The sequence below is a fragment of the Primulina eburnea genome, chromosome 10 (genome assembly GCF_022965805.1).
Source record: "Primulina eburnea isolate SZY01 chromosome 10, ASM2296580v1, whole genome shotgun sequence".
Taxonomy (NCBI): domain Eukaryota; kingdom Viridiplantae; phylum Streptophyta; class Magnoliopsida; order Lamiales; family Gesneriaceae; genus Primulina; species Primulina eburnea.
Genome location: NC_133110.1, coordinates 28073668 through 28145756, shown reverse-complemented (window position 1 = coordinate 28145756; position 72089 = coordinate 28073668). Strand labels below are relative to the sequence as shown.

The window sequence follows — 72089 nt, the reverse complement described above, 5'->3', positions numbered from 1 at the left end:
TTGTGGAAGGTAAGCCAAAAGTGTCCCGAAGAGTGTTGTGTGTTTCGACGTTCCTCCAGTGACACAGGTTGGGAGATTTAGCATAACGTTTTACTCAGACCTCCAAATGATCTGAAATTTTGAGGGAGTCAAGTAAGACATAGATCTACAACTTTGTAGTTTACCATTTTTTCTAATGCGGACGGGAAGAGGCGTTTCTGAGGCGATCATTGAAGAAGCTGTGCGCAGAGTACGCGGTGGCAGGACCGATGCAGGAGCGCACCCGCGGTCCTTAACGGAGCGCACCCGCGGTCTTAGTGGTCCAGGAAATGTTGGTTTGGTCGAAGGCATGGCGCACCCGCGGTCCTTGGAGTGCCGCACCCGCGGTCTTGCTTTTTGGAGGTATGGTCGAGATTTAAAGTAACTTTTTGGATGATTTGACTTCATTTCTCTTCTTCTTTCCCCTTCAATCTCGTTTTTCTCTCTAAGGAGCAAGGGTTTTCTTCCATTTCATCCATTTCCTACCTTTGATTCTTGGATCTAGTTCGATTTTCGACTTGAGATCGAGGTTCTCCGTGGTATAAGGAAGCTAAGGTAAGCTTTTGGTGCGATTCTTTTAAGGTTTTGGGTAAGAGTTGACTTGGGTTGTTGTTCTTGTTGGATTTATGGATTAATTAGCTTGTAATCTTGGATATTGAGTTGATGTTGGTGTTATTTATGGATTATTGTTGTAGGTGGTGAACCAAGAGCTAAGTTTGAGGTGTTCTATTGGGTTGTAAGTGGAATTTCATCCTTTGTGCTCACATGATGTTATATGTATTGTGTTTCAAAGGTTTTAATGTGTTATTCCCTTCATTTGATTCATGTTTATGTATTGATTTCATTGATATGTATATTGGAGGCATTTTATGTCTCATTATTGTTCAAAGGGAATAAAAGAGAAAAGAAAGAGTTTCAAAGTGATTGTTAAAGCCAAGAGAGAGTTTAAATGTTTCTATTGGATTGATAAATACATAGCCAGAGAATTGCATGCAATTAGTTGATCAACGACGATAGGCTTATATCCCTCAGAGTTATCGGTTTATATCGATTTGGGATATGAGCACCCCAGAGCAGAGTTACTATTGATATCAATCCAACCAGAGTAAAGAGAAATACCATCGTATTGCTATCTATTGCTATGTTATTGCTACAGTTATTGCTACAGTATTCATGTTTCAGAGTTGATGGTATTTATGATTTCAAAGTCATGTTTTACAGAGTATACTATGTATCATTGTTATGTAAGAGTTCCACTTGCTGAGATTTATTCTCATTTCAGTTATTTCATGTGATGCATATCAGAGTGGTGGCCCGGGACGTTGACTGTGGACTGGGGGTCATATGCATACACCGTTGGAAGGAAGATTTTGGCATGATTATAGGAATGATGTTTTGTATTTTGTTATGTCATTCAAATGATCATGTATGGTTATTTTGTAAAGATGTTTAAAGAATCGTATTTTGAAACTCCTTCCATATTTTTAAAGAAAAAAAAAATTTATTTCCGCTGCGTATTTTTATTGTTACGGGTCAAGGTGTCACATTTAGTGGTATCAGAGCGGTGTTCTTCGGACCAATGCATATGACTTCGTCTACTTTCAACTGTCCGGGTATGTTTTCTTTGCATCTATCCATTGTTATCTATTGATATGTTTTTTGTGAGCACATTGTAAAGTAGAGGATGCCACCTAAGAGGAAAGCAGTAGAGGTATGATCGCCAGTGCAGGTACTTCGCTGGTCCTTCCTTTTAGTTCTTGTCTTGAGGCTGAGAGATTGCTGTGTAGAGGTTGTGATGGGTTTTTGGCTTCTATTGTTGATGTGGATAGTATGGTTAAGTTGAATATTGATGATATTGATGTGGTGAGAGAGTTTGTTGATGTGTTTGAGAATGATGTGCCGGGTTTGCCTCCGGACAGAGATGGGGAGTTTGTGATTGCTTTGATGGTTCCGAGGACCATTGCTCGTTTATCAGCGTTGGTTATTAGGGCTACATTGACGGACAGGATCCGTAGAGAGCAGACTGACGAGGTTCAGTTGTTAGAGATGAGAACTAGAGTAGAGGAGAGAGGTACCTTAGAGTTTAGAGTGTATGGTGATGGTTTGGTGACTTTCAGAGGTCGTATTTGTGTTCCTGTGTCGATCGTGATTGGTCGTGACCCTAGATTTACTTCAGAGTTTGCTTAGAGCTATGGGTTCGCGGTTAGCATTTAGTACAGCTTATCACCCTCAGAGTGACGGTCCGTCAGAGTATTGAGGAACAAAGAGATCGGCATTGTTAAAGTCCTTTGGAGGAATCATTTGATAGAAGAGGCTACGTGGGAACCAGAGGTTGAGATGAGAGAGAGGTATCCTGAGTTGTTCGTGTAGTGACGTCAATTTCACGGACGAAATTCCTCTAAGGAGGGGAGATTGTAATAGCCGAGCCCGGTGTACGGTATGGTTTAGGATTTTGTATGATTATTGGCTATTTGGGTAAGTTTAAGTATAGTTTGGATGTTAAGAGTTTCGAGTTATGATTTATAGTATGGTTGGTTATAGATGATGTGCAGTGTTATTGTAGCGGCGTTACGATTAAATTCATGATAAATGGTATATTGATCCAAATGAGGTGAGGCCAATTGGAGTGGTTAGATAAGACATAAGGCTATAACTTTCTTATTTTGAGTTTTGTTCAAATCATTGTGGAAGGTAAGCCAAAAGTGTCCCGAAGAGTGTTGTGTGTTTCGACGTTCCTCCAGTGACACAGGTTGGGAGATTTAGCATAACGTTTTACTCAGACCTCCAAATGATCTGAAATTTTGAGGGAGTCAAGATAAGACATAGATCTACAACTTTGTAGTTTACCATTTTTTCTAATTCGGACGGGAAGAGGCGTTTCTGAGGCGATCATTGAAGAAGCTGTGCGCAGAGTACGCGGTGGCAGGACCGATACAGGAGCGCACCCGCGGTCCTTAACGGAGCGCACCCGCGGTCTTAGTGGTCCAGGAAATGTTGGTTTGGTCGAAGGCATGGCGCACCCGCGGTCCTTGGAGTGCCGCACCCGCGGTCTTGCTTTTTGGAGGTATGGTCGAGATTTAAAGTAACTTTTTGGATGATTTGACTTCATTTCTCTTCTTTTTTCCCCTTCAATCTCGTTTTTCTCTCCAAGGAGCAAGGGTTTTCTTCCATTTCATCCATTTCCTACCTTTGATTCTTGGATCTAGTTCGATTTTCGACTTGAGATCGAGGTTCTCCATGGTATAAGGAAGCTAAGGTAAGCTTTTGGTGCGATTCTTTTAAGGTTTTGGGTAAGAGTTGACTTGGGTTGTTGTTCTTGTTGGATTTATGGATTAATTAGCTTGTAATCTTGGATATTGAGTTGATGTTGGTGTTATTTATGGATTATTGTTGTAGGTGGTGAACCAAGAGCTAAGTTTGAGGTGTTCTATTGGGTTGTAAGTGGAATTTCATCCTTTGTGCTCACATGATGTTATATGTATTGTGTTTCAAAGGTTTTAATGTGTTATTCCCTTCATTTGATTCATGTTTATGTATTGATTTCATTGATATGTATATTGGAGGCATTTTATGTCTCATTATTGTTCAAAGGGAATAAAAGAGAAAAGAAAGAGTTTCAAAGTGATTGTTAAAGCCAAGAGAGAGTTTAAATGTTTCTATTGGATTGATAAATACATAGCCAGAGAATTGCATGCAATTAGTTGATCAACGACGATAGGCTTATATCCCTCAGAGTTATCGGTTTATATCGATTTGGGATATGAGCACCCCAGAGCAGAGTTACTATTGATATCAATCCAACCAGAGTAAAGAGAAATACCATCGTATTGCTATCTATTGCTATGTTATTGCTACAGTTATTGCTACAGTATTCATGTTTCAGAGTTGATGGTATTTATGATTTCAAAGTCATGTTTTACAGAGTATACTATGTATCATTGTTATGTAAGAGTTCCACTTGCTGAGAGTTATTCTCATTTCAGTTATTTCATGTGATGCAGATCAGAGTGGTGGCCCGGGACGTTGACTGTGGACTGGGGGTCATATGCATACAGCGTTGGAAGGAAGATTTTGGCATGATCATAGGAATGATGTTTTGTATTTTGTTATGTCATTCAAATGATCATGTATGGTTATTTTGTAAAGATGTTTAAAGAATCGTATTTTGAAACTCCTTCCATATTTTTAAAGAAAAAAAAATTTATTCCGCTGCGTATTTTTATTGTTACGGGTCAGGGTGTCACAGCTGAATAGAGTGAAAGTGAAGAATAAGTATCGATTACCTCAAGTTAGGGATTTGTTTGATCAACTGCAAGGAGCTTAGACATTTTCAGAGATAAATCTTCGGTCGGGATATCACCAGCTGCGTGTAAAGAAGGCAAATATACATAGGAAGGCTTTCAGAACGCGCTATGGCCATTATGATTTTTTGGTGATGCCTTTTTGACTGACTAATGCCCCAACGATCTTCATGGATCTCAAGGTGTATTTCATCTGTACCTCGATCAGTTTATTATTGTCTTCATCGATGATATTTTGATCTACTCCAAGAGCCTAGAGGAGCATGATCAACACTTGAATACGATCTTGCAAGTATTACGAGATCAAAAATTATATGTAAAGTTCAGCAAGTGCAAGTTTTCGCTAGTTGCATTCTTTGGCCTCATCATTTTGAGTGATGGAATTGAATGCGGCTCATCTAAGGTCGAAACAGTTAAAGAGTGGTTAGTGCCTAAAATTGTAACAAAAATCCACAGCTTCTTGGGTTTAGCTGGCTACTATCGCAACTTCATCAAGGATTTTTTGTCAACTGCAGTACCCTTGACATCTTGACGAAGAAGAATGCGAAATTTGTATGGGGACCGAAGTGTCAAACAGTTTTGATCAGTTGAAGCAAGCACTCACTACCACGCTAGTTCTATCTATGCCGATAGAACAAGGGGAATATGTGTTATATACATATTCTTCTAAGCTAGGATTGGGTGCAGTTCTCATGCAACATGATCGAGTCATAGCGTATGCATCTAGACAATTGAAATTCCACGAGAAACATTATCTGCCGCATGACCTTGAACTTGCAGCAGTCGTATTCGCGCTTAAAATTTGGAGACACTATCTATATATAAAGAAATGCAAGATCTTTACGGATCACAAAAGTCTAAAATATTTCTTCACCTAAAAAGAGCTGAACATGAGACTAATAAGATGGCTAGATCTTGTAAAAGACTACGACTGTGACATTAGCTATCATCCCGGTAAAATAATATAGTTGCCGACCCTTTGAGCAAAAAATGGACAGTCTTGGCAATTATTAGTGCAGAAACCTCTACAAATGTAAATTCAAATGTCTGATCTTGAAATTTATGCTAGGGGAAAGACCCCTAATCTCGTTATTTTAATAGTACAACCTACTCTGCGAGATAGAATTCGAGCCGGACAGTCTAACAATGAACAACTACAGAAATGGAGACAGCGAGATGAATCAAAAGGCATAATGTTATATTTAGTCGACGATGGCATTGTCAAGTATCGAGGGCGACTATGGGTTTCTAGTTGAGATTCACTTGGAGTCGATATTATGATAGAAGCCCACAGTATCCCTTATTCTATACACCCCGGAAGTACAAAAATGCACAAGGACTTGCAGCTCTTATATTTGTGGCCGGGTATGAAATGAGATACCATGAACCACGTATCTGAATGTTGACGTGTCCACAAGTGAAGGCAGAGCATCAAAGACTAGCAGGAATGTTCCGACCACTTCTCATTCCCGAGTGGAAGTGGGAGAACATTACTATGGACTTCGTGGTAGGTTTGCCAAATACAGTGAAAGGATTCAACGTCATTTGGATAATAGTGGACCGTCTTACTAAGTTAGCACATTACCTACCAGTAAAGACGAATCTTTCCATGACGCAGTACACAGAGCTGTATATTCGAGAGATAATCAGACTGCATGGAATTCCAGTTTCTATAGTGACGGACAAAGACCTATGATTCACTTCATCATTCTGGAAGAATTTGCATGCAGCCTTGGGAACCGATCTATTATTCAGAACCACATTTCATCCTTAGACAGACGGTCGGCCTGAGAGATTCATACAGATTTTAGAGGATCTACTCCGAGCATGTGATTGATTTCCAAGGGAGTTGAACCTAAGTTACCTCTAGTGCAGTTCGCTTAAAACAATATTTATCAGTCATCCATAGGGATGGCTCCATACGAGACACTCTACGGAAGGAAGTGTAGATCGTCCATCCATTGGGACAAAGTAGGAAAAAGAGCTACAATGGACCTGATTTTTAAAATGCGGAACATAGTGAAATAAAACGTATATACATCTCAGTATAAAAGTACAAGTCCTGTACCACATACATTTATTCAACTAAGGTTTAACAACTAATCTCAAGTGTCCAAACCCTATCTCTAATCCAAGTCCGAAGCCTCCACTCTAATCACGATCTCTCCTCATCTCCTGGACCCTGAACCTGTCCCACATGTTGTCATGCACACATACAAACACGACAATAGCCGGATAATTCCGGTGAGAATATAATCCCAGTATAAATCAACGAAACATGCAATGATATGATAAACATAAAAGCATGGATAGATAACAACAATATATATCAAAAGCTGAAATATAATCAATATCAAACTGTCGACAATGCTCGTGACTCCACGACTCAGACTAGACTCATTCCTAGTCTAGGGATCCCGGTTTTCAGATGTGGGTATTCCTATATCGACCAACAGTAATAGAAAAGATTCCAGTTCTATCCACGTCGATATAACCAAACATCCAGTGTCCTGACCTAACCGTCATGGACTGTGGCCCTATCGCCAATATCCTATCTTGTGACATCGTGCAATGTGCCCGTGGCGATCCCGCCACTATCAGGCACATCTGTCCCAAGATTCCTATACTATCTTGTGACATCGTGCAATGTGCCCGTGGCGATCCCACCACTATCAGGCACTTCTGTCACAAGATTACTCGTCTAATACCTGCTATCTATAATTCAAGAGAACAAGTACATCAATCAAATCAATTCAAATATCAATGCAATAAAGTAAAGTATGTGATTTAGGGAAACTCGAGTCTAAACCGACTCAAGTCGATCTCCCAACACCACATTGACTTATTCCTTTCATTTATAGTCTCGGTCTGAAGCAATATCAATTCTGAACTCAAGACTTTCTCTGTAAATCTGAAACGACATATCGAGAATCATAATATCAATATTCCATTCTCAATTCAACACTGAATCTGATTAGTCTGGATTTAATTCAAAACCACGGCATAATGGCACAATCTCAGTATCCCCGTCAATACCATATCAACAGACATCAATTACAAATCATAACTCATATCCGATACAATCTATAATTCAGTCACAATTCAAATCTGTCCGGTATAAATCAATATACCCTGAAAATTCATAACAATTCCATAATCGATCTGTTTCCTAATCTGACTTGGATTCTACGACGTCTAATATATCAAGAACATCATATATGAATCATACTCAATTATGACAATAGCATAATTTCAAAACTTATCAAAACGTAGCAAAACTTACGTCTAGTTGTAGTCTACGTCGATAAGAACACAGTATCGAAGTCAGATTAAAAATCTAACTGTTGGATTTCTCACTAGATCAATTTAAATCCACGAAGTACAAGCTTTTCCTCTGGAACCTTTCTCGGTTGATTTGCTTCACTAATGGAGGAAACATGTTATTTAACATATATATATTACATGCATGGAATCACACGTGCCATCCTCCAAAATTTTGTCAAAATACCTCTCGCGCATATGCGCGTACTATCTACGCGCATATGCGCGAGACCTACTGTCTCAGCGCTTAGCATCACGATGACTCGCGCATATGCGCGCCCTTCTCCGCGCATATGCGCGAGGTTCTCTGGACTTTCCTCGCATGGGCTCGCGCATATGCGCGCACACCCCCCACGCATATGCGCGAGGTCTTCTGCCTGATTGGCGCATGTACAGGAATCCGGTCGCGCATGTGCGCCTATGTTACTGCCCTCGCACACCCTTTTCACATGTAATCTTATTTCGTGATAGTTCAGCTCACCGCAGATATAGTCGCCAAGGTCAGAGACAGGATGAAGACCACCCAGAGTCGACAGAAAAGCTATGAGGATAAAAGAAGACGAGATCTCGAGTTTCAGTCGGTGACCACGTATTTATAAAATAGCACCTATAAAGGTGTTATGAGATATGAAAGAAAGGCACTCAGTCCAAGATTCATCGAACCATTCGAGATACTCGATAGAGTGGGAGCATTAGCATATCGAGTGGCGTTGCCTCCTAATCTCGCAGGAATTCACAATTTCTTCCAAGTATCGATGCTCCGCAAGTACATGTCAATGGAATGTTATAACCCACTTCAGTTGGACTTGAACAATGTCAAACAAAAACTCTTAGTTTTTCTTTTCACTTATCAGTTGTTGACTAAATAGCTCAAATAAATAGCTTTAATGCTACGAATAAATGAATGAAGTGTGAGCTAGAATTTGCTATTTACAAACTGAATGCAAATTGAAATAAAATCGCAACTGATTGATTGTTCTCATTGTTATTGTTGTTCGCAATAGTTATCCCCTTTCTCAACTGAACTCATCAGCTATATATAGTCTTCGATTCCAACGGTCACATTGAATGCATTAATTAATAATATTCGTTGAGTCGTCTTTTAGTCAATGTAGACAACCTTTTTTCTAAAAGAGGTACGATGTATCAGACTGTTATGATTGATCTGTTCTGCTTTGGTACAGACTATCAATTAGTCTGCTGAGATTCAAATTTCAACTGATGATGTGACTAACTAATCAGGAGTCAAACTGTTCGACTGGTCAGTTCAGTTGTCTATATCGGTTATAACTGATGTCCTTTGAGCTTTAACACTTCAGTGTAGTTTTTAGTTGTGCTATACCAATTCTGAAAATAACACGTTTAGATCTTCAGATCTGGTATCGCTCAGTTTTTCAATCTTCGACTCATCAGTTTGAGACTTAATTAATGTAACGTCCAAAAATAACCCACGTAAACCACATGCATTCAAATTATTTAAATTGCTTAATTGCTTTATTTAATTGATTTTAAATTCTTAAATGATGCATATTATATGATTGAAGGTTTAATTGCAAGATTTCATGAAAAATAAAAATTTTATCCGGATATTCGATAATAGGTTGGGAAAAGGAAATTGGGGACGACCAAGATGAAAATTTTTTGATAAATGTTTTTAAGGCTCGATATTCTCAATGAACTGCAATATCTTGTGTTCTAAGAATGTAAACACCGATGAATTAAATTGAGTTTGGTTTTAAACCAAGCGGAAAATACCCGAAGTAATTCCTCGTTAAGAAAGCTGGTCAGTTTAAAGCTTTTAGCTTGTGTAAACTTAATAAATGTACTGAAGAGGATCAGTTCAAGCTTGTATCAGTTCAGTTATTATGAGAACTGAATTGATATAAGCTGAACTGATCAAATCAGATTTAAAGCAACAGTTAAACAGTTAGGAACACAAGATATGTTTATGGATGTTCGGAGACTTCAACTGCTCCTACGTCACCCATTTTACCACCTTGGATAGGTTCCACTAGAAGACCTATGTTTATGCAACACCTTTTACAAACCCCTTCATCTTAAGGCTTACGCTACTGCCTAACTGAAGTCCTGGCCTAGACTGAAGGCAACACCTTCCAGCCAACACTTGTTTAACGTCTATGTGTTAAAAACTACATATACATGTTTAATGTCTTTGTGCAAGACTCACTCAACTGATATTTGAAGTTCAACACTCTTTATATATGTGAGTGATTGTGTGTGCGTGTGTGAGAACTAATCTATGAATACAACACGAAGGTGTTCTCACACATTGAGAGAATTGTGCTTCTAATATAAGCTGATAACACGTTGAAGCATTCCCCCAAATCTGGGCTGGTTGCTTCTTCTAAGCTGATATGCATTATCCATGCACTCAGTTATATATATATATATATATATATATATATATATATATATATATATATATATATATATATATATATATATATATATATAAATATATATATAGGGGCTATGTATCTGTACATCAAGACTCATCAAATATGTCGTTTCAATTTTAATATGTTCCTCGAAATTTGTTTCTTGTCCTTTCTGACAGACAATCTGGAACGTCTCAACTTTAAGCTTTGCTACAACTTTCATTATTGTCCTTTGATTGGAAAATTTATTTTGTACCCTTGTGCAAAGCTGGATTTCACTTAGATAAGCTTCTCTTTTTCTGCAAATTGATCGGCTCCTAACAGATGCTCTGAACTAGTCAGCTGAACTGGTCTTGAGCTGGTCTGGTTAAATAAGTAGTATTGGAATTAGAATTTCAGAGTTTGACAAAGTAAGCGATTGAAGATTGTAGAAACCGATCGGTTCAACTGAACTTATTCAAACTGAAATTGCCCGAACTGATAATTAATGCACTAAATAATCAAAGGCAATCGAACTGATCGAAGCTAACTGAATCTATATAGTTAAATGAACTGTCAGTTCAGACTGATCAGTTATACAGGCAGCTCAACTGATCGGGTATATAGTTAACTAATAATCAGTTTGACAGATCACCAGTTAAGAACGTAGCCAACAACCAACAAATTGTACAAAAGCAGACTGTAACTTGTAGTGGGAGCGCCGCATATCAGAATTTCTATAGTGCACTATTGTCAGAAGAATATTGACACGTTCAGAAAGAACAAATTAATGAATATAATTCATTTAAATGCATTCAATGTTAGGAAGCAAATCCTATAAATAGTAGTGGAGTTCTGCTGAGAAAAAAACTTTTGCAAAATTATTCTGAGTGAATTTTGAATTCAAGCTTACAAGTTCAATCTCGATATTCATACAGTAGAACTCACAATTAACAGAAGTATTCATAGCTTTCGGACTATCATCTGAGCAAAAGCACTACCACATTACATTTTCGTATTTGATCTCTTAAGATCATTTAAGCTAAGATAAGAAAATCAGTTGTATATGTTGGAAACTTAATTCCGGTGCTTTGACAAAAGACTTACCAACTGAACTAAGCAACTGAACTGATCATCAACTGAACACGTCATCTGCTGAACTCAGTTAACTGATCGATACAACTGAAGCTCATTCTCGTCAACTGATTTCTTACCGGCTGATCTCTCAGCAATACACGTCATCAGTTGAAAGCGACAACAGACAAAATAGTACATAGACCTGCAACTAGTAGTGGAACGCCGCATTGCAGAATGAACAGTGTACGACTGTCAGAATATATCGACGTGGCAATCAACGGTTAGAATATTCAAACATTCTTTAATGTTATCGTTAAGAGGAGAGCCTATAAATAGTCGAAGGCAGCAACTGAAGAATAACCCGACTTTCAGTTATATCATTCTAATTGATGTTACGCTGCAAAAATATTTGCCTGCATTCAGAAATCAAAGCTCACACTTATCAGTCATATCAGTAGTATTCCAGACTACATTCTCGAGCTTATATAGCACTTTGTAATCTTTGATAGATTTTCTAAGTTGTGCTAAGATCAGTTACGATCTATAAAAGTGTTGTATACTAAGATTTTCAGTTTTGGCAAAGTGATAAGTCCAAACTGAAGTGGGTCAGTACAGTGTCGTGTATTTGATCAAAGTCTTTTAGTGGATATCCTATCTTCGTGATAGAAGGGGTGACGTAGGAGTTATTCAAGTCTCCGAACATCCAGAAACATATTGTGTCATTACTTCAGTTTTCATTTTCAGTTAGATACTCTATCTTTCAGTCAGTTTATTTTCCGCAACTGTTTTATTCAGTTTAACTGATTGTTATTGACCGACGGGATATCTAGTTTCAGTTTGTAACAAAACTGAACTCATATTGTCGAAGAATATTTAAATTCGAGCAGTGTTTATTCAACCCCCCCTTCTAAACACTCTTTATTCCATTAACCGATCCTTTCAAGTGGTATCAGAGCAAGTTATATCCTATCAGAGATTATCTACACTCATATTGTTCACTATGTCTTCATTCAACAAGATTCCTATGTTCTCAAGAGAAGACTTTGACGATTGGAAGATCATGATGCAGGCTCACCTAGCTGCACAAGATGATGATATGTGGTACGTTATAACTGACGGACCCATGAAGATTTTGAAAAGCAATACAGCTGTTGCCATTACTAATGGGGCACCTCATCGTATAGAAAAGCCCAAATATGAGTGGACTACTGAGGACAAGAGGAAAGCAAATCTAGACAATGTAGCAAAGGACATATTGTATAAAACACTGGACAAAGTAACGTTCAGTAAAATCAAGATGTGCAAGACAGCCAAAGAGATTTGGGAGAAGTTAATTCAGCTTTGCGAAGGGAATGAACAAACCAAAGAAAACAAACTTTATGTTGCTGTTCAAAAGTTTGACAATATCAAAATGAAAGTTGGTGAAACGATGCATGATTATGATGAAAGAACCAGCTGCATCATCAATGAACTAAATGCACTTGGAAAAATGTACTCAAACAAAGAAGTTGCATTGAAGATAATCAGAGGTCTTCCCAAGGAGTGGGACGTGAAGACCATGGCAATGAGGGAATCCAAGGATCTGAATAAAGTTGAGCTTCATGATCTATTTGCTGATTTGAAAGCATACGAGTTTGAATTACAAACTCGAGAAGGAGAACCATCTACTCCAGCAGCTACTACTGCCTTAACTGCTGTAAGAACCAACTGGTTCAGTTGAGAAAGCTGCTGATCAACTAAGCAATGATGCCATGTCATTGTTCATTAAGAAATTTGGAAGATTCATGAGGAAGAATCAAGAGAATTTTCAGAAGCACTATCAAAGAAACAACTCCAAAGAAGAGTCAAATGCATGTTAAAACTGTGGCAAATCAGGTCATTATATTGCTGACTGTCCCAAACCTAAGAAGGACAGTCAAGTTTCAACTGAAAGAAAGAAGAAAGTGTATGAGCACAAGAGGAGATCTAAGGACGACAAGAAGCCTTACAGAAAGAAACATGAAGTACTCCTAGCTGAAGATAGCAAAGCCAAATGGGCAGACACTGACAGCGAGGAATCAGAACCAGAAACTTCATGCAGTTCTAGTGACAATGAAGAAGAAGTAAAATGTCTGATGGCTGCTGATACAGAACTAGAGTTCAGCAGTCAACAGGTATTTGATTTTAGTTCAACTGATTTTACCAGAGAAGAAATTATTTCAACATTGCATGACATGGTTAATGAGTATCAAAAGCTTGCTTTATCGTTTGAAAAATCCAGAGCGAAGAAAAATGATCCCAAAGACGATAAAACAAAAACTGATGAATCAGTTGATATGTTGAGTCCGAGAAGGGAAATTGCTGAGCTCAGAAATGAAAGAAGCAGGGATCAATTAATGATTCAAAAGTTGTTGCTTGAAAATTCAAAGCACACTGAGCTTATTCAGGCTTGGAACAAATCGTCTGATGCTTTAACTGATATACAGAATTCTCATAAATCAGTTACTGATAAAACTGGTTTAGGATTCTGTAGTAAAGATGATTCATCTTCCAAAGATACTCAGTCAAAACTGAATATAAACAAAGGGAAATACATTCACTTTGTAAAATCAGTAATGGTACAAGAACAAGCTGAGCCGAGTAAACTGATTGAACAGGCAACTCAAAGTATGAACAAGGGCAAAAGATGTGGAATTGGTTATAGCCCAAATGTTGTGACTGACTCTCGAAGTCAGCAACCAAAAATTTTCAGCAAAAATTACTCAAATGGCTACTCAAATTACTACAACAGTAAGCCAGTTCAGAAAAGATATTGGCTGAACAATCAGTTGAAAAAGGGCAAATCACATGTTGTATCTCCTGCACACCATACACCAAACACACACAAACAGGGAAAGAACATCTGGAATACATCAACTGGACGGTCAGTTAGACTGATCCAAGTCTGGATTCCCAAAGGACTAATCAACTTTGAACCCAAACAGAAAAAGGGTACCATAATCTTATCTTGTGTGTGATTGCAGGTAACAGTTACAAGCATTGAATCTATATGGTACTTGGATAGTGACAGGAGATTCAAATTTATTATCACAACTGGTCAAATACACTGGACCAAATATCAGTTTTGGAGATAATTCTAAAGGTAAAACTGTGGGTAAGGGTAAGCTTATCCATGGTAACTTCACCATTAATGATGTATTATTAGTTGAGAATCTTAAGTATAATCTGATCAGTATCAGTCAATTATGCGATAATGGATTCTTAGTTCAGTTTGACAAACATTCTTGTTCAGTCAAAAACTCAACTGAAGAGATCATCCTAACTGGAAAAAGGTGTTGAAACACTTATAAAGTCAGTTGGAATGATCAACCTTATGCACCAGTGTGTTTTATTGCTTCAAAATCTTCTAAACATTGGTTGTGACATAAGAGTTAAACCACCTGAATTTCAAGTCTATTGCATATTTGAGTAACCACGATCTTGTTACTGGACTGCCCAAAATGGATTTTATCAAAGACAAAATTTGATCAGCATGTCAGTTTGGTAAACAAATCAAATCTTCTTTTAAGAACAAGGGTCGTAAATCTTCTTTCCGATGCTTAGAGCTGTTACATATGGATCTATTTGGTCCAATACCAGTCATGAGCTTAGGGGGAATGAAATACACCTTGGTGGTTGTAGATGATTTTTCAAGATTCACTTGGGTTATATTTCTCAAGTCCAAAAACCAAACTGCTGCTCAACTGATTAAGCTTTTCAAAAGATTACTAAATGAAAAATCAGTTGGAATTGATAGAATCAGATCTGATCGAGGAACTGAGTTTATCAATCAAATTCTTTAAAATTATTTAGAGAATGCCGGAGTTAAGCATGAGCTCTCAGCAGCTAGAATTCTTCAGCAAAATGGTGTAGCTGAAAGGAGAAATCGGACCCTCAAAGAGGCTGCTAGAACAATCCTTGCTGATTCTGGTATCTCTCAAAGGTTTTGGGCAGAGGCATTGAACACTGCGTGTTACACTCAAAACAGATCAATGATTAATAAGAATCATATGAAAACACCTTATGAGATCTGGCATGGAAGAAAAAGTGTGGTTTCCTACTTTAATATTCGGCTGCAGATGTTTCCTTGTCAATGGTAAAACTCATTTAAAAGCCTTTGATGCTAAATCTGCAGAGGGAATATTTCTTGGTTATTCTTCAGTGAGTAAAGCTTATAGAGTCTTCAACAAAAATACTTTGAACGTTGAGGAATCTATTCATGTTGTGTTTGATGAATCTGCACTAACTATTAAGCCAACTGATACAGTTAAGCTAGCTGATAGATTTACAGATATAAGCTTGGATGATGATGATGAAGAAGATATCCATATCAATTAAAGTAACCTCCAAACACCTGAACCGGAAGTATTAGATCAACCAGAAGAACCAGAAGTTGTCCCTAATGATCAGTTAATAGTGCAACCAAATGACATTCAGTTACCAACTGAAACTGCTCCAATTGAAACTGAAAACGTTCAGTTGCCCACAGAAGTAGTTGCTGACTCAGAAGCAATAAATATTGAACTCAGATGGAAGAAATCACATCCTCCAGAACTGGTAATAGGTAATCTATCTGATCCAGTAAGAACCAGAAATCAGATGCTCAATCTATTTATTCATTCAGCATTTGTATCTCAATTGGAACCAAAGAAAACTGATGAAGCTCTTGCTGATCCTAACTGGATAATGCAATGCAAGAGGAGCTAAATCAGTTTGTCCATAACAATGTCTGGAACTTAGTTCCAAGACCCATTTCAAAAACTGTTATAGGTACAAAATGGGTGTACAGGAAAAAACTGAATGAAGATGGTTCAGTTGTGCGTAACAAAGCAAGGATAGTAGCACAAGGCTATAGGCAGGAAGAAGGAATTGATTATGATGAGACTTATGCACCAGTTGCAAGGCTGGAGGCAATCAGAATATTCCTCGCCTATGCTTCATTCAAAAACTTCAAAGTCTATCAAATGGATGTAAAGAGTGCGTTTCTGAATGGCCAGTTGCAGGAAGAAGTCTACGTTGAACAACCTCCAGGTTTTATCAATCATCACCTTCTTGATCATGTCTATAATTTGAACAAAGCCTTATATGGTCTTAAACAAGCTCCAAGAGCTTGGTACGAAACGCTTTCAAAATTTCTACCTGATCACGATTTCTTGGTTGGATCAGTTGATAAGACCTTGTTCAAATTCTCCAAGAATGATCATATTCTACTCGTTCAAATTTATGTTGATGACATTATTTTTGGGTCAACTAACCCCAAATTATGCGAGAAGTTTGCTAAGTTAATGCAGGATAAGTTCGAAATGAGCATGATGGGTGAACTGACATTCTTCCTTGGTTTACAAGTGAAGCAACTGGATTCAGGAACTTTTATCAGTCAAACTAAATACACGAAGGAATTACTGAAGAATTTTGGCATGGAATCATGTTCAGCTGCAAGTACTCCCATGAGCTCATCCGTAAAACTGGACACTGATCAAGGGGTAATATCAGTTGAGACGACACTTTACAGAGGTTTAATAGGTTCATTATTGTACCTAACTGCTAGTCGTCCTGATATTGTATTTGATGTATGCATGTGTGCTAGATTTCAAGCAAACCCTATGCAATCACATTTTACAGCTGCCAAGCGTATTTTAAAATATCTTAAGGGCACACAAAATGTTGGGTTATGGTATTCTAAAGATTCATCTTTCAATTTAGTTGGATATTCATATGCAGATTATGCAGGATGTAAGCTTGATCGAAAAAGTACAAGTGGATCATGTCAGTTTCTAGGGGACGGACTGATATCATGGTTCAGCAAGAAGCAAACATCCATAGCAACTTCCACAACTGAAGCAGAATATCTTGCTGCTGGAAGCTGCTGTGCACAACTGCTCTGGATTCAGCAACAACTGAAAGATTATGGAATTGATGCTAAAGAATCGCCCATATTCTGTGATAATACAAGCACGATTGCTATCACCTATAATCCAGTTCTTCACTCCCGGACTAAGCACATAGATGTCAGACATCACTTCATCAGATATCATGCTTTAAAGAAGAACATCAGACTGGAATACGTCTCAACTGAGCAGCAAGCAGCTGATATCTTCACCGAAACATTGGCTGAGACTAAGTTTTCTCATTTTCGCAATATAATTGGATTAATTGATTTATCCTAATCAGTTGTTATTGTTGTCTTGGTTCTTAATTCATCTTTCAGTTTTACTGTCATTTACTGACTCTTGAGTTAATTGTTTATTTATATGACTCTAAACTGATGTCAGTTAATCTTCTATCAGTTAGTGTTTCATAAGTTCATTAGTTAATCTGTTATTAAAACTTATTACTTGTAGGAAAAAGAAACATCAAAGTTACACCAAAATAAACATTTCATTCAACGATAAATATTCGCTTGGATTACATTGTCATATTTTTCCTCTACATCGTCTATCGACATTCTTAACCAAACTGATAGAGCTGAGGAAGACGTCTTACAAAAGCTATGAGAAGAAGCTATGCGATTGAGAATCTCCAGTTCCTTCTGAAGCATCAGCTGATGAATATGACCATCTTTAAAGACGTCCACCCAAACAACGATATTCAAGCGCTCCCGCACTTCTGTCAACTGTTCCACCAGTCTGGGAGTGGTAGCCTCTCCGGAGTTATACAGGAACTCAAGCTCCTGTACTTTTTCCCAGTAGGGAAGACTAGTGTAGAAGACTTCATCTTCAATAGCCGCCTTCCTAGCTTCCAGAGAAAATGGAGATTCACTCGAGCCACTCGCATCTGCCATTTTTTATGTTTTCTCCTTCTTCCACCAATTTGACTGAAACTAACAACGTCACTTCTATTTATAGCAGACTTCCAAGGAAGCTGAAGGGTCGTCAACGTTCATCAGCAAATAATATCTCTGATATTTACTTTTCACTTTAATTATTTTATGCATTTATTTAGGGGGAATATTGGTTCTAAGAGGTTAACTGAGAAGACAATTGATTAGTCAGCTCTCAACTGAAAGGACACAGTAACAACTGATCGTTCAGTTGAGCTTCTCACTAATCTTCTCATATAAGTTAACTAATTAAACCTATTATATTCAAAATCAAGCGACATGACTGTCTTTCAAGCATTAAATGCTGTTTTTGAGTAAATGATTAGTGTCAACGTGGACACCTTTGAAACCGTTCAAATACATACGCATTTGACACACGTACACATGAATTTATTTAAATTTTTCTTGGACTAACACGTGTCCAGAATTTGAATAGTCACTTACATATGTACCATTCCCCGCTCCATTTCAGTTTTTCTTTACGCTTATCCACAATCTTTTGAGAGCAAGAACAAATTTCATCCTTCAACTTTTCTTTCAGGAATTCACTCAGTTTGAAATGGCAACTCAAATTCCCGCTTATATGCTAAATGCTATGGCTATCAATTTTGGGTCCATTCTATCCTTCGGTGATGATGATGTCAAGAAAGTTTTTCAAAAACTTGAGACTGCTGGACTACGGGAGTTCTTGGGAAAATCATCTCAAGAATTCTACCCAAAAGAACTTCAGGATTTCTATTCCACCGGTATGGTCAACTCTGATGGCAACATAGTTTCTACTGTCAATGATCAGTCTCTGACCATTTCTGAAGACTCCTTTGGAGAAATTTTTTCTCTACCCTCTGATGGATTGGCACATCTCTCGGTTGTTAAAGCTTCTGATATTGAAGAGATGCAAACTTCACTTTCTGCTGATCGTCCACTCAACTAGAAGCATCTTCTCTTTAATATTCTGAAGAATATGTTTCTGTCTTCCAAACAGTCAAAGGGTTTTGCTGTGCAACTCAGTTATCTGCTGAAAATGAGAGGGCTAGTGGCTGATGACTCAGAAAGATTGGAAATCCCTCACATTCTAAGTACTGATAAAGGCAAGGGTAAACTGATTGAAGAGCCCAGACCTTCCAATGCCATTCAGACACACATTGACCTTGTTTGGGCAAAGATAGTTATGCAGCTTCAAAAATTCAGTCCTATGATGCTTGGACGGCTTTTTGCACACAAGTTTTTGCCAAGCAACTGAAGAAGAAATCACAGCTGAACACCTTCATCAAATTGGAAGCATTTGTTCTCAGAGTGGTGAAAGCTGCAACAATTGCTCAGGCTATGGAAAGGAAAACTTATTTGTTTGATCAGATGAGAGCAAAGAAGTTAGCAAAAATTCTTAATAAGCTGAAGGATAACTACATTCCAACAAATCCTACTGTGTTTGCTGATCAAGCAGTAATTACTCAGCTTGATACCGATTTGCTTGGGTTACAATCTCAGATAAAATTTTGGGAAATGGATCAGGAGTTGATTCTTCATCAAGGAGATTCAGAAAATGATGAAGAGGATACAGTTGAAAAACCATCCTCAGAACAGGCTTTGGTTCCAACTGACAAGTCAGTTCAGGATATGCCTCAACCATCTCCTGCTGAACAACAACTGTACACTGAAGCCGAGCTTTCCTTTGCAAACATTGAGGAAATTATCCAAGCAGTGGTGCAGGATACTAAATTGAGTGAACCTATGTCTAATCCAGTTGATCACTCTGCTGATCAAATCAATCCAGAGGTCACCATCTCTTCAGAAGAACCAGTTCAGCAAGATCTATTTGCTGACCAAGCTATTTCAACTGATGTGCCGATTGATTCTCAAGTTCATTCTTTAGAGGCACCAGTTTTGGTTTTATCACCATCTGCCATTCATCAAGCCAGTTCTTCTGCCGATCAGAATCCACCCTCATCGTCTCCAGTTCATGGAGAAATCATTGTAACTGATGTTCCAGTGCAGAATGTTGCTGCTACAGTCTCGACTGACCAAGCCTTAGTCATTTTTGAACACACAACAAGAGAACCAGGAACCTCTCATCGGTCTCTTCCTCCATCTTCATCAAATTTTGGTCTTATTTTTGAAGAAGTTCAGAATATACAGAACAATATGCAACAAATTATTACTGCCATATCAAAGATTCAGAACACTCAGCTGTCACACACTCTGAAGTTGGATCATTCTCATCAGTTCAACTTAGAAAAACTGAACGCCATACAAACTGCTGTTACCTCTCTGACATTCGCAGTTGAAGATATACAGAAAAACAGAGGGTTACTTTCAAGTCTCACTGCCACTCAAGACTCTATCAACAAACGAGTCGATAGTGTGGAATCACTTGTTTCAAGAAAAATCGACTTGCTTCAAGTCGCAATGACTACTGCTATCAGCAATATTTCCGACTCTGTTAAGCTCCTATCAATTGACGTTCGGAAATTATCTACTAAGATTGAGCTGTTTGACAAAAAGGGGGAAGACCCTTAAAATGATTTTAGAAAAGCAGAAGTAATCTTAAATTCTTGTATTTATGAAGAATATGAGTTCAGTTGAATCTACATCTTATTTTATCTACAAGAGTTCAGTTATTCAGTTGTATTTTATTCTAAGTTTTGTCAAACACCATAAAGGGGGAAATTGTTGGAAACTTAATTCCGGTGCTTTGACAAAAGACTTACCAACTGAACTAAGCAACTGAACTGATCATCAACTGAACACGTCATCTGCTGAACTCAGTTAACTGATCGATACAACTGAAGCTCATTCTCGTCAACTGATTTCTTACCAGCTGATCTCTCAGCAGTACACGTCATCAGTTGAAAGCGACAACAGACAAAATAGTACATATACCTGCAACTAGTAGTGGAACGCCGCATTGCAGAATGAACAGTGTACGACTGTCAGAATATATCGACGTGGCAATCAACGGTTAGAATATTCAAACATTCTTTAATGTTACCGTTGAGAGGAGAGCCTATAAATAGTCGAAGGCAACAACTGAAGACTAACACGACTTTCACTTATATCATTCTACTTGCTGTTACGCTGCAAAAATATTTGCCTGCATTCAGAAATAAAAGCTCACGCTTATCAGTCATATCAGTAGTATTCCAGACTACATTCTCGAGCTTATAAAGCACTTTGTAATCTTTGGTAGATTTTCTAAGTTGTGTTAAGATCAGTTACGATCTATAAAAGTGTTGTATACTAAGAGTTTCAGTTTTGGCAAAGTGATAAGTCCAAACTGAAGTGGGTCAGTACAGTGTCGTGTATTTGATCAATGTCTTTTAGTGGATATCCTATCTTCGTGATAGAAGGGGTGACATAGGAGTTATTCAAGTCTCCGAACATCCAGAAACATATTGTGTCATTACTTCAGTTTTCATTTTCAGTTAGATACTCTATCTTTCAGTCAGTTTATTTTCCGCAACTGTTTTTTTCAGTTTACTGATTGTTATTGACCGACGGGATATCTAGTTTCAGTTTGTAACAAAACTTGACTCATATTGTCGAAGAATATTTAAATTTGAGCAGTGTTTATTCAACCCCCCTTCTAAACACTCTTTATTCGTTTAATCGATCCTTTCAGTATACTGAGAAATTGTAAAGATACTAAGAGTTTAAGTTTGACGATGTTTAAGACCAAACTGAAGTGGGTTATTACATTTTTTGTAATCAATCAAAGTCTTTTAGTAAAAACCATATCCTTGTGATAGAAGGGGTGAAGTAAGAGCATTTGAATTCTCCGAACATCCATAAAATCTTCGTGTTCATTGTTTAAATTATTCTTTGAGTATTCAATCTGTCAGTCAGTTTATTTCCGTACTATATTATTTAACTGATTGACATTGATAACAAGATTCTTGAATTCATTTTATCACTAAACTAATTCATTCTATCGAAAAGATTTGAAAATCTTAAAGTGTTTATTCGACCCCCCCCCCCCCTTCTAAAAACTTTCTCCCATCAAATCGATCCTAACAAGTTGGCTCGTTAGCTGCACTGATTCAGCTGAACTGGTCAGCTGTGCTCTTCATTAGTTGAATTCTTCATCAGCTGGTCGGGCTTCTGAAGGTCTTCTGCTGAACCACGTAACATCTGAACAATCATTTGAACTGTTCTTTGATATTTCAGTTGGACTGGTTCAGTTTTGACAATCAGTTGGAACTTTCAGTTTGTGTCTCGATAGCTTTCTTTTTGCTCGGTAACTGATCAGTTCGAAGCCTAATTAGTTTCAGCTTTTTGGGCACTTAGGTAAATTTGTTAGAAACAAAAAAAACAAGTTTTGTTAACATCAAAATTAAGATTACGAACAAAAAATGTTCCAACAAATATGATTAAAATTTCTAAAAATGCTGGATTCCAAATTATTTTACGAGTCAAACCCTAATTTATCCGGGAAGTCGGTTTTAGTCAAACAAAGGATTTTTAAATGCCAAATATTATTATTTTTGAAAACAAATTTTTGTAAAATTTTATTTTACAACTAAAAGATTTTAATGGGCATAATTTACCTAAGATTATTGAACCTAATCATTCATAAACTTAAAAGCCTTAAAGACCCTAGCATTCAACACCTAATTTTCAAAAATTAAAAAGAAAAACTAGGGTTCTTGGGACTCCTAGCAGCCGAAATTTTGCACACGCCACACACACTAAATTCGAAAATTTGAGAGCAAAGTTCAAGGGTTTTCGTCCCCGTTCGTCCTTCATCGCAACCTACGTCAACGATCGAGTATTCGAGTGTCTTTAACGTAAAGTCACGCTTTTAAACCTTCTTTTTGCACCATTCAATCCATAATATGCATGATTTATATTTGAAGCATGAAAAATATTTAGATCAAAATTATTTAACACTAGACGTGTATTTTTCAAATATTCGATGTTTCAATGCATGTATGTTATGTATTATTAATCCTAAGGACATGCTGCCCATGAGAGACGTTCATGGGTCGAATAAGCGAAGAACATAGGCTGGAAACATGAAAGGCTAAGGGAAGTCGTACCTAGAGTTTCTAGGTTATTCCAAGGGGCTTGATGGCTCGGTTAAGGGGAAGTTGTACCAGGGCGTGGGAAAGGACCTTTACTGGCCGTGACTCGGTGCGTAGAAGCAATGTGCAAGCCCTAGGGAACCATGGGGGGCGCGCGCGGCTTGATGGTAAAAAGAAGAGGTGTGCGGGCTGGAGACTTGATCCAAGGTCATAGGCAGGGGCTAGAGGGTTGGATCAGGGAGGACTAGGCGCTGGTTGTCCAGGGATTCGAAGAAGGGAGGGCCGCGTGTCATGGGAAGAGAGGCTAGGGCGCGCAGATTGTTTTCTGAACGGAGGTGGTGAGCGACTCGGTTAGGGCTGGTCTAGTATGATTTAGGTAGGGTCCAGTAGGATCTGTTGAGGGTATGGTCCATGGTGGCTCGAGGGTTGTAGGGAAATGTGGCTCGATATAGGACTAGCTATCGGTTTTGGCTAAGGGGAAAGGTATCGGCTCGAACCGTGGTCCACGGGGGTTGGTTGGTGGGTTACAGGGGTAGTTTAGGTATGAAAAGCTTATATTTAAAATCTGGGAAGAAAATATTAAGTTTTGAATTTGTTCGGGTTTAAAACGCTCTATAGTTTAGTTAATAATAAATACATCGAAAGGCTCGGGTTAACGTCAAAAAAAATTTTAAATGTCGAGTTTCGGCTTATATGATAATTTGGGATAGGCTCGAGTCAATAATAGTGAGAAAAAGTCAGAATCGAGGATTTTGGAGTCCAGGAGTAAAATGGTCATTTTACATCTCGTGTAGCACGAAAGGTCTGGCGGTGTCCCGAAGAATCATAATGCATGATAAATGATAGTTTAAAATGCTTATGATGAAATATGATATTTTTACGATATATGCTAAAGATGTACGATTGTTCCTAAAAAAAATGCTATTTTCTAGTTTTGAAGGATACGATATTTTATAAATAAAAGGAAATGAAAATATTTTGAAGGATTTGAATTGACTGTGACAAATATGATATGATATGATTGGGGATATCGTGAGGGAAAAGGCCCTTGAGATAGCCCGTTTATGGGAGAAGGCCCCTAGAGGGATCCCAACGATCGTATTTCAACTTTTTGGCTTGACGAAAGTTGCTGACGCCTCGCCCCCATGTACATTTGTGTGCTAAGAGTGATCAGTCGACCTCATGATGATACGATTACAGCTAATCACTTTTAAGGATCAAACTTTATCCAAAATGATATATGATGATGGAAAGTTTTACGAATTAATGATTTATGATTTATTTATGCTTATAGATTTATGCTAGCTTATTTAAATAAAAGTATGATTTTAATGCATGTGCATGTATATATATTATTTGCTACGTATAGTTAGAACGTGATGATTCATTAGACTCACTAGGTTTTGATGGTTGCAGGTGAGGACAATTTTGATGGAGACACTGACGCTTGAGTTGATCAAGTCCGGCAGTACACTCCCGATGAACTTTATTTTTCGCACTTATTTAGTATTTAAAGTTTATATGTAAAGATTTTGGGGATTATTTATTTAGAGATTTTACGCTTTATTTTGAAGTCTAGTTTTGGATTATTTTTAAAATTAATGTATGATTTTGGTGTTGAAAATTTAAGGACTATTATGCATTTGGGATTTTTAACGGTTGGGTCATTTTAAATAAGTGTTTCGAAATTTTATGATTAAAAAAAAATTAGTAAGATTTTAAAGTTAAAAGTAAGGGACATTTCAATTAATTCCTTTGAGAATTTAAGTTTGTTTACTTCAATTTTACTTGGTTCATTAAGTTTGATAAATCTCCTTCAGTTCAGTTACGGTCTTTCCGTTTAGGTCTTATGATCGGTTACTAGTCAGTTTGTCAAAATCTAAAACTTATTAATTTTAACACTTTGTCTCCTAGAGACTGGCATGATCCACTAGTACTTTTTTGATCAAGCTGCACCCTACATAATTTGCATCTGAATAGTCAATTATATTGGAAAAAAAGTCTTTAGCATACCATATACCCTTATTTTGTGTGCTTTTAAGATATTTAAGAATTCGTTTGACAGCTAATTAATGAGATTGCTTAGGGCAAGACTAAAACCGAGCACACATAAAGACAGTAAATACAATATCATGTCGACTTACAGTTAGGTACAATAAAAAACCTATTAAACCTCAATACATGGTTATCTCAATTGATATTTCCCATTCAACTTTGTCAACACTACAAAGAATTTGATCATACACATCGGTTAAAAGACAACGTTTTAAATCAAACATGTTGTCTTTTTATATTTAACAACGGCTCAGATAAAACTGTTGTCTATTAGCGGTTATTTATCTATGACGACGGTACTGTTGTTGAAACTGTTATCTATGATGTCTTTTTTTACGCTTTCTTTTAAAACTGTTCTCTGTCTAATTTTTTTTATCTTCGACAACTGTTTTTTATTAAACTAATAATTTTCATTTATTTAACAAAAGTTTGTTTAAAAACTGATGTTGACCTTTTTTTAAAAAAATTGCTAAGCCACAAAGCGTTTATTAAACAAAGAGAAGATCCACCGGTTCGTTTTCCCTTTTTTGCCTCTTCTTTTTAGTCTGAATTACAGTTACCAGATCGGAGATTACGATTTGTTGAATGCCTTCGAAGCGGATTTTGAAGGAGCTCAAGGATCTCCAGAAAGATCCACCGACTTCGTGTAGCACTGGTACTCTTGCTTACCCTGTTTTTGTTTTAATTTTGTGTTTCTTTTTTGGTTTAATGCGATCATAGAGCGTTAAGCGTGTGGATCTGTGTTGTTGATACTTTGCTTGTATCGGGATCTTTATGTTTTGATTTGGTATAATTTTCCGGACCAGGCTGCCAGTAAGTCTACTCCAACCACTGGTGGAGTGAAGAAGCCACATTGTTACCGTCCTGGTAGTGTTGCTCTTCGGTGAGTTATCGCTTTCCTCCGGGTAATTCAGCACTATCTGTTGTGTAAATAGTAAAGTTTTACAAGCACACTGATATCTCATGTAGTGAAATCCGTAAGTACCAAAAGAGTACCGAGCTCTTGAGGGATAATACTCATTTTCGTCCTTCTTGTTTACCGCTTTTCCCATTTCAGTACCTCTTCATTGTTGACTGCTTATTTAATCCTTCATCTATTTAGAATCGTCCCGAATTGGTCCCTGTCGTTATGTATACGTTTATATTAACGTTGACCCACAGCATGGTGCCTCTCACGTGATCTTTTTTTTAAGGCAGTCGATTTCTCCCCAAATCAGTTAACTTGCCAGCCCCACGACAATCCTAAATCCCCAAATCAAATAATCCTAATTCGAAAGGCACGGCGAACTGGAGAATCCTAATTCAAAAGCCCCTAAAACGGTAATGGCAAGCTTTCAGCACCTAACACGGTAATGGCAATATTTCAGCTCGAAAAGAAAGAATTCATCGCATAAGAAGTAAGCAAGATGTCCTTGTTTAATTTGTTGCATTTGTTGACTCAAATTTTAATGTTACATTTTTTTTTCGAAATAGTATATTGGAAGATTCGTTAAAGTGGTAGGCCGTAATGGCTCGAAGAAGTAAATTTTCAATTGAATTGACCCCGAATTACGGTGATGTTTTATTTGTAAATGTGATAACTTTGTGGATAAATTTTTTGAGATTAATCACATTTACAGGATGTTAATATTATGTTTGTTAGGCTGGATGCGAGAACCCACTCTTGTTACAATTAAATTGTACTACAATGGTTCAATGGAAACCAATCGCAAGAGGAAAATGTACAAAGGTGGGAGTACTGAATTCTTTGATTTTGTGGACATGGATAAGATAGGCTTGATTGAACTATGGGGTTATGCTAAGGAAGTAGGATGCCTGGACAAAGATAGGTTCCGATTTTGGCAAAAAATCGGTAAATCTTTGACCGATGGTAGATATTTGGAAAGTGATGCTGATGTGGTTGAAATTAGGAACCATGTCCACAAAAACTATTAAGTCGAAATTTATATTGAACATGATGAATGTTTTTCAATAAATCAGATAGACGCATCCTGTGTTTTACAGAAACCGAATGTAGTTAAACCGAAAACAAGGGCTGGATTGAATGGTGAAGATGATGTAGAATTTAAGGATAGTGAATTTGATTTCGAAGAAGAAGATAATTATAAGGGAAAGGGGAAAAATATAGTTAGATGGTGAAATTTCCAATGATTTGTTTGAGAGAATGCAAGGTTATGAAGGAGACGATGATTGTGCAGAAATTGATGAGTTAGAGAGTGCATTTGATTCTGAAGAGGAAGATTCACAAAAATTCCAAATGTATGAACATTCGGAAAATCCTGATTTGAAGCTTGGAATGATATTTGATTCAAAAAAAGAGGCAAATTTTGCAATAGAAAGTCATTGTATTAGACGAGGGATGGTAGTTAACTTTGTGAAGAATGACAAAAGTAGGCTTCGAGGTGTGTGCAAAAATGAAGGATGTAAATGGGTTATTCATGTGTCACCAATGAGTAAGGACAGTTTCTGGAAGATAAAGACTTTTGAATCCGAGCACAAAAACTGCTATTGGAATGTTAAGAACAAAAACATCAAGTCAAGCTGGTTAGGTGAAACTTTCGTGAATAAATTGAAATCAAATCCTAAGTTAGGTACCAAAGAGTTTAGAGAAGAGGTTAAATCTACTTTGAATGCGGCCCTCACATATAAACAAGCTTATTTGGGTCAGAAAAAAGCATTGAAGCTAGTTGATGGTAGCATAGCGGAACAATTTAGCCGAATAAGAAATTTTTATGCTGAACTGAAAAGGTCCGATGAAGATGCTTCTGTCATTCTGAAACTGACTGATGAAGATGATGGGCCAAGATTTCAGAGGATGTATGTGTGCTTTTCGGCCTGTAAACAAGGATTTATAGAGTCTTGTAAACATGTGGTTGGAGTTGATGGATGTTTTTTGAAAACAAATAGTGGTGGACAGTTGTTGACAGCAGTTGGCCTAGATCCAAATAACAACATTTTTCCTATTGCTTATGCATTGGTGGAAGGAGAGACAAAGGATAGTTGGATGTGGTTTCTGCGGTTGTTGGATAACGATATTGGCTTTGAGAATCAGGATGGTTGGACCTTCATGTCTGATAAGCAAAAAGGCTTGACTCCTGCATTTGAAGATTTGTTTCCAAATGCTGAAAATAGATTTTGTGTTAGGCATCTGTACACCAACATGAAATATTATGGATTCAGAGGTGTGGCGATAAAAAATGCTCTTTGGGCTGCGGCTAGGGCGACAAGAGTCGAAAAGTTCAAAAGGCGGATGGAAGACTTGAAGAAGATTAATCATGATGCTTACGTATGGTTGGCAAAAAAACCCGAACAACACTGGTCCAAGGCATACTTTAGCACAATTCCAAAATGTGATATACTTCTTAACAACATGTGTGAGTGTTTCAACTGAAAGGGGATCGGTTACGGTGACCGGAAGCGCAACGAAAGTTAAAAATTTTAAATTTTTCATACAAAATTTCGGCCACCCCTTGATTTGTGTAGCAAATACAATAAAACACAAAAATGACATTCATAGTGTGTTTAGAAATGTACCTATCAATCTTAAAAGATTGATGATGGCTCCAACTTAGTTGATATACAACTAAGCTCTTCAATGGCAAGACAATCTTCAAGCTTCCTTTGAGCCCACCTTGCTCAAATATTAAGCCCACCACCAACTAGCTAGAACCACTCTAATTTTGCACTAGAAAAATTAGAGCATTTTTCAAAGAGAAGTATTTTTCATTCCTCAACACTTGAAGAAGAAAATGGAGAAAAGCTTTTTTTTTTTTTTGGGAGATAATGGAGGAGAATTCGGCCATAACATGTTGGAATGGGGGGGAAGGGAGACTTGTCTTGGTCTTGCAAAAAGTAGAGACAAAAGTAGCATGCCAAGCCTTGATATTTGAAAAATTTGTCTCCAACCCTTCACCTCCCATGCATGCATATATTATATGGTTTTTAACAAATTAAAAACCATGGACTAAATTTAATTATCTCAAACATATTTGAGACTAATTAAACATTACTTGAATTTACCCAAGTCCAACTAATTAAATAATTAATTTAAATTGAGCTCTACAAGACTCAATATAATTTAATTAATTCAACACTTGAATTAATTTAATTATTTGGACTCTACTAGGTCCACTAGTGTTTAATTAATTCAACACTTGAATTAATTTAATTTAGTCCATAATGTTTATGAAAATCACAATTTTCAAATACATTATTCACTTGGCCAACTTTTAATTTAGGAACACTTCCATAAATTAAAATTTACATTTCTCTCATAGAAGTCATACTTCTATTTTTCCTTACACTTATAAACTCATTTATAAGTCGTTCAACACATTGAACTAGTTTCTCCTTTATAGAAGTCATACTTCTAATTTTCCTTACGCTTATAAACTCCTTTATAAGCCGTAACACATTGAACTATTTTTACTTCTCAACGGGATCTAGAAAGCCAGCACTTGTGTGGCCCTCAATGGTTCATTGATACAACTAGCCGTGGGTTCACATCTCCATGTGATTCGGACTAAACATGTCCTTATATGAGCATACCCCAATTGCTCCATTCTTACTTATCAACCCTTTGATAACAAGAACGTCAGAACTCAAGTCTGATAGTACCCAACCAACCATGTTAAACGCCTAGCAACATCGCTTACATGATTCCCTAGGTATCAAATGATAGTGCCTGCAAGAACCATTCAATTATGGTTAGCGTACAGTACGGTCCCTTCAACTCATATATCCCGACCGATTCGACAACCATTGGTATATCGAGAGTTTTCAATGAATCGATACTATGTGTCATTTCGTAGTTGCATCGATGGTGTAATCTATGAAACCCCTTTCATAATTACCACCATACTCTGGCCAGAGATTTCAACCTACATACACAAGATAACACATAGGATATCAATACTCGAAGGTAAGCGGTGAATCCCCGACTACAATGCATCGACTCCTATATGTTTCGACATGACACCCAACCTTGCCACCTGATGACCCCATAAGAGTCGGTAAATAAGTTAAAGTGAAATGCTAGCACATAGAGTCTCAATGTTGTCCCGGGTCATAAGGACTAATGGTGTACAACCATAAACTAGGACGTTTCCACTCGATAAGTGAGAACCACTTGGAAAGTCCTTTAATGGAGGGTTGTTCAGTGCACTCTACCAGGAGCACCTATCTGCATGCTCGGACATCACAATGTCCCCTACCAATGAAACATGGTACTCACATCGCAGATACTAGTCTCTAACTCGAGCAGCCTATATCCTTCTTAGTGGCGGCTGAATCGACTAGGAACTGTTTAGAATATACAGTATTACAAATATGAGTTTCATGATACTCATCATATGAGCATCTCATATTCTTTCTACTATTTGTATATTCAAGGGCTTTATCTATGCAACTAGCATGGGTATACAGATAAAGATGTGCCAAAATAATAATTTCAAATATTACTAAAATAAAGATTGCTTATACATAGAGTTTCATTGTGAACACTCGGCCAACACTTGGCTCGACGGGCACCTACTCTAATAATCTCCCACTTGCACTAGAGCCAACTACCCATATGCTTCAAACCCATTGATTCGCGATGCATCTCGAATAATGGTCCAGGTAAAGGCTTAGCTAGTGGATCAGCAACATTATCTGCGGAGCCGACTTAGTCGATAGACACTTCTCTTTCCACAATCTCTCCGAGGATGTGGTACTTTCTCAATACTAGTTTGGATTTCCGATGAGACCTGGGCTCCTTTGCTTGAGCTATAGCTCCCGTGTTGTCACACAACATCGGGACAGGAGCAACTCCATTAGGAATGACGCCCAACTCTTCGACGAAATTCCTTATCCAAATAGCCTCCCTTGCTGCATCCGATGCAGCAATGTATTCGGCCTCTGTGTTGGAATCCGCAGTATTGTCTTGCTTGGAACTCTTCCAAGAGACAGCAGCACCATTGAGCATGAATACAAACCCAGAGGTTGACTTCGAGTCATCGATATCGCTTTGGAAGCTAGAGTCGGTATAGGCTTCCAATTTTAGTTCTCCACCCCATAGACCAAGAACAATTTATTGGTCCTTCTCAACTACTTGAGGATGTCTTTCACAGCTTTCCAGTGTGGAAGACCAGGGGTCGATTGATATCTACTCACTACACTTAGTGCGAAAACAACGTCAGGACGTGTAGATATCATCTCATACATGATGCTACCAATCGTAGATGCATAAGAAATGCCTATCATCGCCGCTATCTCTGCATTAGTCTTGGGAGACATAGACTTGGATAGAGACATGCCATGACACATTGGTAGATGTCCTCTCTTGGACTCATCCATCGAGAACCGCTTCACGATGGTATCAATGTATATGGACTGGGTGAGACCAAGTAATCTTCTTGACCTATCCCTATAGATCTGTATTCCCAATACAAAAGATGCTTCACCCAAGTCCTGTATCGAGAACTCACTGGCTAACCATATTTTAGTTGATTGCAACATTCCTACATCATTCCCAATGATTAGAATGTCATCAACATAAAACACCAGGAATGTCACTACACTCCCACTGACCTTCTTATACACTAAGGGTTCCTCAGGATTCTTATCAAAACCAAACTCTTTGATTGTACTGTCGAATCTGAGGTTCCAACTCCTAGATGCCTGCTTTAGACCATAAATAGATCTTTGAAGTTTGCATACCATATGCTCACTTCCGATAGATGTAAACCCTCCAGGTTTGAGACATGTAAATCTCTTCCTTAATATCCCCATTAAGAAAGGCTGTCTTGACATCCATCTGCCATATCTCATAGTCATACTATGCAGCTATGGCTAGCAATATCCTTATAGACTTGAACATTGCAACTGGTGAAAAGGTTTCCTCAAAGTCAACTCCTTGTCATTGAGTATATCCTTTTGCCACCAATCGCGCCTTGAAGGTCAATACCTTCCCATCCGCCCCAAGTCCCTATGGGAACCGTTCCCATAGATGGATCTATAAGATCCCACACTTGGTTCGAATGCATGGAATTCATCTCAGATTCCATAGCTTCAAGTCATTTGGATGAATCGGCATCAGATAACGCTTCCTTGAAGGTCCTTGGATCACATCCATGGTTAGGCTCATCATGGCCCTCTTCAAGAAGCTGACCATACCTCATAGGTGGTCTCGAGACTCTCTCGGAATTTCTAGGAGCTTGTATCTCCTCACTTGGCTCTTCGGGTGTGGGTTCTGTAATTGTGGGTGTTTCTCGAACCTCTTCGAGTTCTATTATTTCCCTTTTTCTATCCAATAGAAAATCCTTTTTCCAAAAAGGTTGCATTCCTAGAAACAAACACATTTGTTTCTTGGGGATGATAGAAATAATATCCAACTTAATTCTTTGGATATCCCACAAAGTAACATAAAATGGATCAACAATCCAATTTATCTCCCACTACCTGCTTCATATAAGCAGGGCACCCATATTCTAAGATAAGAATATTTGGGAGGCTTACCCATCTATATCTCATATGGTGTATGCCTTTGAATGGACATTTAGTAGAATATCTTTTAATTTTAAGTTATAGAGATCGTTTTTCAAGTTCTCAAGTACCAATTAAACATTCATTCTTGTAAATGTTGCAAACACCTTTGCTAAATAAACAAGAATATCCATCTTTATCACAATAGAAATGGAAACAATGTTTTACACCAAACAGGTACAAACAAAACATCTCTTAAAATTAACTTAAAAATCATTGTTCAACAATAAGTAAACATTTCTTAAGGTCTTGGCAGCAACTCTTGCTCCATAGCCATTCCCAAGAAGGTCTCACCTTCTCTAATCCTCTTACTTCTGCCCATCACCTGCAACACATTACAGAGATGTGATCCACATTTGGTATCCAATACCCAAGAAGTAGAGTTAATTGAAATGTTTACTTCAATGTAGAACATACCATTTCCAGAACTTTTCTGGACAAGATACTCTCTGCAGTTACGCCTCCAATGTCCAGGCTTCTTGCAATGATGACATACATCATCAGTCTTGTCAGCCTTAACTGGTCTGGCTGCCTCAACAGGATTCAGAGATTGCCTCATCAAGGGCACGTTCTTCTTGGGACGTTGGAAAGAACTCTTCTTTCCCTTCCCATGTGGATTAATCTTTGTACCAGATGAAGAACCCACATAAAGAACCAACTTCTCTTTTTTGATGGTGGATTCAAACGTAACAAGCATGTTCACCAACTCCTCAAGGGTCGGCTCCATCTTGTTCATGTTGAAGTTCACCACAAAAAGATCAAATGAGCTAGGCAATGATAACAGCAACACGTCGGTGGTCAACTCCGAAGGCAAGATCATATCCATGCCAACGAGCTTATCCACGAGCCCAATCAACTTCAGGCCATGCTCATGGACCAAGGCCCCATCTCGCATGCGTATAGTGATCAGCTCCTTGACGGTCGCATGCCTAAGAGGCCGTGTTTGCTCACCAAAGAGCTCTTTGAGATGCAAAAGAATGTCAGCAGCACTCTTTGCACCCTCAAAACGCCTCTGCAGCTCATCATTCATAGAAGTCAGCATATAACACCTGGCTATCAAGTCATGGTCACACCATTCCTTGTAAGTCTGCAATTCCTCAAGAGTGCAGTCAGTCGGAGCCTCAACAGGGGGCGACTCATTCAGTGTCTATGCTACCCTTTCCGAATTCAAGACGATTTTCAGGTTTCTTAGCCAAGTGAGGTAATTAGGTCCAGTTAATATGTGTTTGTCGAGTATTACGGATATCGGATTGCGAATCGATGACATTGTCAATTTGTACTGAAAAGTAAAAACAGATAAATGTTGATGACTATTTTAAAATAGTTAGTAAGATATGAAGTTTGGACTTTAACTTCATAAATATTTGCTCCCACTGTTTTGACATCTTTCACTACCCTCTAGTGGAAACGGGAAACTCCTTTCCTCAGTAGGTACGTAAGGTCCAATTAGCGAATTATGATCCCGAATAATATCAGCCAACCACAATTCGTAAAAGGTAGTTTCCAATTGCATCACAATGCAACCCTCTACGTAAACTTTTGTCTCACGTTTGATTAGGACCCAATAATATGACGTCGTTCATCTTCACGTGTCATGCCTTACCCATCGATGTTGAACCTTAATGGACGGTCGCCATGAGTTCCCCCAATAATATGAGCCGAAATCATGGGAGTTCCACGTAGTTCACATCACCATGTCAATGGATGTTACAGCTTTCCGGCACCCAGGGATCCTCCAATAATATGAGCCGAGCCCCGAGTACGGGTAGCGTTCATCATGCACCCATTGTCGATGGAAGACAAGGAAATTATAAACAAATTTATGATTCCCCTTTTCGGGCTTGAATTTAATTTTGAATCTTATTCAAAATGAGGGTTTTTAATTTTGAAATGTCTCATCATTAATTTTTTATTTTAAAAGCTCGCCATGTTTGATCGTATGTTTGCCGGATTCATGCAACTTTGTTATTATCGTAATAATAATGCACATACTCATTATTTATAACATATCATGCATATATTATAAACAGTAAACAAACAAGGATGATCAATCGCCCCAAAACTAACGGACCGTGTGAGCTAAACACGGGCCTAGGTCCAATCCTAGGGAAATGCACGGGATGCAAATGCAACTATTACATAAGCTTCCAATATTTACATGTCTTCGATCTTCATAATCATCATGGCCACCATCTTCCAAATCTTGATCATCCACTATACTAATATTTACAAATAAATATCCATGGCAAATAGGGATACATCTCATGGGGTGGGAACGGGCCATAAACCAAGCCCACTTTATGAATTGATAATTATTACAATCATTCAACACAAAATATCCTAGCATACACCTAGCAAATTGGGCTTGGGCTTTTGATCATCCTTCATGCATAATATCACATATCATACACCATCAATTAATTATCACAATAATTAATTGATCCAATATTATATATCTTGATCCAATCACTAACCACCACGATTATAAACTAAATTAACAAAGTATACAAACACCTTTGTCTACTTTCAAATTAATTTATTTATAACCGAATTTCTTGTAAATCACCATTTACTATAAATATTTAAAGTCCAACTTAAAATATTTATTTCATGAGAAAATATTTGCAACTTTTGTAATTTTAAACTTAAGGGCCCAAAAATTCATTTTTCACCAAAAATGTTTTGGCCCATTTAAAATTCACAAATATGTTAGCCATCCAATGGCCCAACAACTCAAGGCCCATGACACTTTGATATTTCAAAACACCTTTTGAAAACCCTAGTCGTCATTGCCGTCGCCGGAGCTCCGTCGCCGGATTCCGGCCAACATTCCGGCCAACATGCCAAATTTTTTTTTTATTTTTCGAAAGGGGGCTGTTCGGGCAGCCCCTCGGGCTGCCCTTGCTGCCCGACACGGGCAGCAACATGCTGCCCGAAATTCCCCATTGTCATGCCTTGATTTTTGTTGCAAATTTCATTCTCATGCGATTAGAAATCAATCTCAATATAATATCTTGTATTTTCTACACAAAATCGTAACCATAGCTCGGATACCACTTGAAAGGGGATCGGTTACGGTGACCGGAAGCGCAACGGAAGTTAAAAATTTAAAATTTTTCATACAAAATTTCGGCCACCCCTTGATTTGTGTAGCAAATACAATAAAACACAAAAATGACATTCATAGTGTGTTTAGAAATGTACCTATCAATCTTAAAAGATTGATGATGGCTCCAACTTAGTTGATATACAACTAAGCTCTTCAATGGCAAGACAATCTTCAAGCTTCCTTTGAGCCCACCTTGCTCAAATATTAAGCCCACCACCAACTAGCTAGAACCACTCTAATTTTGCACTAGAAAAAATTAGAGCATTTTTCAAAGAGAAGTATTTTTCATTCCTCAACACTTGTAGAAGAAAATGGAGAAAAACTTTTTTTTTTTTTGGGAGAGAATGGAGGAGAATTCGGCCATGACATGTTGGAATGGGGGGGAAGGGAGACTTGTCTTGGTCTTGCAAAAAGTAGAGACAAAAGTAGCATGCCAAGCCTTGATATTTGAAAAAGTTGTCTCCAACCCTTCACCTTCCATGCATGCATATATTATATGGTTTTTAACAAATTAAAAACCATGGAATAAATTTAATTAACTCAAACATATTTGAGACTAATTAAACATTACTTGAATTTACCCAAGTCCAACTAGTTAAATAATTAATTTAAATTGAGCTCTACAAGACTCAATATAATTTAATTAATTCAACACTTGAATTAATTTAATTATTTGGACTCTAATAGGTCCACTAGTGTTTAATTAATTCAACACTTGAATTAATTTAATTTAGTCCATAATGTTTATGAAAATCACAATTTTCAAATACATTATTCACTTGGCCAACTTTTAATTTAGGAACACTTCCATAAATTAAATTTTACATTTTTCTCATAGAAGTCATACTTCTATTTTTACTTACACTTATAAACTCATTTATAAGTCGTTCAACACATTGAACTAGTTTCTCCTTTATAGAAGTCATACTTCTAATTTTCCTTACGCTTATAAACTCCTTTATAAGCCGTTCAACACATTGAACTATTTTTACTTCTCAACGGGATCTAAAAAGCCAGCACTTGTGTGGCCCTCAATGGTTCATTGATACAACTAGCCGTGGGTTCACATCTCCATGTGATTCGGACTAAACATGTCCTTATATGAGCATACCCCAATTGCTCCATTCTCACTTATCAACCCTTTGATAACAAGAACGTCAGAACTCAAGTCTGATAGTACCCAACCAACCATGTTAAACGCCTAGCAACATCGCTTACATGATTCCCTAGGTATCAAATGATAGTGCCTGGAAGAACTATTCAGTTATGGTTAGCGTATAATACGGTCCCTTCAACTCATATATCCCGACCGATTCGACAACCATTGGTATATCGAGAGTTGTCAATGAATCGATACTATGTGTCATGTCGTAGTTGCATCGATGGTGTAATCTATGAAACCCCTTTCATAATTACCATCATACTCTGGCCAGAGATTTCAACCTACATACACATGATAACACATAGGATATCCATACCCGAAGGTAAGCGGTGAATCCCCGACTACAATGCATCGACTCCTATATGTTTCGACATGACACCCAACCTTGCCACCTGATGACCCCATAAGAGTCGGTAAACAAGTTAAAGTGAAATGCTAGCACATAGAGTCTCAATGTTGTCCCGGGTCATAAGGACTAATGGTGTACAACCATAAACTAGGACGTTTCCACTCGATAAGTGAGAACCACTTGGAAAGTCCTTTAATGGAGGGTTGTTCAGTGCACTCTACCAGGAGCACCTATCTGCATGCTCGGACATCACAATGTCCCCTACCAATGAAACATGGTACTCACATCGCAGATACTAGTCTCTAACTCGAGCGGCCTATATCCTTCTTAGTGGCGGCTGAATCGACTAGGAACCGTTTAGAATATACAGTATTACAAATATGAGTTTCATGATACTCATCATATGAGCATCTCATATTCTTTCTACTATTTGTATATTCAAGGGCTTTATCTATGCAACTAGCATGGGTATACAGATAAAGATGTGCCAAAATATTAATTTCAAATATTACTAAAATAAAGATTGCTTATACATAGAGTTTCATTGTGAACACTCGGCCAACACTTGGCTCGACGGGCACCTACTCTAACATCAACAGCATGATTTTAGATGCAAGAGAAAAACCAATCATCTCAATGTTCGAAACAATAAGAAATTTGTTGATGGCCAGGTTTCAAACCAACAGAGAGAAGGCCGAGAAATGGGATGGTGTGATGTGTCCGAAAATTAAAGTTGTCTTGGCAAAGAATAGCAAGGAAGCAGTTGCTCTTACTCCTTTGATGGCTGATGAGACACATTTTCAGATCACAGGCTTACACCAGCAGCACTCTGTTGACTTGTGTAGGATGAGTTGCAGTTGTAGGAAATGAGATTTGACTGGTATTCCATGTCCACGTGCTGTTTGTGCTATTTGGTGTAAGCAAGAGAACCCGGAAGCTTATGTACACCGTTTTTATAGTTTTTTGAAATACAAGCAGTGTTACTCTCGATCCATCATGCCCATAAATGGACCAGCCTTGTGGCCTGAATGCCACTTAGTCCCTCCATTACCACCAATGTATAAAGAAAAAGTTGGTAGGCCAGCAAAGTTGAGAAGGCGACAACCTGATGAAGTTCCAGCTTCAAGACAATCAAAGCTGAAAGGTGTGAAACGAAACAACAAATGTCGGACATGTGGTGGGTTTGGACACAATCAAAGGAGTTGCAACATATTTAAAGCATGTGGTGAAGCCGAGACACAAGAGAACAATGAAATGGACAGAGGTGAAACCGAAACGACACAAAATAACAACGAAATGGATATAGGTGATGTTGTGGAGTTACTTTTGTTTTATTTAGATTCTTATTTCAATTTTTAGCATTATAATATTTATCATTTAATAGGTGACATACAATCTGCACCACAAACATGCAATGAAGCCGAGCTTGGTGCGACTACACAGGGCGACACACTGTCAGATGAAAGCGAAAGATTCATATCCAACAAAAGCGCAGAACGTGCTGAGACAGCATTCGAAAGAAGGAAAAAACTGCAGGTTTTGGACATATTATTTATTTCTTGTTGGATTTTAATGGTTGTGGAATTGGATGTTGCGGTTATGAAATTTTTCATTTTTTTCCCTAGAGTTGCTGGTTGTTGTATCTTCCTGCATCTTCCTTGTAATGGTATGCCACCATTAATGGAGTTAGTGGTTTTGGTGTCTTTTTTTTCCTGCATCTTCTTTGTAATGGTATGTCACCAGTAAATTGTGCCAAGCTACCAAATAATGGTTCTTTTCATCTTTAAGGTTCCGGTAAAATATACTTCCACTATTAAACATTGGACACAAGCAGTGCAATCGGACACAATTGTGCAATCAAACACAAGATGAATATTAAACATTTTACTTACTCAAGTCAATGTTAAAGACAGGTGGTTGCATTCATAATTCAAATCACATAATTCAGAAAACACATTTAGTTTTAAAACAAGTGCAACATAATTGAAAATGATAGATGCCATCATCACTCTCCTCCTCTTCTTTCCTTTCCTCACTTAGATGCGCCACCAACAGAAGCAATAACTACTCTATTTATCTTCACCAAGGTGTAGAGACTCTATTATTTCTTTGAGCTCCGTAGATAACTCTTCCATTTTCAGTGCATTTTGGCGACTTTGTCGTTCCAATTCCATTTTAGCCGCTACTAAGTGGGCTACTCTTTCATACTCTTTTGGTTTTTTACTCGAACTTCCATCAGATGTCAAACTTGAACATTTTGCCTCGCTACAGTTATAAGAAGTCGCTCCAACAGATTGTTTCTTCATATAATCATCGAATGATTTCAATGCCGCTTCTCTAGTGCAATAGGATTTGTGAGAAGCTCCACTGTATTTACTCACTTGCACTTGAGCCTCCTCCCAATTTTCGTAAACACTGGGTTTTCGTCTAACAAATACAACATATGTTTTTCCCTACAATAAACTAGAATTTTAAAATTTCGAAAAAATATTCATAGAAAAACTCATGGGAAGTTACAAAATACACACTAAAATAGTAAGGGTCATACTCCAAAATATTGAGCTAAAGTACATACATATATACTCCATTAACGATTAAGGGTCAACTAATATCCACTTCAAAATGACATAAAAGATCACAAAATAAGATTGCTACGAACACACTAATCGCGAACCTACAGCAAAAACATGGAAAATAATGAAAAGCCTTCACCATTGCAGATGTTGTAGTAGATTGAATCTGGAATTGCACAATTTTCTTCCAGTTCGCCGTGCCTTTCGAATTAGGATTGTTTGATTTGGGGATTTAGGGCTGTCGTGGGGATGGAAAGTAAACTGATTTGGGGGGAAATCGACTGTCATAAAAAAAAGATCACGTGAGATGCACATGCTGTGGGTCAACGTTAATATTAACGTCTACATAACGACAGTGACCAATTCGGGAAGCTTTTCAATACATGAAGGATTAAATAAGCAGTCAACAATGAAGAAGTACTGAAATGGGAAAAGCGGTAAACAAGAAGGACGAAAATGGGTATTAACCCAGCTCTTGATCAGGAAGCTTCCTTTCCAGAGGCTTGTTTTAATTTTGTGTTTCTTTTTTGGTTTAATGCGATCATATACCGTTAGGGTGCAAGCTAGATCAAAAAAGTAACGGTGAATAATGCCAATTTCTTGGAGACAAAGTGTTATATTCTGAACTACAATGGTCACAAACTTCAGAAAAGATTCGTTCCAAATAAGGTAGCCGTTGCCGTGTCTTTTGTTAAATTCATCATTCCTAAATTGATATTAAATATATTACTCATTATAGCCCTCCCACTATAGAGACGAGAAAAATAATATATATTATATATTTATTATTAGATGTATATATAGACTAGCTTGATAAGGAGCTTGATAGTCCCTGGGAAATATCCAGTACTCGGGCAGATATCCGGTAACGATACCCGGGGGTAGCCAAGAAAGTAGAGAAGTCCCCAACCAGTGCTTAGAAGGACCCGGGTTGTAACTAAGCCCGGGTAGTGGGAGCTCGGGTAGTATAACTAGGAAACAGTGCTATACATTAAGGTTATTCGGGACACTCCAGTACAGGTGTCATCTCCAAGATCACAGGTATGGGGCACCATGACTAGATCATCATTAGGAGTTCTTTCGGCGTACGTATGGATGATGTGACTAGATCGAAGTAAGTGTGGGTTTTCAGACTTAACAGTGTCAGTGAACAAAGCATGGGCAACCATTTCGACATGAGTAGTAGCATGACACTGAAAACAAGGTCATCATTGACTTCTCTCCTATAAATACCAGGTGTGTTTGATATTATTTCATTCAGATATATATTCTTGTGCAACAAATATACATTCTCTTACCATAAATCATTTGGTTCACTTGAACGTCGGAGTGGCTATGACAAAAAACCTTCCGATGCCCCACTAACGATCTCTGGTATCTTCAGATTGCAGATATATCAGAGCCCGGATATCACCCATCCAAGATCAAATATATCAAGTTAGGAAGTAGTCCGACCTTGTGCAATTGCCTACCCTTCTCAAGCCCAATTTGCCCAGTCATCATCAATTCATATTGCAAGACTCTTCAGATAATGATATGAGTCAGGTGATGGATTTTATCGAGCCAATTATTGACCAGACGTCGAACTCATATCTATGTGTGTTGTTCTCAGCAGACGAAGTTAGGAAAAGCATTATTCCATATGCACCTGATAAAGCTCCTGGCCCGGACGGTATGCTTGCTTTCTTTTTTCAGAAATTTTGAAATGTAATAGGCCCTACGAATTTTAAATGAGGGTGCATTGTTAGATTCTTGATCTTCGGTCACATATGCAAAAACATTCGATCACTATTAGTCAGCATATGGTAAATGGTGCATAGAACAAACCTTTGATGCAAACTACCTTTGCTTCATATATTGCACATGAAATCTTAACCATCCCACACCCACAATACAACAAAAGGATTCGAGATTTTGGTCATATGACTCCAAGGAGAAATATTCGGTTAGATATGGATATAAAGTAGAGATTGGATTCTATGAATCTCCAAGCCATTGTTAGTCAGTTCAATCCAAACGGTGGAGCTACATTTTGGGGTTTATCTACTTCTCCTAAAGTCCGAAGTTTTTGGTGGCGAGTTCTATAAACATTATCCCAACAGCAAGAAATCCGCTCGCTCACCACGTTCTATTGATTGATGCTTGCTCACTGTGTAGCTCTGGCGATGATTCAACCGAGCATGCACTGTTTTGGTTTTCAGGGGTCAAGAGCTGGTGGAACACGATAATGTATTGGAAAATTCTGAATAAGACAAGACATCTTGATATTGTTGTTATATTACTTTGCATGAAAGGGGCAGTAGATAGGAAGGCCTTTGAAGTCTTTGTAATGAGGTCCTGGGCTATATGGCATGAGAGGACCAGAATTGTGCATGGGATGGAGAGCAACGTGATATGTATTTCGGTAGATTGAAGTGTCTCGCTGCTCTAGGAATTCCAGAAGGCTTGGGAATCTGTACTCACAGCCCCTCGAGACAGTACCATTGGCTCATCGACAAGGTGGTCTGGTCTGCTCCTCCACCTAACCTTTTAAAAATTAACACTGATGCGGCGTACAATAATAACATTAAACACTATGCAATCGACAGGCATCCTACGATTTTTATGCAGAATTAGTCGCGATACAGGAGGGCCTTAGATTGGTGAAGAACGAGGATTAACAATTTAACAAATCTTTATCGACTCAGTCTTGGTGGTGCAAGCAATCACTTCTCCGGAGGAAGATCGTAGTTACAATAGTGCGATTGTCACAGAATTTAGATACTTATTGAGTCACTCACTACAAAAAAAAAGACTAAAGACAACAGTGAAAAACCGTTGTTGTATGTCTTGAAAAACCGTTGCTAAAGCCCCTGTGGTTAAAGGGTACGCTCAAAGACACGGTGAAAAACCGTTGTCGTAGACATCAAATACAACGGTGGAAAACCTTTGTGGTATGTCTTGAAAAACCGTTGTTAAAGCCCATGTGGTTAAAGGATACGCTCAAAGACAACGGTGAAAAACCGTTGTCGTAGACATCAAATACAACGGTGGAAAACCGTTGTCGTATGTCTTAAAAAACCGTTGTTAAAGCCCCTGTGGTTAAAAAGTGCGCTCAAAGACATCGGTGGAAAACCGTTGTAGTAGATGTCAACGACAACGATGAAAAACCGTTGTAAAATGATATTTGCGACGGACTCCATACAAAAACCCGTTGCAATTAGCGACGGTTTTGTAACCGTTGCTAAACGTAGCGACGGTTATTAATAACCGTCGCTAATGGTAGCGACTGTTTATCATTAATTGTCGCTAAATATAGCGACGGTATTCATGTAAAATACCGTCGCTACTTAGCGACAGTTAATACATGAATTCCGTCGCTAATATTTTCGGTAAAATAAAAAAAAATTAATAATTTAATAAATCTGTTTTGTTAATTGGTACAATTGTGTAAGAGATAAAAAAATTTAAGTGTCGTGAAGTGATAAAATCGTGTGAGATAAAAATTTTAATTGTCTTGAAGTGGTAAAATCGTGTAAGAGATAAAAATTTTAAGTGTGGTGAAGTGGTAAAATCGTGTAAGAGATAAAAATTTTAAGTCTTGTGAAGTTGTAAAATCGTGTAAGTGATGAAAATGGAGCGAATTTGCATGTATTTATAGAGAGTGTTGGAAGAAAATGGAGGGGAAATTAGGCGGGATCGAATTTTTGAAATTGCCGACGGTGTTTCTAAAACGGTCGCTAATATTAGCGACGGTGTTAGTAAAACTGTCGCTAATATTTGCAACGGTTATAGATAATGCGTCGCTAATTTCAAATTAGCGACGGGTGCACTTGATTATGTTGCTTACTTTAGCGACGGTTTGAAGTCAACCGTCGCAAAGATGAATGTAGCAACGTTTATCTATTAGCGACGGTTTATAATATCGTTGTGTTCTATTTTTAACCCATGCCAATCGACAACGGTTTTTCTAAAATCGTTGTCGATTGTCCAAAAAACACGCTAATAGACAACGGTTTATGAAACCGTTGTCATAAACGTTCAAAGACAACGGTTCTGTAACCGTTGTCATTGACCCTAAAAACCGTTGTCTTTGACTCCCAAAAGACAACGGTTTTTCTAAAACCGTTGTCGATTGTCCAAAAAACACGGTAATAGACAACGGTTTATGAAACCGTTGTCATAAACGTTCAAAGACAACGGTTCTGTAACGGTTGTCATTGACCCTAAAAACCGTTGTCTTTGACCCCCAAAAGACAACGATTTTTATAAGACCGTTGTCGATTGTCCAAAAAAACACGCTAATAGACAACGGTTCATGAAACCATTGTCATAAACATTCAAAGACAACGGTTTTACAGAACCGTTGTCATTGAACCTAAGTTGTATAAAAATCGTTGTCGTTTGCTTAAAAATTTATCTACGGCAACGGTTTTAGCTAAAACCGTTGTTAAAAAGTTTTTTAACAACGGTTTTAGCTAAAACCGTTGCCGTATGTGTGTTGTTGATTCTGAAAATTCTTGTAGTGACTTTCGAGAAACTAATTTGTTTCACATGCGTAAATGGACAAAATATAATTGCACATACTATTGCTCAATTTGTTTTTCTTTCCCACTCTTATGCCATATATTAACATGAAAATTTATGTCTTGATTAAAAAATCTTGTAACAAAAACCTTACTATCACAAGCGTTTCCTGTCAAAAAATAAGAATATGGAGAATTACTCATTAGGGAAAGTACATTAAATGCATTTAACCTGACATTTCGAATCCTAACAAATGTGAAGGTTGGTTTATAAAATAATCTCAATTCATTGGATGTGGTATAATTTATCATGTACTAGGCACGACATTTAACATCTCGTGTATTTTTATGCATAATATATAATATTACTATGATCAGAATATAATATAATATACACCAATTTGTTCTTTTGTTTCAGATAGAATGTTCTCTCCTTAATTTATCATGTTTTATTTTTACGATATTTACTGCATATATATACACATATATAATGTGAAATTGAAATAATATAATTAATTATAAGACCAGGAGACAAGAAAAGAAGATATATTTGCTTAATATATCTATATAGATTAATTGCAACTTGTGTAAGCTAAAACAACTTAAAAATTGTGATCTAAACAACATGTTTTTTATGATCAATCTTCTCCATGGCCAAATCATTATCATTACTCTCAACCCTCTTATACTTATACCACTTGGCACAAATCAAGAAATACCCCATATTCACCACTTGTATACCAGCAACCATGTAGTAAAAATAATCCAATCTCCCCTCATTCAAATCCTCCGCCAGCCAATTCCTATTTCCCCCAACCCTTGTCACCTTATGAACCACAGAAATCAAGAAGCTCGTGATATAACTCGATATCGCGAAACCACTAAACAAGAACCCGGCAGCGAAACTCCGCATGTTCTCAGGGAACTGCTTGTAAAAGAACTCGATTTCCCCGATCACGGCAAACGCCTCGGATATCCCTGCCAGCACCAGCTGAGGGACGAGCCAGTAACCCGACATAGACGAGACCACGCCCTTCTGTGCAAGAGCACCTAATGTGGGACGAGTGACAGCCAATGTCCGTCTGTGATCCTCCACCAGACCTGATATAACCATTGTTAGTACTCCCAGAAGTAGTCCGAATCCGATTCTTTGCAGCATTGTGATGCCTTCTTCTTTCCCTGTGATTCTTCGAAGAAAGGGGACTATGATTCTGTCGTATATCGGGATCCATAGAGTGACAGTTAGCATGGTGAAGACATTATATGAGGCTGCCGGGATCTTGAACTTTCCGGTGCTTAAACGCCTATCGGATTGCAGGGACTGGAAGACTGGGTAGGTTTGCATCAAGGCTAGGATAATATAGTATATCATGCCGGCTAACCAGATGGGAATCACTCGAATCACGCATTTAATTTCTTCGACTTGCTGCACGCTGCGGAGTTTCCAGGGATTGCCTACGGATCCATCGGGATTGTTTGTGTCATCCGGAGTTATAATTGCTGCTTTGTTCAAAAACCTGAACACAGTTTTTCTAAGCACATTAACCAAAAGATCTAAACTTGAAAAGGCCCACAAATTTATTTTACCTCAATTCATCTGTATACTTAAGCTTAGAATTCATGGAGCAGGGATCAACATGATTAAACAAAGAACACCATGGTCGCTCCGGCAGCTCCAGCTTCCTCTTCTTAAAAGCAACCACAAGCGTCTGCACGAGGCTCGTAAACGGGCTACCTTCCGGCAGCACTTTCACATAAATCCTCGTCCCCACGAAGAAGAAAAAGCACGACAGGAACATCATAAACGCGGGAATCCCCAACCCGATCGCCCAACTCATATTCGATTGCACGTAAACGATCACCGTGAGGGACAACATCATGGCGAAAGTGAAGGTGAAATAGTACCAGTTGAAGAAACTATTGATCCCCCTTCGGCCGGAATCCGTGTTGGGATTGAACTGGTCCGCCCCAAAGGCGAGATTGCAGGGCCGAATCCCGCTGGCGCCGATGACCAGGAGCAGGAATGCGGTGAACAGAAAAACGAGCTGCCCCGAAGAAGCTCCGATGCATTTAAGGTTCAGTTGCGTCGTACATTCCGCGGGATGAAGGTTCGTAAATGCTGCTGTTAAGGTTAGCATCAGCATACCCTGCAACCAGTAAATTTCATCAAATTTTCTAGTCTTCATTAATGCAAACTTTCAACCTTTGATCACATAAAAACATTCACTTTTTGACAGTCTATTTGGATTAGTTTTACTTTTTAACACCAAAGTTTCAACATCATCTTGAGGCATAAACGACGCCCCAATTCGATTCAAGATTGAACTCGGGTTACTCAAACTCAACTCGAACTCGATAGTTGTTCGAATCATCTACTAGTTATTTGACTCGTCAAACTCCAACCAAATTCTAGTTTCTGATAAATACCAGAAAAGAGGAGACTGAAGCGATGCCAAGCGTCTTGTATCTGCCAAGATAAGTATCACAGAGGAATGCTCCGGCCAATGTTCCGAAATTGCAAGTTCCATTGAAGATATTGACCACATTCGTTGCTGTGATTGAATTCATATGAAACACAGTCGTCAAGTACACTAAAAGATTAGAAGAAGTCCCGATTGTACCAAGCTTCTCAAATGTTTCATTTCCTGCAAAAATCAGCCAAGAAAATCTCTGTCAAAAAACTCCAAGAAACTCGAGTATTCATGACAAACGAAACTAAAGAAAATCCAAGTCAAACTCCAAGAAACTTGAGAATTGAGCACAAATGAAACTAAAAATTGTACACATCAAGCAAAAAAGTCATAACATACATATTACCTATAACAAAAGGCATAGCTTTGACCCCTCTATAATTTGGCTCTTTTTCGGTGGAGGAAATCTCATTTTTCTCCATTTTCACCTTGCAAGAAGGGAAAACAAGAAGAAGAAGAAGATATATTTGGAGATGGGAGCTTCCCCTTTTTAGCAGAAGAACTTTTTTTCCCAAGGGAGTTATGCTCCTTGAATTTGCATGTTGGTGGCAAGGGATGTCAAGCACTTATATAAAGAAAATAATATACTCTCAAGTCAACTACGATAATATTTATGTGTCATCCCTTCTTCCTCACGAAGAAGAAGTAAATAGGCAAAAAATTGTTTCTGGAAGTTCGAAGACTTCAATACTTATGTGTCATCCCTTCTTCCTCACGAACCGATTGCACTAAAAGACTTTAGTAATTACAAGTAATTTGAAATCACAAACTTCAGGAGAACTTAACAATGCCTAACTGAAATTCTTAATAAGCTTCAATCTAAAACGATATGAGTAGTAAGACTTCTAACTCTCAATTACACAGATTTTACAAAGAAATTCATAGAAAAAAATTTGATCCATACAATGATCAGATAATAACTTATCAATATGTGTTGGCTTTTCAATTTGGCTCGAAGAGAGCTTTTTCATAGAAGATCAGTTGGCTTTCAAAATTTCAGTAATTTATTGTGTAATTATGTAACCATCAGAGCTTGTTTAACCGATATATTTATAGCCTAATCTGCAACGGTAATTTTTTCAAATTAATATATATATTTCCAAGTACAAATGTCGTTTTCTCATGTCATTTTCCTTTCTAACATGTCATGGTAGTGCGCAAGAACCCGACATTCTATTAAGATTCAGTGGTTGTTGGTACGAAAACTTTTATCCATTATTTCAGCTGGGATCTGATCCTTTATCAATTATTATACCGATTCTTCAAGGAATGTTTGGAATTTCACTGACTTATCGAATTAGATAGACTTTTAGTTAAGTTTCATCAATTAATATCGAATCAGTGTGGCTATCCATATCCATCTTATGTTTTATAATACTGGCTCTAAAATCAGTTAGACTCCTTAGAAAATTTCTTGTCGCGAATATTCAGTTTTACTTCTTTGATTCAGTTAGATTAGGCTATGTAATTATCCGTTAGATCAACACTCTTGTTAAATCACCAAAATATAAAATGTTCCAACTGTTAGAGTAGGTGCCCGTCGAGCCAAGTGTTGGCCGAGTGTTCACAATGAAACTCTATGTATAAGCAATCTTTATTTTAGTAATATTTGATATTATTATTTTGGCACATCTTTATCTGTATACCCATGCTAGTTGCATAGATAAAGCCCTTGAATATACAAATAGTAGAAAGAATATGAGATGCTCATATGATGAGTATCATGAAACTCATATTTGTAATACTGTATATTCTAAACGGTTCCTAGTCGATTCAGCCGCCACTAAGAAGGATATAGGCCGCTCGAGTTAGAGACTATTATCTGCGATGTGAGTACCATGTTTCATTGGTAGGGGACATTGTGATGTCCGCGCATGCAGATAGGTGCTCTTGGTAGAGTGCACTGAACAACCCTCTATTAAAGGACTTTCCAAGTGGTTCTCACTTATCGAGTGGAAACGTCCTAGTTTATGGTTGTACACCATTAGTCCTTATGACCCGGGACAACATTGAGACTCTATGTGCTAGCGTTTCACTTTGACTTGTTTACCGACTCTTATAGGGTCATCAGGTGGCAAGGTTGGGTGTCATGTCGAAACATATAGGAGTCGATGCATTGTAGTCGGGGATTCACCGCTTACCTTCGGGTATGGATATCCTATGTGTTATCATGTGTATGTAGGTTGAAATCTCTGGCCAGAGTATGGTGGTAATTATGAAAGAGGTTTCATAGATTACACCATCGATGCAACTACGACATGACACATAGTATCGATTCATTGACAACTCTCGATAAACCAATGGTTGTCGAATCAGTCGGGATATATGAGTTGAAGGGACCGTACTGTACGCTAACCAAAATAGAATGGTTCTTGCAGGCACTATCATTTGATACCTAGGGAATCATATAAGCGATGCTGCTAGGCGTTTAACATGATTGGATGGGTACTATCAGACTCGAGTTCTGACATTCTTGTTATCAAGGTGTTGATAAGTAAGAATTGAGCAATTGGGGTATGCTCATATAAGGACATGTTTAGTCCGAATCACATGGAGATGTGAACCCATGGCTAGTTGTATCAATGAACCATTGAGGGCCACACAAGTACTAGCTTTCTAGATCCCGTTGAGAAGTAAAAATAGTTCAATGTGTTGAACGGCTTATAAAGGAGTTTATAAGCGCAAGGAAAATTAGAAGTATGACTTCTATAAAGGAGAAACTAGTTCAATGTGTTGAACGACTTATAAATGAGTTTATAAGTGTAAAGAAAAAATAGAAGTATGACTTCTATGAGAGAAATGTAAATTTTAATTTATGGAAGTGTTCCTAAATTAAAATTTGGCCAAGTGAATAATGTATTTGAAAATTGTGATTTTCATAAACATTATCATGGACTAAATTAAATTAATTCAAGTGTTGAATTAATTAAACACCAGTGGACCTAGTAGAGTCCAAATAATTAAATTAATTCAAGTGTTGAATTAATTAAATCATATTGAGTCTTGTAGAGCTCAATTTAAATAATTATTTAACTGGTGGGACTTGAGTAAATTCAAGTAATGTTTAATTAGTCACAAATATGTTTGAGATAATTAAATTTAGTCCATGGTTTTTAATTTGTTAAAAACCATATAATATGCATGCATGGGAGGTGAAAGGTTGGGAGACTACTTTTTGAGTTTTCAAGGCATGGCATGCAAAAAGTGCTTTCTACTTTTTCCACTACCAAGACATGTCTCCCTTCCCCATTCTTGCATCCACAAGGGCCGAAACTCTCCCCTCAATTCTCTCCAAGTTTTTCTCTCATTTTTCTTCTTCAAGTGTTGATGAATGAAAATACTTCTCTTTGAAAAATCCTCCTATTTTTCTAGTGCAAAATTTGAGGGGATCTACCTAGTTGGTGGTGGGCCTAATTTTGGAGTAAGGAGGAAGCTTGTAGATTGTCATCCATTTCAAGAGCCAAGTTGTTTACAACTTGGTTGGTGCCATAATCAATCTCTTGAGATTGATAGGTAAAATTCTAAACACACTATGAATGTCATTTTGTGTTTTATTGTATTTGTTGCACAAAATATTGAGGTGGCCGAAAATTACATGCAAAAATTCGATTTTTAAACTTCCGTTGCGCTTCCGGTCACCGTAACCGATCCCCTTTCACCAACAACTTCTATTTTTTGGTGTTTGACAAAATTATGTCAATGTTGAATTCATTATTTTCAACCGTATATACAATTGAGCTATTTGACTGACTATACACAAACATTGTTCTTCATGAAGTATCTTCTAAACTGACTGGAGTACATATTAGTAGGCTTATTTTACACATAAGTAGATTTAGGCTGACTGGAGCTAGTTGACTTCTTATTTTACCTTTTTTGTTGTGGGGACCCGGACGCTAATCAAGTTCTTAATCATCATTGGGACTAATTAATCAATTATAAAATAGGGTCTAAAATTTTTTTTTAAAATACAAAGCGGAAACGTAATGTAATTTACTCAAATTACATATTAAACATAAACATACAAGTCTTGTGTTATCTACAAGAATTCCACTAGGTTCAACTACATCTCAGTGCTGAATCCTATGTTGCTTCGAAGCCCGGATCTCCACGCTATCTAATCTTCTCTCATCCTCTTCTTGACCCTGATCCAGCCCCACCAGTTGTCATGCACACATACAAAACAAGACAACAGCCGGATAACTCCGGTGAGATATAAATATCCCAGTATAAACAATGTATACATGCAATCATATAAAAGCATATACAAAAGCATATATAAGAAATATTCTTAACCTGTATCAAATCAGAAACATAAATCAATATCAAGCATTCAATAATCATGAATGATATAAACAATGTAAATCAACATTTCATATCAGACTAAACTCAACCGACGCGTCGTCTCAGACTCGACTCCACTAACGCGTCGTCTCAGACTCGACTCAACTCTAACCTAGGGATCCCGATGTATGGATATAGGTAATTATATCGAATCTCAGTCGATAGGAATGAATCAATCCCTAAACGGCATCGATATAATTCAGATATCAGTGTCTGGGCGAATCAGCCGTAGAATTGACGAATCAGTCAAGAGTTAGGCGAATCAGCCTATAAACAGACGAATCAGCCTGTAATTAAGCGAATCAGCTTAAGTTTAGACGACTCAGTCAATAACCAGACGAATCAGTCGATAGTTAAGCGAATCAGCTTAAGTGTAGACGAATCAGTCAATAACCAGACGAATCAGCCGGTGACTAGGCGAATCAGCCTATGACTCAACGACTCAGTAATCAATACATGCATTCAGTATCCAAGTAAATCAATCGATGACTAGCGAATCAGCAGTCATTATATGCAATGGCTATAAATCAATAGACAACAAACATCAATCTCATCAATTACAAGAATCAATGTAATAAACTAAGTATGTGATTTAGGGAAACTCGAGTCAAACCTTCCTCGAGTTGTGCAATCCCAACTCAACATTAATTTATATCTTTCTGATATTCTGACTCTGTCAAAGTCTCGAACCCCAAGCCTGTCAATACTCAGTCTGACAACGACAATATTGAGGGTACGGTATCAATACATCACTCAATCAATACTGGATATAATCAGAATTTAATCAAATTCTGTTTCAACAACATAACGGCATAATCTCAATATATCCAGCCATATTATATCAGTCAGATATTAATTCCACATCTCAAAATCAATAACAACTCAATTCTGATATCAATTCAACTCCAAAATTCATAACAATTTCATATGGTATATGTTCCTCAGTACGGTTTCAATTATACGATGTCTAACATACCAAGAACATCATATATGAATCATATCAGATTCTGACAATACCATAATTTCAGAACATATCAAAACGTAGCAAAACTTACGTCAAGTTGTAGCCTACGTTGATAGGAACTCAGTACCGCAGTCGGATTCAAAATCGGACGGACGGATTTCTCACAAAAGGCGTAAGGATTTTCAACCCTATTTTAGAAACCTTTTTCTCGATTTCCTTTCGTTTCCTTCTTATGAATTATGAAAGAATTCATGATATATATATATATATATATCTCGTAAATGCAATAAGGCAAATGGCACATCCTTCACGCGACACGCATCGCGCTCGGGCGGTAAGAAATTCCCGCTCGGGCGCTCGCTCGGCGCTCGGGCGGTAAAAATCTGCCGCCCGGGCGCGGAGCGCTCTGCCTCCCTGCATTACCCGACGGCGCTCGGGCGGTCAAAAACTACCGCCCGGGCGCCAAGCTTTCTACCCGAAACATCTTTGATTTAACATTGGCGCTCGAGCGGTCAAGAACCACCGCTCGGGCGCCAGACATTCTGCCCGAAAATCACATAACTCATATGTGTTAACCAATTTGGTCCAGGAGTGGTCCAAATATACTCACATCCGTTCATCATCAATAAATCATCTCAGATTACGTTAATCATTTCAGATTACGTTAATCAAATTCTTGGGCATTACATTTGTCGACACCAGAAGATGGCTTGAGGTAGGCAAGAACCAAAGCTAACTGAGAATTGACGTCGTTAATATTTTCATTAAATTTTTCTTAAACTTATTCTATCTTGGTGCATATTTGAAAGTTATTGGCTTGAATTTGCCTACAAAAAATGAGTAGCAGTAGCTGCTTAAGTCTTTTTAATTTACTCCAATCGATTAAATATGTCGATCATGCCCCTGGATAGATCCGAAACTTCTTAGAGAATTTTATCTTTTAATAATTCCAAAGCTTCCTCGCTATTAAGATTTCTCATTTTAAGAACTGTGATAGAGGAAAAGATGAGAATGAGACTTGAGATAATGTGATCTAGAGTTCCATCAGCTAAGGCCAAATCAGAAGAGATAGACTCCATTCTTGGAAGTTCTTTGGATGCAGCAACTATTGTTCGATCACTAGGACTCCTGATTTAATTTTTTTGATAGGTACCTCAATCTTTTCTTCTACAGTCAGACTAATTTTTTTTTCAGTTTATGTCTAGTTTAGTCATATCCATTTCAAATACTTTTTGTATGATTCATCTAACAAATACAGCTTCATCATATTCAATCATAAGTACATCCTCAGGTAGGATTACTTCAGCATTAAATACAATTGCATAAGTCTTCTTAGGCAAAAGAGATGTGGAGAGAAATTCGATCTCTCGGTAGGATGTCATCTTCAACATCATTTTGTTGTTGTACTTCTTCAACATTTGCAAGAGTAATTTGCCTCAGAGGAAGAGAAGTGACAAGATATGGCTGAGTAAGCAGTTTGGCTTCCTTGGAATCAGATTCAGTTGAGTGCTTAGAGACATACTGAGATGATGATCCAGTCACTTTATGTTCTTTGGAGTCTACTAGCTCAAATAGTTTGTGATCATTTTCCCAGAATTTGACCTTCATATGTAGAGAAATTAGATTCATATTCAGTTGATTTATCACTGCTATATCATCAAATGTGGTTGGGTATAAAGGATCATATTTTTATATATGTTAAGCATACATTGTTATCAGCTTTTGAATCTTTAAAAAATCCAAAAGATAAGCTCGACGTTAAAGATCTTCAGTTATAACCATAGTTTTGACTTGTTGTAGCACAACCTTCTCCAGTGCTATGTATTTGTTCAGTACATCATTCTTCTTCAACTTTTTAGCGAAGGTGACTGTGCTGAATTTCATTCATTCATCAAAAATTTGATATTTTTTTTAGCAAATTCATTAACCTTATCCGTTTGTAGATCTATTTGTGTATGTACTGGTGATAATGATTACGAGACTTGAACTTCAGTTAACTTCTCTTTTACTTTTCCTAAGGCTGAGGAGAAGGTTTAAACCAATTCTGACCTAGTGAATGGATGGGTCTCTAATGATTACTTCTTTTGTTGGTCTTGAAGGAGCGAGAGCTGTTGGCATACTGATTTTTCTGGTTGGAGTTGTTAAAGCTAACAGTTTCAGTTTTTCTGTTGGCTCTTCAATAGCCCTTGTCTTTAGTGACCTTGACCGCTTGCAGCTAAGAGATAAGAAATGCTTTGATTGGTGTAGGCACGTGTCTGGTGTTTCTTGTTCTAGACTTTTTCGAATGTGGAAAAAGAATTGCTACCTCAGAGTTTCTAGATTGCAGAAGCAGATTCCTCTTGGGCTTGGATCCAGTTTTCTTTCTTCCCTTCTTTGCTTGTAGTTTATTTATAGTAGACAGTTCATCTCCAATTTCCTTCTTGATTACCATCATCCTCGCAGTAGATATGCAATTTCTGTCTTTAGCCCCGAGAGAGAATATATTTAGTTCAGTGAGAGCCGTGAACTTGTGCACAGTTACGGAGTTGCTCAGCAAGGCTCATGAGTTTTCAAACAATCTTCTCAAGGGGATGGAGAATCTGATTGATTGTTCTTATTTTGAATAATTTCCTTCAAAATCTAGAACAAAATAACTGACTGATTAATTTTGAGTCTTGTGGCAATGGTTGTCATCACCAAAAAATTTTATGTAGTGTATACATCAAATGAGCATGCATTTGCCAGAATTTACTTGGCCATCATATCAGCCAGAATTCGATACTCCAAATTCATCTCCTTATTCTTCACAAACCTCTTGATAGGACTGCAAAGAACTTCAGTTTCATGTCCTCAAATGCTTACTGAGGCACTTTAGAAAAGTCAGTTAATCCTTCATTGGGAAATTGAATCATGGTAGAAAATAATATTGCTCGATCAACTGACTGTCCCCTCCTAGAGGCATCATTATATTTCCATCTTAAGTGACTATCTCTCTTGTATAGAAACTTTTCAACTCATCCACGTAGATGTCCAAGGATGAACTGAGAAAAATTTTGAGTCCAAATGACTCAACAACCTTGAAGATTTGTTAGACAACAACATCTTCCACTGAATAAATTAACTCGAAATCGATTGTGAGAGCATTCATGATGTAAGAGGAGTTGCTGGAGCGACCATTTTTGAAATAAGATCTTAGAGATAAAAATTAGACAATTTTTGAAGTGAAAGAGAGAAAAAAGTTTGAGAGCAAATATGCTTCGAGTAAGAAGATGGAAAGATAAACTGAAAAATTTAGGGACATTGATTTAACATGTGCAACTTTTGACCTGGTAATAGACAAGACACGTCTCATGCTGCAGCCAGTATACGAATTTTAACTACAACAATATTAATTGAGTCTCCCTTAATGAATAATAAAATAAATTTAAATAGATCATTAAATTCACTAATAAATGTTAATATTAACCAGACATAGACTATTGCTATTAATTACGTCGTGAGGCTAACTATTTAGTTTAATAATTAAATTTTGACTGACAACTGTCTTATTGGTAGAACTTCATTATTCGGTATCCCCAATAAAATCATGAATTCATGATATATCAATAAGTCTTAAAATATTTATGAAATAAAAAAAAACTTATTCTCTAAGAGGTTTGATAAAAAATATTCGCTGATTGTTGTTCATTTGAGACGTATTCTAATCTAATGTCATTCCTCAATACATGATCTCGAATGAAATAATGAATAATGCCAATATGCTTAATCCGAGAGTGCAAAACTGAATTGTGTGTAATTGCTATCGCACTTGTGATTCTTTGGATTCAATTTCATCGACTTTCAGTTGTTGAATCCATAGCATTTGAGCACAGCAGCTTTCAGCAACTAGGTATTCAGCTTCTACAGTAAAAGTAGCAATTGATGTTTTCTTTTTACTGAACCAAAAAAAAGTCGATCTCCGAGAAACTAACATGATCTGCTTGTACCTTTCGTATCAAGCTTACATACTACATAGTCCGCATCAGAATATCTAACTAGATTGAACAATGAGTTTTTAGCATATCATAATCCAACATTTTGAGTTACTTTAAGAAATTTAAGAATTTTTTTGCAGCTGGGTAATGATATTGTTTTGGACCAGATTTAAAACGTGCACACATACAAACTACAAACATGATATCAGGTTGACTGCAGTTAGGTACCACAAAGAGTCTATAAAACCTCGATACAATGTTACTTCAATTTATATTTCTCATTCATCTTTATCAAGCTTAAGTGATAAGCTCATGGGGGTTGCTGCTGCTGAGAAAGATTTCATTCCGAATTTCTTAATTAATTCTTTGGTGTACTTTGTCTTACTGACAAAGATTCTAGTATCCAACTGCTTAACTTGAAGTACGAGAAATAAATTCAGTTCACCCATCATGCTCATCTAGAACTTATCCTACATCATAATAGCAAATTTATCGCAGAACTTTGAGTTAATGGATTTAAATTCATTTTTAATAAATTTTTATCCGCTGAGCCTATTGTAAAATCATGATCAAATAAAAATTGTGAAAGAGTGTCATACAAAGAATGTGATGCTTGTTTTAATCCATACAAGGCTTTGTTTAATTTAAACACATGATTGGGAAAAATATGATTAACAAAACCCAAAGGTTGTTCCACATATACTCATTCATGGAATAGTCCATTTAGGAAGGCATTTTTCACATCCATCTGAAACACTTTAAAGTTTTTATAAGCAGTATAAGCAAGAAAAATTTGAATAGCTTATAATCTCTTTAACAGTGCAAAGGACTCATCAAAATCAATTCCATCTTCTTGTATGAAATGTTGTGCGACCAGTCTTGATTTGTATCTAGGGATGTAAATGAGCCGAGCCGAGCCGAGCAGTAGCTGGCTCGGGCTCGGCTCGTTTCATTATTTTCTCGGCTCAGGCTCGGCTCGAGCTCGTTACGAGCCTCGGGTTTGAAGCTCGGGCTCGGCTCGTTCGGAATTTATGAAGCTCGAGCTCGGCTCGTTAATGGCTCGTTTATTTTGTTTAATGAGCCAGGCTCGGGTTCGCTAATAGCGACAGGTTTTGATTAAAAGCGTCGCTAATAGCAACGAGTATTGACACAAACGTCGCTAATAGCGACGGGTATTTACAAAAACGTCGCCGATCTGGATCGGCGACGTTTTTCTTAAACCGTCGCCAACAGCGACGGTTATGAATAACCGTCACCGATCTGATCGGCGACGTTTTTCTACAACTGTCGCAAATAGCGCTAGTTACAGACATCGTCGCCAAAAAGCGACGGTTATTTTAGACCTGTCGCTAATGTCGCGACGGTTTGAACAAAAAACCGCCGCTAAATGTTTTTTTTAAAAAAATGTTATAATTATTTAAATCTGAAATAAAAATATATTGTGCTGTATAATCGAAAAAAAAAATTAACAAAATTTGAGAAATGTAATCATATTATTAATCTGCAAATAATAATACAAGTGTTTCATACAAAATGAATCAGCCATGTAGCGCTACATCTCCTCCTGTGATGTTGATTTAAAATGAATCAAATTGAATTTTCTCAATGTAACGTTGATGAGAATAACGAAATTTAATAAACTTACGTGGAGCAGGCGAATCGCGTGTCAACGAAAGATCCATCTGCATGTCGATATGTGTGAACGTATAGCTCCCATGACGTTAGATCTCTGCCATGTCGTGCTCGCTAAAATAAATTCAATAATTGTAAAACATTACATTTATAATTAATGAAATATATATTTTTTCCAAAGTACAATTCAATAAATGTCACGAACATCGTCGCTCGAATATTGAACCTCTTCTATTTCACTTTCAGTTCAAATCAATTTCGTTGTCGTACATAACATTAACATCGACTAGATTTTGAGACGATAAAAGAAATTGAGTTGAGATGTCATGAGGTCCACTTTCATTGTTTTGAAATGCATCGTTCGCATCAATTTGATTATGCTCAGTATTTGGCTCAACATCAGTGACATAAGCTCGCCTACGTAGAGTACTCACATGCATCCAATCTGATTCTGCTCTCTTCGTTGTTGGATAAGTCAAATACACAACTTGCGAGGCTTGCGTAGGAAACACAAATGGTTCGTAGTATCCAAGATTTTTTTTTCGATTGACATCCACAATTTTGTACTTTGTATTAGAAAACACAAATGGTTTGTAATTTCGTCTAAATATGGTTTGTTCTGACATTTTTTTCGATTGTAAGGACAACGGATATATCCATTTAATAAACACTCAAGATGACTAAGTGCAAATGTTACAAACGACTCTAAACGCGACAATTTATAGACAGTTTGCTAAAACCCTAAACCCCAAAACCGTTGCTATGAGCGACGGTTTGCTAAAACCGTCGCTGATATTAATCGACGACGGTTTATTCATAACAGTCGCTATTATAGCGACGGTTTTATGTAAACCGTCGCTATAATAGTGACGGGTTTTAATAAACCGTCGCTTAATTTATTATGCGACGGTTTTAATTAAAACCGTCGCTATATAGCGACGGTTTATACTAAACCGTCGCTGATATCCCCTTTTTTTTATACCAGCAACTCCCATGAACCACTTAAACGAGCCGAGCTCGAGCTCGAGCTCACGAGCCAGAATAACGAGCCGAGCTCAATTTTGAGCTCACGAACCTATTATCGAACATGTTCACGAGCTAACGAGCCGAACATCATTAATCTCAAGCTCGGCTAAACAAAATTGTCGAGCCCAAAATAAGGCTCGGGCTCGGCTCGATAAGCTTAACGAACGAGCCCGATCGAGCTTTTTAACGAGCCGAGATCCGAAAAACTCGCGAACAGTTCGGCTCATTTACATCCCTATTTGTATCTGAGTACAATACCATTTTTATCTAGTTTGTTCATGTAAACCCACCGGGTTCCAATTACTGTCTGATGAGATTATCTCAGTACCAAGTACCAAACCTTGTTTCTGTCAAATTGATTTAATTCATCCTGTATAACTTCAATCCAGTTGTTATATAATAAAGTTCCATTGATTTTCTTAGGTTCTAATTAGGAAATAAAGACATCATGCAAGATTCATTAATCATTTGTTGTCTATTTATGAGATGTGCAGAAGAGTTTACCAACCGCTAGTGAAAGTGAATGAATCTTACTCCAATTTTAGCTTGTTCCAAGTGGATTGTTGTCAGTATTAATTAGATTAGGATCAGTTAAGTTCTATTTGGTCTTGTTCCCTTCAGCTAGGTTTTCAATAGTTTGACTATCATCACTTCGAGTATCGTCAGCTTGGATATCATCAGTCTGGTTTATGTCAGCTTTGTTTAGATCAGTCTCGTTCATATACTCTTCATTCTTTTTTTATAGCCGATTGATATGAGATTTCCGATTTAGGTGACTGATGAATCCTTCTACTTACATTGATTTCTTCTTCAATGTCATTCTCATTCCATATTTTATATGGTTTTTTACCAGCCTTTTTGTTTATCATGGATCTGCTCTGTCTGTAACATGCTGAGTTGATTGTTTTTCTACCCAAAATCTTTGTGACACACCAGAATCAGCAAGCATTGTCCATGCAGCTTCCTTTAGAGCCATGTTCCTTCTTTCAGCAACTTCATTCTGTTGAGGTGTTTTTGCTGTAGAGTATTCATGCAAAATTCTTTGATATGATAAATACTCATCTGAATGTTTATTAGTGAATTCAGTACCTCGATCACTTCTGATTCTGATCACTAAGGTTGATTTCTAATTTTGAATATCCTTAAGAAAATATTTTGAGTTTTACCATTAAAAAATATCACCAAAGTGAATTTAAAAAAATAATCAACAATCACAAGTGTATATCTCATTTCTCCTAAACTGATTATAGATATCAGCCCAAACAATACTATATGCAATAGTTCTAAGCATATATTAGTCAATTTGCTACAATTATTCATAAAACTTGACCAAATCTGCTTACCTAGCTGATTTGTTGAGGCCACATGATTTTTAGCAAATTCAATACTAAGTAAACCATCAGATAGGTTTAATTTACACAGATTATTAATGGACATGAAATTGAGATGTTTAAAACTTTTATTTCATAGCCATTGTTTATCCTTACTAATAACAGATAAACAAGTTTGTGAGGCTAAATAATTATTATTCCAATAAATTTTGTAAGTGTTACAATTTTTTATTCCAATTAACAATATTTAATTATTAGCATCCTTAATTAAACACTTGTTCTTATGAAATTCAAATAAATAACCATTATCACATCATTAACTGATTATAATCAAATTATAACACAAATTTTCAACTAGTAAAAAAAAATTGATTATTACAATTCAATTGGTAATATTACCCTTACCCATGGTTTTACCCTTGATTTTGTGTTAGGATCAAGCGTTTACCACTAGACGAAAAGCTATAGTTATTCGTTAAGGCACAACTTTATTTTCTTATCCTTGTGGCAGCGCAGAGTGCACCTATTTGGGTCTAATAGATCAGGCTATTAGGCCCATAATTCCAGGGAGATGCGTGTCTATCTGCTAGTACTATATCATATCCCTTATAGGTCAGTCATATCATTTCTCTATCATCGGCCTTGTTCCCAGCAGAGACAATATTACCCATTAAGATCTGATTCTCTTTTACAGTCCACTTAGCCAACCATATCAAGCGGCGAAATGTCATCAGCTTGACGCGTGAGAAATTTCCAGGAGGTCGCTCATTCCAGTACTATTCTCACGCATGCACGTTTAACCCAACATTCCCTCTCCCAAGAAGTATAAGAATATGCTTCTTGGGATACTTGAATCTATGATCTCACTCTGATACCAATTGTTAGGATCAAGCGCTTACCACTAGGCCAAAAGCTATAGTTGTTAGCCAAGGTGCAACTTTATTTCTTTATACTTGTGGCAGCGCAAAGTGCACATATTTGGGTGCTAATGGGTCTGGTTGTTAGGCACATGAATCCAAGGAGGTGCGTGTCTATCTGCTAGTGTTGTCTCATATCCCTTAGAGATCAGTCTTACATTTTCCCTATCGTTGGCCATGTCCCTAACAGAGACAATATTTCCCGTTAAGATCTGCTGTCGCTTTTTTACGGCCCACATAGCCAACCCGATCAAGCGGCTCGACGTCAGTAGCTTCACGCATGAGAACTTTCCATGAGATCACCCATCCAAGTACTACTCTCATTCATGCACGTTTAACCCCACACGTTGTTTCTGAAGGTGGTATTGGGCCCTTCACATTTGATTAAGTCGGGTTGTAGTTTGGCTTGACCTATCATGTTCCTAGAACATTCACTATGTAGGTACCAAAATAAATTCTCAAGTTCTTCTCGTTCATTATTCTGCATTCGCAAATTGAATCAATCGGTACCCAATCATATTTGGGTCCAAATAGGATTAGTACATTAAGAACCCATATTTGGGTCAGTTTTACAGGCTGACTTCGTTGTTTGTTCTAAAAGAGTTGTGCAGAAACATGTGTGTACAATGCTTGGTGTGTATGTAATGCTATGTAAGTGTTGGAAACAAAATGTTGTTTAGACTTTTTGTCATCATTGGTATTCTTGTATCTCTTTTGAACATGCTTGTATTTATGTATCTCCTGGGTTAAGCGTGCATGAATGAGAATAATACTGATATGGGCAATCTCCTGAAAAGTTCTCATGCGTCAAGTTACTGACGTTACGCACCAGATCTTAACGGGTAATAATGTCTCAGCTGGGGACAGGGTCGACGGTAAGGAAAGGGTAAGACTGATCTATAAGGGATATGAGACAGCATCAGCAGATAGACACGCACCTCCCCGGACTCATGGGTCTAACATCCCAACCCATTAGCACATAAGTAGGTGCACTCTGCGCTGCCACAAGTATGAGGAAATACAATTGCACCTTGGCTAACAGCTATAGCTTTTGGCCTAGTGCTAAGCGTTTGATCCTAACAATTGGTATCAGAGCAAGGTTGTAGGTTCAAGTCTCCCGAGAAGCATATTTCTATACTTCTTGGGGGGAATGTTGGGTTAAGCGTGCATGAATAAGAATAGTACTGGGATGGGTGACCTCCTGGGAAGTTATAATGCATCAAGCTGTTGCCGTTGTGCCACTTGATCTGGTTGGCTAAGTGGGTTGTAAAATAGTGATACCTGATCTTAACGAAGAATACTGTCTCTGCTAGGGACAGAGCCGACAGTAGGGAAAGGGTAAGACCAATCTCTACGTGATATAAGACAGCACCAGCTGATAGACAGGCACCTCCACGAACTCATGGACCTAAAAACCCGACATATTAGTACCCAAATAGGTGCACTCTGCGTTGAGATAAGTATAAAGAAATAAAGTTGTGTCTTGGCTAACAATTATAGAATTTGGCCTAGTGGTAAGCGCTTAATCATAACAGTATCGATAGGTCTTAGAAATTCTTGATTTGTGTCTTGCATGGCTGTAAATGCAATCAAACTAGTTGAAATTGACAAATGAACTCTCTCGTGTATACCGAATACCAAACTTTTTGCCTTTATTCATCAGTTTGACATGTTTCTCAACTTGATCTGCAGGCTTCTGATGTTCATATATGTACTGGACTTTGAAAAATGAATATATTTCCTTTGCACATGTTCAGTTTTTATTGAGTACTACAATCAATAGGATTCTATCATTGCTGCTAAAGCCGAGACCAATTTTGTCTCCGAGTGCTTCTGCAACTCTTGCATTTTCTCAAGACCTACTAATGACTTATTCCAAATGTTAATGAGTTCGGCTAGTTTTTTATTCTCAGAAATAAGTTGTTGATGCTCATTCAATACTCTTGCATTCTCAGTATTTAGCTTTGAAATTTCTACCTTAAGATATAATACTTCTCCTGACTATTCTCAATTAGGTTCAGCATCATTGTCAGTTAAGCTTGTTTGCTTTGCTTTCACTTTCTCAAATGATTGAGAAAGTTTCTTGTACTATATTACCATATCATTGAGGGCAGTGATGAGATCTTCTCGTGTAAAATAATTTGATTTAAAGTCAAATACATCATCATAAGTTTATTAGAGTTCAGCATCAGCCATGAGGCAGGGTACCACCTCTTCATAACTTTCATCGGTGGAGCGGTCTGACTCGGATGAGTCGGTCTCAGAGTCAGCCCACTTGGCTTTGTTGTCTTCAACCACAAGCACCTTCTGATTTCTTTTCTTTCTAAATGACCTCATGTTATGTTTTTTTGCCTTGGGATAGTTGGCTATGAAATGACCAAATTTCCGACAGTTGAAACACGCATTGTCCTCATTGCGAAAACTCTTTCTTGTGATGATTGCGCCTGCTTGGGCTTTGAAAGTTACCCTGATTCTTCCTTAAGAACTTCCCAAATTTATTTACAGACAGTGACATTGCATCACTGCTCAGCTGACTTCTCTTTCACGGCACTTTGTTCAGTAGTTGCAGCAGTCGGAGATTTTGTCAATTTGGTTGATTTACCATCTGTTATTTTTTCTAATTTGAATTCATATGTTTTGAGATCTGCAAACAGATCTTAAAGTTCAATCTTGTTAAGGTCCTTTGATTTTCGCATAGAAATTATTTTGATAACTCATTCTCTTTGAAGTGCCCTCATAACTTTCAAGACTATTTCTCTATTGACATATTCATTTCCAAGAGTAGTTAGTTTAATAGTAACGCTGCTCACTCTTTCACTGAAGTCCGACATGGATTCTCCAACCTTTATCTTGATACTGTCAAACTTTTGGATTGCCACAGACAATTGGCTTTCTTTTCTTTTCTTTTTTTTGATAATTTTCTTCTCATAATTGCATCAGTTTATCTCAGATATCTTTAGCAGTGAGAAACATTTTGATCTTGATGAAAGTATTTTTGTCCAATGTCTTGTATAGTATGTCATTTGCAACATTGTCCAAATTTTCTATTTTCTTGTCATCACTAATCCATTCCATTCTCGGTTTCTCAATCATCTGAGGAGCAACATCGGAAATGGAAATGGCAATGTTTGCTTTCATCATCTTCGTTGGTCCGTCTGTGATGACATACTACATATCATCATCTTGTGCAGCTAGATAAGCATGCATCTTGATCCTCCAATCATCAAAATATTTTTAGAAAACATTATGATTTTGCTGAATGAGAAGAATAAACCAGCTCCGATATCACTTGTTAAAATCAATAATAAATTTATAAGGAGGTGAATAAATTCATCTCAACAAATTATTTTGGTTGGGTTAGCAACACTGAAATTTTATTTTTGTCAGTTGGGTTCTTAGTAAGTCAATCAATATGAACTGTACGAAAGTAGACTGACTGAGACTGTTTGAACTAATGTCTTATTAAGAAAACCAGTTGGTTTCTACTGAATAGTATTTAAGGAAGTTAAATTGAGAAGTAAATTGCCACAAAGTTGTTTTTGGATGTTCGGAAAATTCAATACTCCTACGTCACCCCTTATTCCTCGCAGAAGGATTGAACTAAAAAACTTTGATAATTTCAAGTAATTTGAAATCACCAACTTCAGTAGGTCTAAAACTGGCTAAGTGAAATTTTAATAAACTTCAATCTAAAATTAGTTGAGCAATAAGACTTCTTACTCTCGATTACACAGATTTCACAAGGAAATTTTAAGCACAAATTTCGATCCCTACAATGATCAGATAATAACTTATCAATGTATGTTGGCTTTTCAATTTGGCTCGTAGAGAGATTTTTCATAAAAGATCGGTTGGCTTTCAAAATTTTATAGATTGATTGTGTAACTAGGTAACTTTCAGAGCTTGTTCAACTGACCTATTTAAAACTTAATTTGAAACAATAATCTTTTCAAAATAATATATCTTTTTTCAAATACAGATATCGTTGTTGTCATATCACCTTCCTTTCTGACATGTCCTCGTAGTGCACAGAAACCCGACATTCTGTTAAGATTCAATGACTGTTGTTCAGGAAAACTTGATCCTCTATTTCAACTGGGAACTGATATTTTATTACTGATTATACCTATTTTTCAGGGAATGTCTGGAATTGGACTGACTGATCGACGTAGATTGACTATCAGTTATGCTTAATCAGTTAACCTTGAATCGGTTTGGTTATCAGTATCCTTCTTATACTTTATCAGTTTGAATTTATAATCAGTTTGACTCCTTAAAAATTTCTTCTCATGAATATTCAGTTGATCTTCTTGAATTCAGTTAGGTCATGCTCTATAATTATTGGATCAAAAATCTTGTTAAATCTCCAAAGTTTAAAATGTTCCAATGTTTTTTATTCGATTTTTGGAATGTAGATGAGTAATAAAATTCATCAAACTATTTTTAAATTTTTTAAAAGGTTAAATTTATTTCTCCACCTTTGAAACAAAAATGGATAATTTGTGTGTTTTTGTGAATTATATTAGGGGTGCATACACGCCGAATTGAGCTCGACTCGATTAAAACAAAATTTAGTTCGAGCTCGACTCGTGGATATATCGAGTTACTCGAAAAACCAAAAATTCTGAATTCTAGATCATGAGCTCGGGTTTGGATATATTTTGACAAAAAAACCTTTACTTTATATATATATATATATATATATATATATATATATATATATATATATAGTACAAATAATTGAAGCTCGAGATCAGTCAAATCAAGCTCGAGTCAAAATTTGACCAAGTAGTTTACGAGCTACTCACAAGTAGCTCGACTCATTTGAACTCCTAGTCACGACATCGAGAAATGAGATGTTAAGAAAATACGTAAAGATGTGAAAAATTGTAATTTTGGTTATATATATTTTTCTATTTATGATTCTCGCTTCATCATCACTACTCCAAATGTTACCTAAACTTTCTCTAATGTACTCTTATGAAAGTATGTGAGCAATACTCTAATCTATAGACACAAAAGGTCTCTTTCGCGAATTATTAGCTTATCTAGCACCAAGATAATCTTAAATTTACAATGAAACATCGAATTCGAGATCTAATTGTAACGACCGTATATTTCAACTTTTTGTAATGTGCCAAATTACGAAGATGTTTTCTTACTCAAATTGGACTGGAGAATATAATTTAGAAGCGTGTTAAATTTGTAATGTGCCAAACAAGTCATTTCTCATTTGGATGCACCATCCATATGCCAACAAAAATTTTCGATAGGTTTGTCTAGCATCTCTATGAAGAACTCTATTTTATCGCATACATTATTCATATAATAATATAAAATTTTATACCAAATTTAATAATTAATTCAATTTCCTATATGATAACCTTGCTTTACATTATATATATATATTATATTATATTTTATTAAGTTTGAGATACTTTGAGTAACTAACTTTGGTATTATGGTATGTTTTAATAATTATATATATTAATAAAATATTAAAATTTTAATACAAGTTATATGTAGTTCAGCGGTTATAGTCATTGTTTCTTGGAGTTCAAGTTACAGGTTCAATTCTCATTAAGTCGTTTTTTTATTCTTTTATTTTTAAATTTATATATCAAAATTACAGTGTACTAATTCTTATAATTATATTTTGATCCTCATTTAAATATAAATCAAATGAATTATAAAAAATATTATACAAGCGTGCATCGGTGCACTAGTATATTATTAAATTTGAAACACCCAAAATAACTAACTTCTGTGTCATGTCAATTTTAAAAATACCAACAACGTCCTTCTATAATTTTATAAGTTCTCTATTTTCGTTTAATAAAGAATATTCTAAAAATATATTTTAGAAAATTTTGTATTTATTTATAAATATTATATTCATTTTTCAAAATTTCTTAAAACTACTAAAATATTCTCTTTAATATTTATTCAAACTTTTAAATTTTTAAAGCATGCTAACGTTCCTATTTTATAATAAAAAAAATTATTATTAGAAAACATTAAATTTGAAATAATAAAAAAAGACACATGTATACATGAAATGCGTGCAATGATCGCTAATATTAATTAAGTATTTGGAAAATCCAAATTCAAATGGCGTGCATGTTTGGTTTTCTTAACTAAATTAATTCAATAGCACAATAATACAACAATTAGTATTGATTTAAATTAAATTTAAAAAAATTAAAAAATAACAGTTAATTATATATATTGTTGAAAATTAATATTTAAAATATGTGTATTGAATATTTGAATGTTGAAAATAAGAGTTGTAAATATTGAAAATTAGTGTGTGATAATGTAGGTAATGATGTATTTTATTTTTGGATTATTTGTAAAGAAATTCTATAAATAGGCTCACCATTTGTGAAGAAATTCACAATTGAGTAGAGAAAAAAATATTATAAAGTGTAGTTTGGTAAATTTTGAGAGTTTGAGATTTTTACTTTTTACCATAAATTTTTACTTTTTCACAACACGTTATCAGCACGAAGCTCTAAAAGTCCTCCATACTTTTCCAAGCTCCAAACAGAAGAAAAAAGTAACAAAAGTAATAATATTTATTTTACTGTTATTTATTTATTGTGTATATATTTAATATATAATATAATGTTATTATTAGAAATAATAAAAATAAATTCTTCAAAAACTTGTTATAAATCATGGGAGGATGTTAAGACGACATCCCACACTCCCGGTAAGGGATACGACAAGTATAAAAGCCTATAAGGTTTTTAAACAAAATAACTTATGACACTTTATTATAATAATGAGATATGATATACGTAATTATTTAAACAGGACTAATATTATATACACCATATTATTACCATAAAATTGTACAAATACATACATTTATTTTTTTGTACACCAACGGCCATAAACGGTAACAAAACGGCTAGTTTTTGCCTTTTAAATATGATCTCACAAACTCTTTCAATCACTCCAACTTTCTCTTATTCTTTAAAAATTATTTTTCATCAAATTTTCGAAGAAAGAAGAAGATGGCTTTCTCAAGGTTATTTTTAATTATTTTGGTTATCATACACACAGGTCTTTTATTTATCGGAGAATATCCTCCTCGTGTGTTTTCTTTATTTTTACAAATGCTTGTATTTGTTGTTTATCCATTACTTTTTATTGCAATATTCATTAACTAATAAAATGCATCGTAATTTTTTTAGTACCACCACGTCCAATTTGACAAATCTCGAATTTGTTGCGCTCGACATCACGGGAAAAAATTATATGCCATGGACTCTCGATGTAGAAATGCATCTTGAATCATTAGGTCTAAGCGAGACCATTAAAGAAAATGGTATAACTTCATCACAAGAAAAAGCAAAAGCCATTATATTTTTTGCGTCGACATCTCGACGAGGGATTGAAATGTGAATATTTAATTGAAAAAGATCACATGGCTTTATGGAAAGGATTGAAAGAAAGATTTGAACATATAAGGGAAGTTATACTTCCGACCGCCCGTGATGAATGGAATATGTTAAGATTCCAAGATTTTAAAAAAGTCAGTGATTATAATTCAGCGATGTATCGAATAATCTCGCAGCTAAAATTTTGTGGACATGAGGTCACAGAATCGGAAATGCTTGAAAAAACATTTTTCACGTTTCATGCATCAAATATTACTCTACAACAACAATATAGAGTACGTGGATTTGCGAGATATTCTGAACTCATCGCATGTCTTCTTGTGGCGGAAAAAAACAACGAGCTATTAATGAGAAATCTTCAGTCTCGACCCACTAGATCAACAGTATTTCCAGAAGTAAATGCTGTAAGTAAAAATGAATTTAAACCTCGAAACCAAAATCAAATTCAAAGACAAGATTTTGGTCGTGGTCGAGGTCGAGTTCGTGGACGTGGACGTGGACGTGGAATTGGCTGTGGTCGTGGTCGAGGCCGTGGTTTTCAAAACAATAGAGATAGTTATTTTTATAACTCATCTCAAAAGAGCGTCCCAAACCATCCACTGAAAAGGCATCATGAGAATACAATTGTTAATGAGAATCACTCAAAAAGATATGAAAGTTCTTGTTTCAGATGTGGTACTCCAGGACATTGGTCTCGTATTTGTCGAGCCCCTGAGCATCTTTGTAAACTTTATAAAGAATCATTAAAGTGGAAAGAAAAAGAGACCAACTTCACTGAACGCAGTGACCGTTTGAGTGATTCAACTCATTATGATGTTGGTGATTTTTTGAATGATTTCTCTGGAAATGATAAATATGTTGGTGGATAGAAATGAACAATATTGATGCTGCAGGTTTTCTCAATGATTTCTCTAAAAATGAACAATATAGTAGTAGAATATAAATGTACAATAATTTATTTTTCATGTATTCATATAATAATGTTTTATTGTATAATTATGATATGTGTTATATTTAAATATATATTACCAGTAATTTTATTTCATTGCATATTTTTTTTTTAAGTTCAAAAATGGAAAATGCTATGAGCAAAGCTGAAGTTTGCATACCCGATAGTGGCACAACGCACACTATCCTTCGAGATAAAAGATATTTCTTGGAACTAAAATCACAAAAACAACGGTGAATACAATATCAGGTCATGTAGACTTGATTAAAGGATGTGGTAAAGCACAATTTTTGTTACCGAACGGTACAAAATTTTTTATCAATGTTGCTTTATATTCACCACAATCGAAAAGAAATTTGTTGAGTTTTAATGATATATATTCTCATGGGTATGAAACTCAAACAATGAATGAAGGGAATGAGAAATATATGTGTATTATCACATATAAATCAGAAAAGAAATATGTGATTGAAAAACTAACAGTGCTCCCTACTGGATTGCATTATACATATATAAGTCCAATTGAATCAAACATGGTAGTTGATAATTCTTCAATACTGATCAATTGGCATGATCGATTAGGACATCCTGGTTCAACAATGATGCGAAGAATTATAGAAAATACACATGGTCATCCGTTGAAAGACCAGAAGATCTTTCAGAATAATAAGTTTCAATGTAAAGCATGTTCTCTTGGAAAACTTATTATAAGACCATCACCAGCCAAAATCCAAACTGAATCACCAATGTTTCTTGAACGTATTCAGGGTGATATTTGTGGACCAATCCATCCACCATGTGGACCATTCAGATATTTTATGGTATTGATTGATGCCTCCAGCAGATGGTCACATGTATGTTTATTGTCAACTCGAAATGTTGCATTTACAAGATTACTTGCTCAAATAATAAAATTGAGAAATCAATTTCCCGATTATACAATCAAGAAAATTAGACTTGATAATGCTGGTGAATTTACTTCCCAGACTTTCAATGATTATTGTATGTCTATGAGAATCATTGTTGAGCATCATGTTGCTCATGTACATACACGGAATGGATTGGCTGAATCATTGATTAAATGTCTGCAAATGATTGCTATACCAATGATTATGAAAACAAAGCTCCCTATTTCTATATTGGGACATGCAATTTTACATGCTGCTTCATTAATTCGCATCAGACCAAGTGCATATCATAAATACTCCCCATTGCAGCTTGCATTTGGTAAAGAACCAGACATTTCTCATCTGAGAATTTTTGGATGTATGGTGTATGTGCCTATTGCACCACCGCAACGAAAGAAAATGGGACCTCAAAGAAAGGTTGGAATTTATATCGGTTATGATAGTCCATCAATCATTCGATATCTTGAACCTCAGACAGGCGACGTGTTCACAGCACGTTTTACTGATTGTCATTTTAATGAGGAAATCTTCCCAATGTTAGGAGGAGAACAGAAACATACCGAAAAGGAAATTACATGGTATGTATCATCATTGTTACATCTGGATCCAAGAACAAAATAATATGAAAAAGATGTACAACAAATTATACACTTGCAAAGAATAGTAAATCAAATACCAGATGCATTTGCAGACACAAAAGGGGTAACTAAATCATATATACATGCTGTAAATTCCCCTGCTCGAATTGAAATTCCAAAAAAACAAATTGAAGATACTCATGATGTCACTAAACGCCTGAAGCGTGGAAGGCCAGTAGGTTCCAAGGATAAAAATCCTCGAAAAAGAAAATTCATAGAGAAACACGATGATCACAAAATAAAGAATGATGTTCCTGAAGAAACACATGATGATCACAAAATAGAAAATGATGTTCCTGAAGAAACACATGATGATGAAATGTTTTGTCAGAACCACAAACTGACGAGAATCATGAAATCTCTATCAATTACATTAATACTGGAAAAATATGGAACCGAAAAGATATAGAAAAAAATTGATGATATATTTTCTTATAATGTGGCAATCGACTTCATAAATGATAAAGAAGATCATGAACCAAAATCTTTTGGTGAATGTAAAAATCGGCAGGATTGGATAAAATGGAAAGAAGCCATACAGGTTGAATTGGATTCGCTAAATAAACGTAATGTTTTTCGACCTATAGTCCTTACACCTGAAGGTGTAAAACCTGTTCGATACAAATTGGTTTTTATTCGAAAGCGAAATGAGCAAAATTAAATAGTAAGATATAAAGCTCGACTTGTTGCACAAGGTTTTTCCCAAAGACCTGGAATTGATTATGAAGAAACATATTCTCTCGTGATGGATGCAATTACGTTTCGGTATTTGATTAGTTTGGTAGTATCTGAAAATTTAGAAATGCGTCTTATGGATGTTGTTACAGCTTACTTATATGGATTACTTGATAGTAATATATATATATGAAAACCCCTGAAGGATTTAAGATGCCTGAAGCACAAAGTTCAAAACCCAGAGAATGTTATTCTGTGAAAGCAATCCGGTCGAATGTGGTTTAATCGACTAAGTGATCACTTGATGAAAAAGGGATATGTAAATAATTCAATATGCACTTGTGTTTTCATTAAGAAAACAACATCCGGATGCGTAATTATTGCTGTATATGTTGATGATTTAAACATCATTGAAACGAATAAGGAAATTCAAGAAGTTGTGTCATACTTGAAGGAAGAATTTGAAATGAAGGATCTTGGAAAAACCAAGTATTGTCTAGGTTTACAAATTGAACAAAAAAAATACGGAATGTTTGTTCACCAGACAAATTATACAGAAAAGATCCTTAAACGTTTTAATATGGATAAATCATATCCTTTAAGTACTCCAATGGTTGTTAGATCATTAAACATAGCAAAGGATC

At 36.7% G+C, this 72089-nt stretch overlaps 1 protein-coding gene and 1 long non-coding RNA gene across 3 annotated transcripts; one reads left to right on the top strand and one right to left on the bottom strand.

Moving 5' to 3' along the window:
* The first annotated feature begins 25465 nt into the window (after window positions 1-25465).
* LOC140803250 (uncharacterized) lies at window positions 25466-42494 on the top strand. 2 transcript variants are annotated; one of them, XR_012111809.1, is made up of 5 exons: window positions 25466-25661; window positions 25813-25983; window positions 40279-40392; window positions 40528-40959; window positions 41108-42494. It is a non-coding gene; the product is annotated as an uncharacterized lncRNA (long non-coding RNA). The 2 variants fall into 2 exon arrangements; XR_012111808.1 differs by having other exon boundaries at window positions 40528-42494.
* Window positions 42495-44716: 2222 nt separating this feature from the next.
* LOC140803249 (protein NRT1/ PTR FAMILY 2.11-like) lies at window positions 44717-47280 on the bottom strand. Its single transcript, XM_073159034.1, has 4 exons — window positions 47046-47280; window positions 46656-46873; window positions 45816-46375; window positions 44717-45745 (listed from the first exon to the last, which is right to left on the bottom strand). The coding sequence occupies exons 1-4, from the start codon at window positions 47119-47121 to the stop codon at window positions 44845-44847; spliced, it is 1755 nt and encodes a 584-aa protein (XP_073015135.1). The 5' UTR covers window positions 47122-47280; the 3' UTR covers window positions 44717-44844.
* Window positions 47281-72089: the final 24809 nt, after the last annotated feature.

What these genes read in the sequence shown, in the direction of transcription:
- LOC140803249 (XM_073159034.1), bottom strand. Translation starts at nt 47,121, where the DNA reads ATGGAGAAAAATGAGATTTCCTCCACCGAAAAAGAGCCAAATTATAGA. An exon ending in CTTCAGTCTCCTCTTTTCTG is followed by an intron (nt 46,376 to 46,655) that starts GTATTTATCAGA and finishes TACTGGTTGCAG; the next exon opens with GGTATGCTGATGCTAACCTT. An exon ending in AAGTATACAGATGAATTGAG is followed by an intron (nt 45,746 to 45,815) that starts GTAAAATAAATT and finishes AACTGTGTTCAG; the next exon opens with GTTTTTGAACAAAGCAGCAA.